Source organism: Bos indicus x Bos taurus, chromosome 2 (genome assembly GCF_003369695.1).
Source record: "Bos indicus x Bos taurus breed Angus x Brahman F1 hybrid chromosome 2, Bos_hybrid_MaternalHap_v2.0, whole genome shotgun sequence".
NCBI lineage: Eukaryota > Metazoa > Chordata > Mammalia > Artiodactyla > Bovidae > Bos > Bos indicus x Bos taurus.
This window is the reverse complement of record NC_040077.1, coordinates 95,134,165-95,206,253: the sequence shown is the minus strand read 5'-3', so window position 1 is coordinate 95,206,253 and position 72,089 is coordinate 95,134,165. Positions and strand designations below refer to the sequence as shown.

At 41.6% G+C, this 72,089-nt stretch overlaps 1 protein-coding gene across 1 annotated transcript; it reads right to left on the bottom strand.

The window, feature by feature from the left end:
* Positions 1–33,865: 33,865 nt before the first annotated feature.
* Positions 33,866–65,884, bottom strand: CPO (carboxypeptidase O). The gene is made up of 9 exons (XM_027523812.1): positions 65,770–65,884; positions 53,244–53,343; positions 51,160–51,261; positions 46,797–46,901; positions 45,575–45,685; positions 44,079–44,169; positions 41,158–41,360; positions 35,069–35,153; positions 33,866–34,257 (listed from the first exon to the last, which is right to left on the bottom strand). The coding sequence occupies exons 1-9, from the start codon at positions 65,835–65,837 to the stop codon at positions 33,995–33,997; spliced, it is 1,128 nt and encodes a 375-aa protein (XP_027379613.1). The 5' UTR covers positions 65,838–65,884; the 3' UTR covers positions 33,866–33,994.
* Between the last annotated feature and the right edge of the window lie 6,205 nt (positions 65,885–72,089).

The following is a 72,089-nucleotide window of genomic DNA, read 5'->3' as shown; positions in this document are numbered from 1 at the left end:
TATATTCTTTTCTGTTGATCTCTATCACCCTAGAAACACATCTTGATAATTTTTTGCTTTGCTTTTTTTTGGTCTAAGGCAGTCATTCCCAAACCACCTAAAATTTTTGTTAAAGCAAAAATTGATAAGCCCCTTACTCCAGAGTTTCTGATTCAGTAATTCTGAATAGAGACTAATAATTTGTATTTATAAAAAATTCCTAGGTGTTGTTGATATGGTTATTCTGCAAACCAAACTGAGAACTACTTTACTAGGGATTAAAGCTTGCAACTTTAATTTATCATAAGTTACTTAAAGTTAGTATTGTATTACTTCACATAAAATGTATGAAAGCTTCAACAGTGTTGTGTTTAATCATTATCTTTTGTGCTATTATTGTCATGTGTTTCTTCCCTGGTGGCTCAGACGGTAAAGCGTCTGCCTACAACGCGGGAGACCCAGGTTCAGTCCTTGGGTCGGGAAGATCTCCTGGAGAAGGCAATGGCACCCCATTCCAGTCCTCTTGCCTGGAAAATCCCATGGACGGGGGAGCCTGGTAGGCTACAGTCCATGGGGTCACTAGGAGTCGGAACGACTGAGCAGCTTCACTTTTACTTTCACTAACTAATAAATGCAGAGTTCCAAAGAATAGCAAGGAGAGATAAGAAAGCCTTCCTCAGTGATCAATGCAAAGAAATAGAGAAAAACAACAGAATGGGAAAGACTAGAGATCTCTTGAAGAAAATTAGAGATACCAAGGGAACATTTCATGCAAAGATGGGCTCGATAAAGGACAGAAATGGTATGGACCTAACAGAAGCAGAAGATATTAAGAAGAGGTGGCAAGAATACACAGAAGAACTGTACAAAAAAGATCTTCACATCCCAGATAATACCAATGGTGTGATCACTCACCTAACGCCAGACATCCTGGAATGTGAAGTCAGGTGGGCCTTAGAAAGCATCACTATGAACAAAGCTAGTAGAGGTGATGGAATTCCAGTTGAACTATTTCAAATCCTGAAAGATGATGCTGTGAAAGTGCTGCACTCAATATGCCAGCAAATTTGGAAAACTCAGCAGTGGCCACAGGACTGGAAAAGGTCAGTTTTCATTCCAATCCCAAAGAAAGGCAATGCCAAATAATGCTCAAACTACCGCACAATTGCATTCATCTCACTCGCTAGTAAAGTATTGCTCAAAATTCTCCAAGCCAGGCTTCAGCAATATGTGAACCATGAACTTCCAGGTATTCAAGCTAGTTTTAGAAAAGGCAGAGGAACCAGAGATCAAATTGCCAACATCCGCAGGGCCATTGAAAAAGCAAGAGAGTTCCAGAAACACATCTATTTCTGCTTTATTGACTATGCCAAAGCCTTTGACAGTGTGGATCACAAGAAACTGTTGAAAATTCTGAAAGGGATGGGAATACCAGACCACCTGACCTGCCTCTTGAGAAATCTGTATGCAGGTCAGGAAGCAACAGTTAGAACTGGACATGGAACAACAGACTGGTTCCAAATAGGAGAAGGAGTACATCAAGGCTGTATATTGTTACCCTGCTTATCTAACTTATCTGCAGAGTACATCATGAGAAATGCTGGGCTGGAGGATGCACAAGCTGGCATTAAGATTGCCAGGAGAAATATCAATAACCTCAGATATGCAGATGACACCACCCTTTTGGCAGAAAGTAAAGAGGAACTCAAAAGCCTCTTGATGAAAGTGAAAGAGGAGAGTGAAAAAGTTGGCTTAAAGCTCAACATTCAGAAAACTAAGTTCATGGCATCTGGTCCCATCACTTCATGGGAAATAGATGGGGAAACAGTGGAAACAGTGTCAGACTTTATTTTGGGGGGCTCCAAAATCACTGCAGATGGTGATTTGAGCCATGAAATTAAAAGACGCTTACTCCTTGGAAAGAAAGTTATGACCAACCTAGATAGCATATTGAAAAGCAGAGACATTACTTTGCCAACAAAGGTCTATCTAGTCAAGGCTATGGTTTTTCCAGTAGTAATGTATGGATGTGAGATTTGGACTATAAAGAAAGCTGAGCACCGAAGAATTGATGCTTTTGAACTGTGGTATTGGAGCAGACTCTTGAGAGTCCCTTGGACTGCAAGGAGATCCAACCAGTCCATTCTAAAGGAGATCAGTCCTGGGTGTTCTTTGGAAGGAATGATGCTAAAGCTGAAACTCCAGTACTTTGGCCACCTCATGCGAAGAGTTGACTCATTGGAAAAGACTCTGATGCTGGGAGGAATTGGGGGCAGGAGAAGGGGATGACAGAGAATGAGATGGCTGGATGGCATCATCGACTTGATGGACGTGAATTTGAGTGAACTCCGGGAGTTGGTGGACAGGGAGGCCACGACTGAGCGACTGAACTGAACTGAACTGAAAGAATAAACTGTTTTCCAACAAAATTAAGAGAGGGAAAATATATGTTTTAAATTTATCCTACATTTACCATTTTAGATTCTCTTCATTCCTTCTGGTAGATCCATATATTTAACTGGTATTATTTTATTTGGATCGAGAAACTCTTATTTCATATTTTGTAGTGCCTACACTCTGTAGTTCTCTCAACTTTCATTTATCTGAAGTTGTCTTTATTTCAGTTTCATTTTCAAAGGTTATTTTTACTGCATATAGACTTCCAATAGAGAAATGTTGCTATTGCTGTTTTCACCACATTAAGAAGTCAATGTCTTTTTTACCTCAGTTTTTTCTGGGGAGAAATCATATATTTTCATATCATTATTCTCTTAAATGTAAGATATCTCCTTGTTTCCACTGATTGATTTTAAGATTTTCTCTTTATCTTTGATTTTCACACTCTGCTATGATGTGCCTGTATGTATGATCTTTAGTAAATATCATTTTTCTTGGGCTTGTCAAGATTCTTGGATTTATAAATTGATATTTTTATACAAATTGAAGAAACTTTGGCCTTATTATTTCTATATTTCTTTGTATTTTCCCACCATTCTCTTTCCTTACTTTTGTATCTCCAATTATATATATATTAGCATGTCACATTGTTCTGTAAATCAATAAATCTTTGTTAATTTTTCTCCTCTGTTTTTCATATTGGATAATTTTCTTGCTCTATCTTGATATTCACTAACTCTTTCTTCTATAGTTTCTAATATTCCAACTGTTAAGCCTATCCAGTGAATGTTTCATTATATGATTGTATTTTTCAGTTCTAGAATTTTATTGAATCTTCTTGTGGTTTCCACTTCTCTGTTGAGGAATCTCATCTTTTCCTTTAACCCTGTGAACACATTTTTAATAGGTGCTTTCATGGTCTTGTCTAGGCTATCTAAGGATCTGTTTCTTTTTACTGCTTTTATTCCTTATTGTGGGCTGCATTTTTCTGCCTCTTCCCATATTTCTTAATTTTGTACTGTATGATGAATGTTGTCGATGATTTGTTGTAGGGACCTAAATTATGTCATTTTCTTTTTTCTTTTTTGAACAAGTGTTTTATTTATTTATTTACTTTACAATATTGTATTGGTTTTGCCATATATCAACATGAATCAGCCACGGGTGTACACATGAAAGAGTGTTGAGTTTTGTTTTGGGAAGCAGGTAAATAACTAGGGGGCTTACCTGGTGGCTGGACTGTAAAGAATCTGCCTGCAGGGCAGGATACCTGGGTTCTATCCCTGGGTTGGACTAGACACTCTTTTAGGTTCTTTTAGGCCTTGTTTGGGCTTCTTTTAGTGGCTTCTTTAGTGGTAAAGAACCCACCTGTCAATGGAGGAGATGCAGGATCACTTCTTGGGTTGAGAAGATCCCCTGGAGAAGGAAATGGCAACCGACTCCAGTATTCTTGCCTGGTAAACCCCATGGACAAAGGAGCTGCGTGGGCTAAACTCCCTAGGGTTGCAAAAAGACTTGGACACAACTTAGTGACAAAATAGCAGCAAGGCTTTGTTGAATTTATTTTTAAGGACAGGTCTTTTTTGGTTTCAGCCTTAAACTTGTGCTATGGCTTTGTTTTCAGATATGATTCTTGCTCCAGAAGTGTGGCCTTTCGGGGTTCTCAACTGAATGCCCCAAGGTCTTGGTGAGGTCTCCTCACTCTGTCTGCACCAGAGCTTTAATGTTTTTAGCACTATATAACTTCCTGTTTCTGCAGTCAGCTTTCAGCCCTGCAGCAGCTGCTCTCTACAAGACTTTCTTGAGTCTTGTCCTGCAAAGTCCCAGCCCAGCCTTCAGCCAAGGACATATGGTGAATCCCACACAGGCTTTTGGAACACCCACTTTTGGATCTCCCTTCTTCCTAGTACCCTAAAAAAATCCAAGGACTTCTACAGTCTGGAATTCTGATCTCTGCCTTTTCAACTTAGCAGAAGTGCCAATCCACTCCAGTTGGGCTTAATTTTGTTTTGTTAACATTAGGAAAATGTCCCTAATAGAAAACATGGAGGTTCACCTTATATGTTTCTCTTCTCTCAGGTATAACAATCCTTCACTGTCTGTTGTTAATGCTTAAAGAAAGATACTTCATATACTTCGACCATCTTTATACTTGTTTATGGTGGGAGGGCAAATCTGGTACCATTTACTCCCTTATGGCTGGGAGCAGAAGTTTGAATGCTGTTTGTAACCATAAGGAAAGATTTTATAACTAACCACGAATGTGTTTGGTGAAAACAATGCAGTAGAAATTGAAGTCTTTCTCACTGCCCTCGCCCCTCATACCCTCAAACACGTGCACCAATCATTGGAAATCTGAGCTCTGATCATCACTGGGTGTTCCAGTGTGACTAATGTCTTGACTCCAGTGGTGTTCTAAATACTTTCATGAGTTGCCATTAATTAAAAATTTAAGAAGACTGACCTAAAAATCCACAGTTTCTGCTCTATTTTAAAACGAAAAGATCTGGTGGCATTAAATGGCAACAGTAGCAGAGTAGTGGTTGCCTTCTTTAGAGAGGATGTGTGTTTTCTGATCTGCCATAGGCTTAAGATAGTCCATTTCACTCATTATGTTGTCTGCCTGATCCCTGTAGCTATTTATATATGTGAGCCTGACATGTGGGAAGATAATCTTACACATAAGTAGCATGCCCACAATATCCAACCCCATTACTACCACATTCTCCATGATAGCTTTATTCCATGAATATACCCAGTTTTCCCAAGCTCCTGCTGGCCATGTAAATATTTCTCTAGAGAAAAGAAATAAAGACACAGGGAGCAGATATGGAATAAAGTGAAGTTTGGCCAGTGTACCTTGGTCTTCATGTAGGTAGAAGTTCATCAGTGAGTGGTCAGGGGCCAGCCATGCTGTCTGCTGCCATTCTGATTCCAAGATTAAGATGTGTTTATGCCTTTCAGCCAGCAAACCTCTCTATTGCTTAAAAGCTTCTCAGATATTACTTTCCTGGAAATTCAATTTGGCCCTGCTCTGAATTTTATACCCATAGTTTTGCTTGAAACTCAAAGAAATGAAAAACCATAATTGTTTTGCTTATGCAATAGGGAAATAGTCATTGTGTTTTGTAATCAAAACATTGCTTTTTTTTCGGTTCTGTGTGTAGTAGGGGGGCATGTGTTTTGAGGGATACTAATATTAACCAACATGTTTTGGATACTTACGATGTACTAGGAATTCTGCTAAGCATTTTCTATGAAAAGTGAAATTTTATCTTCAACAACAATCCAGAGAGGTAGGAAAGAATGTTCTCTTCTTTTTACAGATTAAAAAAAGTGAGGCAAAGAGGTTAAACACTTTGACGGAGGTCAAATAAGTGGTGACATTGGAATTTGAAATCTCTGAATTGAAAATGAAATATGTGAACCGAGTGCTAACCAGGTTGTGCCCTTTGACTTTCTAAGTGTGACGGTTGCCATCAAGGGTGTCGAGGATTCCCCACCCAGACCTTGTGGTTCCCCAATACAGTGTTCTCGGCACAGTACACCCAGTGCGTCTGCTGGGCAGGATTAAGGGTCTGCTCAGAAGGTGACTCCACTCTATCTTCTGGCCACAGAAACAGAGGGAGAGCAAAGCATCCACTAAGAAGGGGCCGGCAGTGGAAGAGCAGTGATCATTCAATCAACAGGCAAAATATCACATTATTAAAAGTAGAGCTAACTTTTCCTCTTCTGCTGTTGCTAAGTCGCTTCAGTGGCGTCCAACTCTGTGTGACCCCATAGATGGCAGCCCACCAGGCTTCCCCGTCCCTGGGATTCTCCAGGCAAGAACACTGGAGTGGGTTGCCATTTCCTTCTCCAGTGCATGAAAGTGAAAAGTGAAAGTGAAGTCGCTCACTCATGTCTGACTCTTAGCGACCTCATGGTCTGCAGCCCACCAGGCTCCTCTGTCCATGGGATTTTCCAGGCAAGAGTACTGGAGTGGGTTGCCATTGCCTTCTCCATTTCCTCTTCTATTACCACCCAAACTTTCATAGACATCTCTAAGCTGTCTTCCAAGAGATCTGAAGTAATAGGAAACTGAATATATTGTTTTATTTTATTGGTTCCTTCTCTGACGATTAGTGCCAGGAAGCAGAGAACTTACAATAGTGAGGGTGCTGACATGGAACATGTCTTTTGTTTCAGTACTTTGACACAATGCTTGCTGCTTGATCTCTTCTATGTGTAGTATGGTGTCCCCTTGTCATCAATGGAGAAAATGGGCTAGCAGAAGTCAACAGATATTCTGAAGTTTGTATATCTACTAAGTTCAAAGTCTGGACCTAGAACCTCTGCATTTCCAGTTGTTTCTTTGTTTCTTCTCATAGATGAGCAACCATCAGATAAAACATGCTGCTGCTGCTAAGTCGCTTCAGTCATGTCCGACTCTGTGCGACCCCATAGACGGCAGCCCACCGGGCTCCCCCGTCCCTGGGATTCTCCAGGCAAGAACACTGGAGTGGGTTGCCATTTCCTTCTCCAATGCATGAAAGTGAAAAGTGAAAGTGAAGTCGCTCAGTCGTGTCCGACTCTTAGCAACCCCATGAACTGCAGCCTACCAGGCTCCTCTGTCCATGGTATTTTCCAGGCAAGAGTACTGGAGTGGGGTGCTATTGCCTTCTCTGCAGATAAAACATATTGAACTGTAAAGGAGACATAAGTCTGAGGAGGCAAACTTGGAATAGTGGACAGAGATGGGATATATTCTACCCATGGACATATGTCAGCTCACTCGCTGTATGACTATGGCCAGCCACTCAACTTCTCTAAGCTTTCATTTTCTCATCTGCAAATTAATAACAATCATAGCTGCCTTATGGGGATTAACATAAACATTGCATGGTTGTCCTTACATTACATAAAGTAGTTGTCATGTAGTAAATTTTTCAAGAAATGTTAGAGAGTGTTCTCTCCAATAGCCTTGGTCAACACTCAAATTATTCAAGAGTAACCAGAACAAAAGATCTATACCTGGTTAAGGAAAATCAAGATACAAACAGAAATACCAAACCTTGACTGCAATATGGCCTCTGATCAGGCTCCTCCATGGCACAGATACTTGTTTCCCTCTTTTGATGACCTTTCAGATATTCCTGTTGGCAAGCATTAAGGCAGAATAAAGGTTTTTAATCTCTTGTAAGCCTCCTTATTTAAATTCGTCACAAAAAGCTTTGTATCTCCTATCTTTGATATGCTGATTTAGTGTGTGTATGGGTTTTAAAGAAAGAATGGTTGAAAAGAATAAAGACTGTAGATAGGCATTCTTCTGAGGCTGTAGCCTGTGCATACTATGTCAGTCATGCTCTCAGTTTTGGAAACGGGAAACAGAATTCCGAGAGGTTGGGTTCTAAATGCCAATGATAAATCGTAAACTCTAGTTGAGGATAAGGCTATTCTAAATGTGGGAATGGGGATGGGCCATGAAAAGGGGCTGTGAGTGTAGAAACAAGACAGTTGGGGAAAGGGCCCCAGAGTGCTTACCTGAGCAAGGGCAATAAGAAGCCAACCTCCATGATGGATCTGTCTCCCCAGTGACTGACACTCCAACCTCCCATTTCTGACAAAAATAAGGATTATTGTAGAAGTGGCAGAGGAGGTAAGGGTCCTGATACCAGCCCTGCCACCTCCCCTGTGTGACCAGGGCGGACAAGTGACTGTGCTTGTTTCTGCTTCCTTTGCTGGATTATATTTTTAATAAAGTGAGTATTATTTTTCCCTTAAAAAAAATCTGCCTATTTTTATGGGCTTGTACCCACAGAAATGATCATAAATAAAAATATTTAGCAAACTGCCAAAATCAATGTAACAAATGGTAGCCAGATTTTGTAGTAGATTTTGGTGTGTTTGCCTAGTCTCTATTTCGCCATTTTTCTAAGAACTATTCACTTACCCAAGTGGATAGGCTTTTGTAGCTCTATGTATACTGACTGACACTTTTTCACTGGTCGTAAGTGGGTTGGATTAGAGATGGAGAGTGGACCCAAACTGGACTAATGAGATTCTCTTTTAGGATTTTGGTATCCAATTAGTTGGAAACCTTAATGGGTGGGAGGTGATGTGGTTCTAGGGCCGGGCCTGTGATATTCCACCATGTGCAAAAGGAACTGATGTAAAGACAGAGAGAAAAAAAAAAGGCACCTGGGGAGAAATAGAGCTTCCCAGGTGCCTCAGGGGTAAAGAATCCACTTGTCAATGTAGGAGATTCGAGTTAATTTCCCTGAGTCAGGAAGACCTCCTGGAGGAGGAAATGTCAAACCACTCCAATATTCTTGCCTGGAAAATTCCATGGACAGAGGAGGTTAGTGGGCTACACTCCACAAGGAGTCAGACACTACTGAGTGACTGAGCATCCATACAGAAGCAAATAACCTCATAGTCACAGAAAACCTGGCAATAGCCCCCTTGGTTCTGATGGATTGTCCAGTCCCTATTTCATTTTTTCCTGGAGCCTAAGGGTTGTTGAGTTCTATGAGATACACAGGGATTCTTTCAACAAGTTTTAATTTTCTCATATCTGAGTCTGTCACTTGTTCCAAAAATCTAACTGAGGTATTGTGTATCATAGTACTGTGTATGATGATTAAGTGGTCAAGATTATTATCCAGCTACTCTGTACCAATGGTGTCCTGTAGGGAAGGATGAGTTTCTCATGCTCCCTCCAAGAAAGCAGGGCTTCTGCCAGAAAAAAGCTACAACAATCGCTTTGTTCAAGTTCACTTGCCGTGCAGTTCTATTTTCTCTTCCATGTATGTGCATTCTCTCCAACTAAACTGGAAGCATCTTTAGGGAGATGATTGTACTTACTCATCTTTCTTTTCATCCCCTGTAGCACCTGGCCCGTGATACTATTGAAATTGCTGATGGTGTTCATGCAAAAAGAAAAAAAAAATTAACTTTCTACTTCAACAATTTTCCATTTGGGCAAAACTTCTCTTACCTCGACTTAGGAAATAATCACATTTCTTTCTCTTTTTTTGTTGTAACTGATCTCTCTTCTTAGCTTTGTGTCAATGAGGAGATAGGTTTATTTAGCCAGTAATTTCCACTGCAGAAAATCTTGGTCCCAGATTGCCCTGCAAAAGCAATATGTTCTGTTTTATTTTTATATTACATTATATTTATTTTAATTGCATTCTCCATCTGGTCAAAGATAGCATTAGGCATCATAGACGGAGAAAAGAAACAAAGAGATATCTAACCATGATAATAACTGGAATTATTATTTTTTAAAACTATCCTGGGGTACTATAACCTCTAGGAATGAGGCGAAAACAATAGCCCTTTTGTTAGAGAGCTCTAGAATGATTCTGTAGAGGGAGAGAGAGGCGGAATGAACCAAATGGACTCCTAGTGTCCCCTGAGTGGCCCTGAGTGGACTCTTGCAATGGTCCCACACCTGGAACCAGTTCCAGGACAGTGTGGACCACGGTATGAAATGATACGTACAAGCTCTAAGCTATCTCGAGCACTTTTACTATTTCCCAAGTAGTTTCAGCAGGACACTAATGCACAGTTTCAATCACATATTTTATTAATAAACTTTAGAAGAGACCCCCAAAGGGGAGGTCATTTCCTTCTCATTTCAGAAGATGTTTCTGCAAAACTCTGCTAGCAACTGGAGGTCTTCCAAATGAAGCTAATATTATGTCAATGGTTTAGCATACTAGAAATAAATCCTAAATTGGATGCCTGCAGTGGATGGCTAGGCACTTGGCTTCTGGGTCACGATGCCAGTTGAGGGGTTATCAGGGATGCTGAATCATTTATTCCTGCATTTAAATCTGAAAATGATGGGACTGGAGGGGAAGGTTTACACATGAAAGTTTGCCAAGAAACTGTGAGTGGTAACATTCCTTGATGAGAGTCCACTCCCCCAGCCACTCCCTACAAGCTACCACTTAGGATATTTATCTTAAAAAAAAAAAAAAAAAACTCATCCAAAACTGGCATAGGCAAATGATGGCATTTGTTGGCTCAGAGATTGATGATTCAGGGGCATATATCTTCTGGTGAAGTCTGACTCAGAGACTCACCATATACTACAAGGGTCCATTGATTTGAAAACCTTTTGTCAATCTTTAGTGTCAGACTTTTCTTCAGGTTGGCCCCAGGCTCAGGTTCCAGAAATGGTTTCACGGTTTGAAACATCCTTTTCCCATGGCAGTCAGAAGAGAAAGTGCCTTTCCCAGCCTTTAATCATAGTAGGGAAGCATTTCCCCCAAAATCTCAAAGAAAAGACTCTGCACTTGTTGGTCCAGTTGGGTCATGAGCTCATCTCTAAGGCAATCCTTGTGCCTGAGACAGGGGTAGATGGATTTTACAGATCAGCTTAAGCTTATCAGAGCTCATACCAGAAACGGTATGGACCTAACAGAAGAAGATATTCAGAAGGGGTGGCAAGAATACACTGAAGAACTATACAAAACAAGATTTTAATGACCCAGGTAACCACGATGGTGTGATCACTCTCTAGAGCCAGACATCCTGGAGTGTGAAGTCAAGTGGGCCTTAGGTAGCATTACTATGAACACAGCTCGTGGAGGTGATGGAATTCCAGATGAGCTATTTCAAATCCTAAAAGATGATGCTGTTTAAGTGCTGCACTCAATATGCCAGCAAATTTGGAAAACTCAGCAGTGGCCACAGGATTGGAAAAGGTCAGTTTTCATTCCAATCCCAAAGAAGGGCAATGCCAAAGAATGTTCAAGCTACAACACAATTGCACTCATTTCACATGCTAGCAAAGTAATGCTCACAATCCTTCAAGCTAGGCTTCAGCAGAATGTGAACTGAGAACTTCCAGATATATAAGCTGGATTTAGAAAAGGCAGAGGAACCAGAGATCAAATTGACAACATCTGTTGGATCATAAAAAAACTAGACTTGCAGAAAAACATTTACTTCTGCTTCATTGACTATGGAAAGCCTTTGACTGTGTAGATCACAACACACTGTGGAAAATTCTTAAAGAGATGGAAATACCAGACCAGCTTACCTGCATCCTGAGAAACTTGTGTGCAGGTCAAGAACTGGACATGAAACCACAGACTGGTTCCGAATTGGGAAAGGAGTACATCAAGGCTGTATATTGTCACCCTGCTTATTTAACTTATATGCAGAGTACATCATGAGAAACGCTGGGCTGGAGGAAGCACAAGCTGGAATCAAGATTGCTGGGAGAAATATCAATAACCTCAGATATGCAGATGACACCACCCTTATGGCAGAAAGTGAAGAGGAACTCAAGAGCCTCTTGATGAAAGTGAAAGAGGAGAGTGAAAAAGTTGGCTTAAAGCTCAACATTCAGAAAACGAAGATCATGGCATCCGGTCCCATGACTTCATGGCAATTAGATGGGGAAACAGTGAAAACAGTGGCTGATTTTGTTTTTGAGGGTTCCAAAATCAGTGCAGATGGTGATTGCAGCCATGAAATTAAGACGCTTACTCCTTGGAAGGAACGTTATAACCAACTTAGACAGCATATTAAAAAGCAGAGACATTACTTTGTCAACAAAGGTCTGTCTAGTCAAGGCTATGGTTTTTCCAATGGTCATGTATGGATGCGGAGAAGGCAGTGGCATCCCACTCCAGTACTCTTGCATGGAAAATCCCATGGACGGAGGAGTCTGGTAAGCTGCAGTCCATGCGGTCGCTAAGAGTCGGACACGACTGAGCGACTTCACTTTCACTTTTCACTTTCATGCATTGGAGAAGGAATTGGCAACCCACTCCAGTGTTCTTGCCTGGAGAATCCCAGGGACAGTGGAGCCTGATGGGCTACTGTCTATGGGGTCGCACAGAGTCAGACACGACTGAAGCAACTTAGCAGCAGCAGCAGCAGCAACAGCATGTATCGATGTGAGAGTTGGACTATAAAGAAAGCTGAGCAGCGAAGAATTGAAGCTTTTGAACTGTGGTGTTGGAGAAGACTCTTGAGAGTCCCTTGGATTGCATGGAGATCCAACCAGTCCTTAAGGAGATCAGGCCTGGGTGTTCATTGGAAGGACTGATGTTGAAGCTGAAACTCCAATACTTTGGCCACCTGATGTGAAGAGCTGACTCATTTGAAAAGACCCTGATGCTGGGAAAGATTGAGGGCAGGAGGAGAAGGGGAAGACAGAGGATGAGATGGTTGGATGGTATCACTGACTCAATGGACATAGGTTTGGGTGGACTCTGGGAGTTGGTGATGGACAGGGAGGCCTGGTATGCTGCGGTTCATGGGGTCGCAAAGAGTTGGACACGACTGAGTGACTGAACTGAACTGAACTGATGCAAGGAGCCAATTCGTTGGAAAAGATCCTGATGCTGGGAAAGATTGAAGGCAGGAGGAGAAGGGGACGACAGAGGACGAGATGGTTGGATGGTACCAAGCTCAATGGACATGAGTCTGAGCAAAGTCCAGGAGATGGTGAAGGAGAGGGAAGCCTGGTGTGCTGCAGTCCATAGGGTCACAAAAAGTCAGACATAACTAAGTGACTGGACAACAACAGCAATCAGAACTTCTACTAGAAGTGGGACTTTTCCCCAGTGGAAATCTGGAATGCTATCATCATGAAAGTGGAGGAAAAGGGATACAGGAGTAAAATTCCAGGTACCACCTACAATGTTCAGGATCATGACCAGTACCACTGAGTACCCTCTGTGCTAAATGGTCCCCTTTCACCTGATAGTTACTACTTTTGATGCCAATTTTGGTGTATTTTACAGAAAAAATGAAAGAATTTTTCTTTTATTCTGTGAGATCTGACAGGAACTATCCTTGAAAGAACTTTCTAAAATAAGAAAGATGGACTTAATAATTAGAATAATTAGAAGGCTGTCATAGACACAGTTGGTGCCCCACTCATATCCCTGTTCAGGGGGCCTTCTGGGGCCCTTCCCCAGTTGCTTTGAGAGGTGGCTGCTAAGAGCTAGTTCTCATCCTGCTCTTTGGGGAACTGCTGTTGGCCCATGGGAGCTGCTTTGTTCAACAAGTTGACCTCGGCTCCCTCCCAGACACCCAGCCAGTTGGTACTGCTGCTAAGTCACTTCAGTCGTTTCCGACTCTGTGAGACCCCATAGACGGCAGCCCACCAGGCTCCGCTGTCCCTGGGATTCTCCAGGCAAGAACACTGGAGTGGGTTGCCATTGCCTTCTCCAATGCATGAAAGTGAAAAGTGAAAGTGAAGTTGCTCAGTCGTGTCTGACTCTTAGCAGACTGCATGGACTGCAGACTACCAGGCTCCTCTGTCCATGGGATTTTCCAGGCAAGAGTACGGAGTGGGGTGATACTAATGGGATACAAAATTTTTGCCCCCATTACCCAGGCTGAGACAAATCTGGTGAGCAGTTTGTCTTCTGAGCCCCTTGTACCTCAGGCCAAGTCTAGGTTTTAGCCGACACCCACCCCACACCAATCCCCTCACTCCCTGACATCTTCTTCCTGAAGAGCAGCCTCTCAGATCACACTACCCAGATCTCTGTCTCAGGCTCTGGTTCTACAGAACCTGACTTGGTGTAGAGGAGGAAAAAGCAAAACACAGATGAACACACAAATATAAGTCAGAAGGCGTGGTTTCAGGTGAGTTTGATGATCTAATAGGTTACAAAAATTGGAAGGCGCCTGAAATAATGTAAGACTTTGCTATTTCCAGGTAACCACCCCCTCCCACCCTACCCCCACCCAAGTGAGTCAAATGTAAAAGAAAGGATGCCTTATAGAAATGGAGGTGGCACAGATGAGCTCAGGGCTGCAGGCAAGCTTTGGTAGAAGTCCATTCACATCATTGGCCTCAAATGCTCCGCTCCTCCTCTCTCTCCTCTCTGCATCTACTTCATTGCTCCCTTCTCTACTCCCCAGGCCACGTTGGGGGGAATCATCACAGTTAGGCCAGAGCTCTAAATAGTTTTCTCTTGCACCTAGGATTGGACAGGACTCTACCATTCCATTGTTTTGCTCCAGAAGAAACTGTAATTAGCGCACTTGTATCACAGAATCCCTGGACCAATCAAGGATGAGGCCAGTGGAGGCGTGATCTGCCCCATGCTGCCATGATCACACAGCAGCAGGCAGAAAACACGGCAAATTGTGCCCTGGCTATTGGAACTTCTGCCTAGAAGTGACATGGGTACTTTCCACTCACATTTCTCTGGCCAATATATGGTCACACCCGACTTCAAAGAAAAAAAGGAAGCACAATCATATCACATGACCAGAGGTAGAAAGACAGATTCAGGATGGCACCAATAGGATTATGATAACAGTAAATATTGAAGGTTCATATTAAGTTGACAGGAGGTAATATGATAATGAAGAATTCCTCAAGGAAATTGTGAAAAGATAGTGTAGGCTTCATTCCCTCAAAATTTGGGGAATAATAACTTAAATCTAATCATCTGAGATTGCCAGATTGTGAACCAGGTTGGTGGTTTTCATCCTATGCCATGGATGGAATGACTGCTTCTACAGCCTCTGTAAGAGGTTAGGGATGGGGTTCTTGGTACTCCTATTTTTCTTTTTCTTTTTTTTTCAACTATTTTCATCAGTTTTATTATGTATGTGTGTATTTGACGGGATTTTGCTTTTTAGCACCCATTCCTCCTCAGCACCCCAATTTCTATTCGGAAAACTATGTCCTCCATGCTGCGGGCAACTTCAAAATGTCCTGCCCATCAGCCATAGAGGCTACTGGCTTCTTCTAGCAGAAGCTCTCACCACTTGGTACAGCCAAGCACTTGCACGCATGCGTATGCAGTCTCTCAGTTGTGTCCGATTCTTTGCGACCCAATGGGCTGTAGCCCACCAGACTCCTCTGTCCATGGGATTCTCAAGGTAAGAATACTGGAGTGGCTTGCCATTTCATCCTCCAGTGGATCTTTCCAACTCAGGGATTAAACCCATATCTCCTGAGTCTCCTGCATTGGCAGGTAGATTCTTTACCACTGAGCCACCTGGGAAGCCCACCAAGCATGTGATCCAAGCTTAATCAGACTCTCTCTCCTGGATTTTGACCCTTAGACCAGTAACTACAAAGGCAAAAATAATGGTCTGAGTTTATCCAGCGCTGCTTCTGTTCCTGCTGTTTTGTTTATTCTCAGCCTCAGGCTTCCATCCTCCCTACACCAATACCTTTCTAGGACATCCCCTTTTGCTTTATTTAGCTCACTAGTTTCTGTTGCCTACAACCAAATAACCCCAGGTGGATAAAGTTTCATTAAGATTGGTTTTTGTTTATTTTTTACCCAGTTCCACTGCTAAAATATTAGAGTTTGGACAGGATAATTTTCGATGTTGTTCCTAGTCCCATGTATTTAAGCTTGAAAAACAACAGGAGAAAATGCTTATTGCAGATCTGGCAGCTGACTTAATGCAAATGTTACAATCAACAGGAACCACAAAGAGACCTAGGTCAGTAATAGGCTCATGTAAAAGATTTCTCAATAGCTTTCCCACCAATCTTCCGGTGCTGGCCTCTGAAATTTAACCCTTTCTAACATCCAAATGCTGCAGACTTGCACATCTGGAACTGTGTAATCTCAGTTTTGCTTGTGAATTTCATTCTAAATTTCTCTCCGTAATGGAGGAGAAAGAACATTGTTCCGTGTGCTTGCTGAATTTGAATGAGGTTTGTATAGGCCATTTCTGTAAAATAGAGACACCATTTTTGGTGAATGATTTGTATAATCCTGGCACCACCTCCTCAGTCTTCCTGGCTGATATTTACGAGTTTAAATATGGCTAATGATATAACATTCCTGCCAGATGGTCAATAGGAACTACATGGTTTCAGATATTTGAGCATCAGACAAATGCTTGATTCCTTTGATGGAAACTCAAACACGAAGTCTTTTTTGGAAAATAATTTAAGTCTGAGAGCGTGTAAACATTATGAGAGGTAAACAGAATTAGCCAGCAGAGATAAATGTAGCAAGAATGTGCTTAGCATGGACCATACATGCTTCTCACCTGGGCTGGTAATTGGTGTCTCGTCGGGGCTGGTCCATGTCTTAGGACTCTATTTGTGTGTTTTGTCTAGAACACCTGTTGTTACATAGGTTGCAGGGTGTTACCATGCAATTCCTCTGTGATCTGCCCAATGTTCATTTATTTTGTTTATAGGACTTTGCTCTCTCCCACTATAAATGTTTATAGGTTTTGCTGATCATTTTCATTGCCTCCACGGTCTCCACCGCCTTCCTCCTGTAAAGCATTCTTTGGCTGTAGTCTGAAAACTCTGTCTCATGCTGCCTAGAGGATACTCCACTTCATTCTATCCCTCTGCTGAGTCTCCACCCTGCATGTCTGTCTTCCCAGCCTCCATCTGCCTACCTCACTCACTTGATTATTGGTAATACTCCTTGAGGGCTTCTCAGGTGGCACAGTTGTAAAGAATCTGCCTGCAATGCAGGAGATGTGGGTTATCCCCTGGATTGGGAAGATCCCTTGGAGAAGGGAATGGCAACCCACTCCAGTATTCTTGCCTGGAAAATCCCATGGACCGAGGAGCCTGGCAGGCTACAGTCCATGGGTTCACAAAGAGTTGGACATGGCTTAGTGACTGAGAAACAACAATGCTCCTTGAACAGCCACCACCCACAGTGAACAGCCTGGGTATTCTCTGAGAAATATTTCTCACTCTCTGCAAAATGGTTACTTCTTCCTCCTTACCCAGAAAGCAACCTGGTTTCCACCAGGAAAGACTGACCTCTTGGAAAAATATCATCCCAATCCTCAAAACAAAATTTTGTATGTGAATTTTTGTTTGCTTGCTTCGTCGTCTAACTTTTAAAGCATCACTTGGCTGTGGCAAATGCAGGCACATTTCAAGTGCTAACAGCAAAGAGTAGAAATACTTCTGTGTGTTTCCTGCCTACTCTTTCCAGGTTCTAAGTGAGGATGACTCTTGAACTTAGGTAAGAGGGTGGAATAAGAGAGAGTTTCATGGAAGACAGGATTTGCAGAGAATACAGAACAGAGTCCAGTGGAAGAGGGTTAAGGAAAACAGAAAGCAACTAGTTTTGGACAAAAAATTAAAAGGAAGCCACACACAGACTCTGGAGGTGTTCAAAGCCGATTAAAGACTGGCCTTTTTCTCTTTAAGGATCAGTTTCCTTTGCAAGGATTTCCCAAACAATCCACCCGGCTGACCTCAGTGCTGTCTCCTCCACATGCAGGTCTCTGGCAAAATCCAAGGAGCAATAAACAAAAACTACAAATAAGTGCCCCGAAAGTAGAGGTTCAACTCCTGAACTATGAACACATCTAGTAAATTACATGACGTTACTGAACAGTCATTACTGTCCTTCTGACCTTGATCTTATCAGGCTCATTCATTCCTATAAACGTGCCTATATAAATTAGCACTTCAGCCAACAGTCTCTTGCAGGGGAAAGGTATTTGCTTACCCTGTCTCTCATCCCTCTGTCCCTAGGTCTGTCCTGAGATGTCATTGTCAGGTCCTGGGAAGTACAGGATCTGCTTCATCAGTTCTGCAGTCACGTGAATTCATTTCTTACGTGTGCGTCACACAGGGCAATTCTGTCACTGGCCAGTATTCTCCATTGGCTCGTCTCCCCGCTCCATCACCCCCACACCACCATTCCCCTAGCTGTCTGGAATCTGGGGACAGCTTCGGGAATAGCCCTGCCTCTTAGGAGAGAGAGTGCTTTGCTATGCTCTTCACCCTGAACAAGGAGATCTTTCATTTCCAAAGGGAAGATGTTTTATTTTGCCCCTGAATTAGAATAATGAAACATTTCTTGTAAACCTGGAAATTAAAATGCAGACAATACATGTCCTTCAATTTCCTTTTATTGGTCTTCAGAGGTGAACCAAGGAACAGTTGTAAATATGTATCAGGGTAGCTCCTGGCCTGGAGGTATTGAAACTCCACTGACAGCAAAGCCGAGCCGCTGTCTGGTGTCTCCACGGGCCCCCTCCCATGTGTCCCCACCCTCCATCTCCCTTCCACCTCTCTTCCCTGTTTACAGTGACTTTGAGGCTGGTAAGAAGCATTTTGAGGTGACACTTGAGCAGCTGTGTGGTCCAGAATGCATTATCATGTTATGTCTCAATTACAATATTCTTCAGTGGATGGGGAAGGCTGGCACAGCCAGGATCCAACCTTAGAGAGCACTGCCATCTCCTGGAAAACCCTCTATCCTTGGGGCCTGCTGTCCCAGCTCCTCCATTGCCATCAGGAGGGAAACAAAGGCTTAGTTATGGCCTTCTATCTTTAGAACCCAAGATAGGTACACAGAACCATTTTCTCCTGCCCCTTCCACTTGTAACGCTCCAATTCCCTGAAGGACATGTAAAGGTGTGTCATTGTCCTCTTAATTAAAACAAGTAACTAGGTTGGGGAGGCCACTGGTGCTGAGACAGTGATCACTGCTCCCGCCTTCTGCTCCCAAGGCTGGTAGCAGACGCCGCTTCCTGTAAATGAGTGCCTGGCACCAGTACAATCCTGCCTCCGGGATCTTTGGAAGAAGCTGTAACCTTATTTACACCGCTAAGGATGGTGCTGAGGACTTGGGACCGAAGTCACCTGCTCAGGCAGAGCTTGGGAGAGTTCTGTGGCAATTTCTTATTTCCACCTTACAGGTGTGATGGGATAACTAGTGAGATATTTTTCAGAAAGCACTGAGGACATAGAAAAGCCTCTCTGTGTTTCCACTGAAACTCAAGGCACATGAAAGCCAGCACACATGATTGTGTCTTAGAGGTTCAGTGTATCTTCTGAAACATAGCTTTATTGATTAGATCTGGCTCGTGGTCAGGCTTGGCCTAGAAGAACAAAATACATTTGGGAAGATATCAGCCTCATTGTTATGAACAAGAATGGGGAAATGGATTTGTCTACCAACAGCTTTGCTTTGAAATAAAAAAGGTTGTCAGCATAAAGACAAATAAAAAAATATTCTCATTAACTGAATTAATTGATTTCAGTTAATTAACTGAATTGTCCAAAGTCAACCAGCATCCCTCTGAATCAGTAGTTCTTATCTTTTGGAAGACCCTTTGAAAACTGTGAAAATGTCCGTATCCTTTCCCCAGAAAAATACAGACACATTCTGCTTCGATTTAAAAAATTTCATCACCACCTGGACAAAGCCAGAGTGATCTTAAAAGTGAAGTGAAGTCTCTCAGTCGTGTCTGACTCTTTGCGACCCCATGGACTGAGGAGCCTACCAGGCTCCTCAGTCCATGGGATTTTTCCAGGCAAGAGTACTGGAGTGGGTTGCCATTTTCTGCTCCAGGGGATCTTCCCGACCCAGGGATCGAACCTGGGTCTCTCACATTGTAGGCAGACGCTTTACCGTCTGAGCTACCAGGGAAGCCCAAGAGTGATCCTGGAGACACTCAATTTAAAATGCCCTTTGTAGCTTGACTTTGCAAACCTAGGTTTAAATAGTGGGTTTCCTGATTATTTGGGGGAGAGATGGAGGCCCTAAAAATATTTACAAATGAGCTGACCCCTAGACTGGCACCTACAAGGAATGGCCAGGTATTCCCTTCTCTTTCACTCCCTGGACTCATATTGAAAGTAGGTTTAAATGCTCATCTTTTGAAAATTCTGGGCTTGTGAAAGTACACATCTGAAAAGCTCTGATAACGCCTTGTTTTCAGCCTGGCTCCAGGAAAACAAAGCTGAATCAAGGTTTCTGCCACGGCACCTATTTAGACAAGCCCTGTGTCTCTGCGCCTGGAGAGAAACCCTAATGAAAGTGATTTGGGAAAGCAGCTTTCCACTTGGCTGGAGGATGCGACACCACCTCTTCTGACACGGTCATGTCTGTAATCCTGCAACCCTTCCAGGGGACTGTTGTGTATGAAACAAAGGGCAAATTTCATGGCACCAAGGTGAGGTGAATTATCAGAACTCCATTGAAATTGCCGTAAAATATGGACACACAGGGTTTATTCCCGGGATCCAGGCTTCTAACCCAAGAAGTGTCCTTGACTTCTTGTTTTTATCTTTATCATCAGTTTCTGCAGAGAAGCCTTCTCTTTCCTTTCCTGATTTGTTAGCAGATGCTGTGTGGTTACAAGGGTAGTTTCTGGTTTGAGTTTCCAAAGAAGTTTCACCCTCCAGTTTCTCTCCTGCCTGGGCCACTTCAGCAGGTCACTGGGAACTCACTTTCATTTCTGCATTTCACTATTTAAAACTCATCTCTCTCCACTTAACAGATGGAAAAGTGAAGCACACATAGATAAGGATAATGAACATAAACTCCTGGCACTTAATAATGATAATAACAGATAAATACCAATTGGTTCTTGTGTATCAGGCAGCTTATTTAGCACTTCATATGCTTTTTCTTACTCTCCCCAACAACCCTATAAAAGACACAATTATGAGCCCTTCTTTTCAAATAATATAAAAGAAAGTTCAGACATTGAGAGAAGATTCAGTTAACTGTTATGCAATAATGCTGTATGACAAACAGCTACAAATTCTCCACGTCAGACAGCAGTAAGCACCTAGTTAGACTGTATCTCTGGGTTTACAGGAGGTTGGATTTACACTAAGCTGGATTCAGCTGGGGCAATTCTATTACTTGTGTTTTTCATCCTTTTTAGATCAATGTGCTGGCTGAGGCATGGTCTTCTCATAGGGATGGTGGAGATGAAAACAGCAAAGTGGAAACATATGAGGCCACTGAAGTCTTAGGCTCAGAACTAATACAGGGACACCTTTACCTACACAAAATTAGCCAACACACATCACATGGGTGAGCCTAAAGTCCAGAAATGAAAAGGACACTCTGCCCAAGATGGAACTATGGCAAAGTGGATGTAGAAAATGGTGAAGATACCCTGAGAAAACCATAATTCAAAAAGTTACAGATACCCCAATAGTCATTGCAGCACTGTTTACAATGGCCAGGACATGGAAGCAATCTAAATGTCCATCGATAGATCAATGGATAAAGAAGATGTGGTACATAATTACAATGGAATATTACTCTGCCATAAAAAGGGATAAAAGTGGGTCATTTATAGTGATGTGGATGAACCTATAGTCTGTCATACAAGTGAAGTAAGAAAGAAAAACAAATATCATATATTAATATGTATATGCAGAATCTAGGAAAATTGTACTAATGAAACTAGTTGCAGAACAGGAATAGAGACACAGACATAGAGAATGGACATCTGGACACAGAGATGGGGAGGGGAGGGTGGGATGAATAGGGAGAGTAGCACTGACAAATATACATTACCACTTGTAAAATAGACAGCCAGTGGGAAGCTCTACACCACAGGGAGTTCAGCTCGGTGCTTTGTGATGACCTAGACAGGAGGAGACGGAGAAGGCAATGGCAACCCACTCCAGTGTTCTTGCCTGGAAAATCCCATGGACAGAGGGGCCTGGTGGGCTGCCGTCTATGGGGTCGCACAGAGTCGGACACGACTGAAGCGACTTAGCAGCAGCAGCAGCAGACAGGAGGAGAAGGGAACGACAGAGGAGGAGATGGCTGGATGGCATCACAGACTCAATGGACATGAGTTTGAGTAAACTGCGGGAGCTGGTGATGGACAGGGAGGCCTGGCGTGCTGCAGTCCATGGGGTCTCAAAGAGTCGGACCCGACTGAGTGACTGAACTGACTGACTGAATTGAATTGAGAGGGGTGGGATGAGAGGCGTGGGAGGGAGGCTCATGAGGGGAGGGGATATATGTGTACATATAGCTGATTCACTTTATTGTACAGTAGACACTAATGCAACATTGTAAAGCAATTATGTTCCAACTAAAGAAAGAAAAAGGTGAAGAACTGGAAACAAAACTAGCTAAGGGACAGGGTTGGAATTTGAACCAAGGCAGCCTGGCTTTAAAACCTAAGTTCATAACTACTGTGTTATATCAGAAAGGCCACTATTGCTTTCTTAAAAACACAGCTTGTCCCTCACAGACTAGTGGGATTCATGTAAACAAACAAATGAGAATAGGAGTGGAAGGCTATTAATAAGGAGAAAAAATGGAAGAATAAGAAATAGGACAGAGAGGGAGGTTGTAACTATGGTGTTAAATCACAATTACCAATATTTACCAGTTACTGACTACTTGCTTACGTTTTATATCATCATTTCAGAGTAAACAGACTCCTGAGCATGTATACTGACATGTGTCAAATGTTTTGAGACTCGGAGTCACTTTTCAGTAATTTGTATCCCATTGTGGTAGCAACATTCATTTGGACAGGTCAGGGACACCGTACTCTTTTGGAAAGGGTGCTGGGTCAGAAATATGAGGATCCAAGCTCACAAGGAGCAGCAAGAGAGCAATACCAACATCAGGAAATCAGCTGAAGACAAATCGGAGGGACAATGCCTTAGAATGACCTTTGAGAACCAGCAGGATCGGACATGACTGAGCGACTTAGCAACAGCAGCAGCAGGATTGGGATAAAATAAAGGTGATGAATAAAGGTAGATGACTGAGCACAGATGAAACCTTTGCCTATCAGGGAAAGACAATCTAGTTTCTCTATATTTGTACCTCAACTCAGAGCTAGATTTCTGGTTGTTGCTGTTGTGGTTGAGTCTCTCAGTTGTGTTCAACTCTTCGACCCCATAGATGGCAGCACACCAAGCTTGCTTCCCTGCCTTTCAGAATCTCCCAGAGTTTGCTCAAACTCATATCCATTGAGTCGATGATGCTATCCAACCATCTCATTCTCATTATTCACAGACTGCTGGTGGCAACTGCAAATAATCTGACAAGGGAGAGCAATCTACGTCAAAGCCAGGTATCCAAATTCCTGGTCATCTTCAAGGAGGCCCATTCAGTCCGTATTTGGAATTTGATTGAAACTGTTGGAAAATGGAAGCACTTTTCCTCCAGTGTTGCAGAGAGGGTAAAATGTAGGCCTGGAGCTGTGGGTGGTCACTGGCGTCTACGTGGAAAGAACCTGCTTCAGTCAAACCAACAGAAAAAAATGCTGATGCAAAAGTAAAAAATGAAAAATTACTAATTCTGATAACACTTGGAATTGCCAGATCCTTTTTTTCCTGAACTCCCTCTATACATTTCTATGATCCAAACCAGTAAATCCCCTTTTATTGGTTTAAAGCCAGACCGTTTGGGGTTCCAGTCCCTTGTATCTGAAAAAAATCTCCCTAAGACACCTGTGGTTCCTTGGAAGAAGGCATGCCCCTCAGTCCTAGGGTTTAAGAACTCCATTCCTGCAAGGGCCGGATCCTGAGGATTTCCTCCTGTGACCGGGGAGAGCAGCCAACATCAGATGCTTGGCTTTTTATTTTAAGAAGCAAACATCCAGAGACAACCAGGTGTTTCTTCACTCTTCTCCCTGACTCTGAGAGAGGGTTTGTGCAGGCTTGTCCCCGCCCCACCACTCTCCTCCTAGCCCCTGACTCCCAACCATACTCCCCCTCCCCATCCCATCCTACCTCATTCTGCTTCATAAAAGACTGAGAATACTTTCATTACAAAAGCATAACTGAATGGAAAATCCATGGCTATTCACAAGCTCTCAAATGAAAGAATGTGTCTTGCATAGAACACATATCATTGAAGCAATCAGACCCTTTCCAAGTATTGCTCCAGCTTTAAGGCAAGTAGGGGAAACCTCCCCGGGCCACTTTAGATACTGTCATGGAGCCTGAGGTCATGGCTCACCTACTCTTAGCTCTGTGCACATGGCCCATGTGAGATGTTTGCTTGTTTTTCTGTATTTTGAGCTAGACTCTAAGATCCTTGAGGGAAGAAACGTCTTCTTTTCACGCTTTATCCCCTTTTACTTAAGAAAATAAATCAAGGTACCCTCGATTACGCAGTGGTGTCTATATCCCAATGATGAGCCAAGTGCTCTTGATTAAGGTTCTGCAAAGTGTGTTTCCTAGAGCAGTAGCAGCAGCATCACCTGGGAACTTGTTAGAAATGCAAGTTCTCAGGCCCTGCTTGCTGAATCAGAAACTGAGCTGAGCCCAGCAAGCCATGATTAACAACTCTTCCAGATGATTCCACTGCCCTAGCCGATTGCTATTCAGTGTGTCATGGTCCAAGAACCAATAGTAGCAGCCTCATCTGGGAGCTTGTTAAACATGCAAAATTTCATGCTCTACCACAGACATGTTGCTGTGCCTGAGAATCTGTGTTTGAACGTGCTTCCCAGGAAATCTGTAGCTTCAGTCACGTCCAACTCTTTGTGATCCAATGGACTGTAGCCTGCCAGGCTCCTCCGTCCATGGGATTCTCCAGGTGAGAATAGTGGAGTGGCTTGCCATACCCTCCTGCAGGGGATCTGACCAACACCGGGATTGAACCCACATCTCTTATGTCTTCAGCATTGGCAGGCGGCTTCTTTACAACTAGCACTTACCTGGGAAACCCCATACTCTGAAGCAGCGTTTCCTATATTTTTAAGAACATCACTTTACTTAAGGAAAACTCAAGTTCTGATGCCCGAGAATTGGATTTTTAACAAGCTGCCAGGTGAGACTGATGCTGCTGGTCCACGGACCACACTTCGAGTAGTAAGTGCCTAGAGAGAAAACAGCAAGTTCTTCAAGACTCAGGGAAATTGGGGGCAGGGAGAGCAGAGAAACATCTCCAGACGTACTCACTAACCGTCCTCCTCCCAAGATCAGGCAGAGCAAATCTGTTTTTATCTGATTTTAATATCACAATTGAAGGAAATTTTTGATTTCAAATAATAATTCTGCTGCAAAACAAATCTTCTAGGCAACTGCATTACAGAAAGTAGTCAGCCTTTAAAGTGATAGACGTGCAAACCTAATTCTAAATTAAATGTCATAGGGCAAATTAGTATATGTGCAGGAAGAAGCTGGGGATTGAAATGAAGCTTGCTTGTTCCTGGAGACTTGGTTTAAAGTTGCAAAGCAAACCTTAAGTTTTAACTGATACTTCAGTGAGATAATTTTGCATTTCCTATTTCCTGTCTGAAACGAAATGGCTCATCATATTTTCATACTGCTTCCTTTTGGGCTCCAGGGTTCTGTAAGTCTGTTTTCAGCATTGGTCTGTTATACTTTTCTTGGTAGTGATGAGGTAAAGATGAATTAAGACAAAGTCTCATGATCTTCTAATACCACTGTTTTTCTGTTTGGCCATGCCCAACAATTCAACCCTCCTTTTTCCACACCCCCATAATCAAAAAGACCCCACACTGAATCTTTCTGAATAATATCTCTGATGTCTGTTTCCATTTTTATGGCCACCAACTCAACTGAAGTCTTATTCAATTATGTATGTGCACCATACACTATTTTCTTAACTGTTTGCCTAATATGTCTCTCCTCCAACTGTCTCATTCTAATCCATCCTTTGAGACTGATCTTCATGTTAGGAAAAACACACTGACTGAAACCGCCCACCCTGGCCAGGCACCATGGTAACCATTTGCATGAGTTATTTTACTGAAAGGAGGTCCTAGTAAGGAACATGAAACTAACAAGCCACCCACAAGTGTAAGAATCTGGGAAAGGTCAAAAGGAGACGCCATTTGTCCTACCATCTCCTAGAATCCTTCTCTCTGGCAACCGTTGTGGCTGAACAGTGTGTATGTCCCACCAGTAAGGACCCTGAGTTAGAGTGATTGGCCAAAGACAACCTGGAAACTAATCCCATCACCATAAAACCTGAGACTGTGAGCCACTTGGCAGAGCAGTTCTCCTGTGTTCCTTTACCTTACTGCTCTCCACCTGGGCTGCTGCTGCTGCTAAGTTGCTTCAGTCGTGTCCAACTCTGTGTGACCCCATAGACGGCAGCCCACCAGGCTCCCCCGTCCCTGGGATTCTCCAGGCAAGTACACTGGAGTGGGTTGCCATTTCCTTCTCCAATGCATGAAAGTGAAAAGTGAAAGTGAAGTCGCTCAGTTGTATCCGACTCTTCGTGACCCCATGGACTGCAGCCTACCAGGCTCCTCCGTGCATGGGACTTGCCAGGCAAGAGTACTGAAGTGGGGTGCCATCGCCTTCTCCACTTTACCTGGGCACCTTCCCAAAAAAGTCTCTTGCTTTGTCAGCTCGTGTATCTCTTTGGACAATTCATTTCCGAGTGTTAGACAAGAGCCCACTCTCAGGCCCTGGAAGGGGTTCTGCTTCCTGTAACATTTACACAACGTGTGTTTAATTACCCTCTTTGTGCAAAAATATGGGGACTACCTGAAGTCTATAGGGATAATGGCTAAACTATCCAGTGCTCAGGGCCTTCAACAAACTGATTCCAGCTTGACTTTCCACCTCACTTTCTCAGGATCTTCCACCTAATCAACCAGATTTTGCTGGTGGCAGGGGGAGGGGTGTGGGGGGGTGGGATTCAGCCCCGTGAACACACATTCTTCTTTGCCTCCTCTGTGTTTCTGTGGTTGCTTTTGTACCATTTATGTAAAGAGGGAGGGAGACTTTTTTTTTTTTAATTGGCACCATTTTTAGAGCTGACTTGCACAAGTGTATTTTTTTTTAAAGAACAAATTCTCAGAAAAAAACATAAGAGCTCCAGAGGAAAGGAACATGCAGGTAGGAAAGGAGTTAATACATTCACCATTTAAGCTCTTTGGAGCTTTGTTTTTTATTAGTATTATTTTAAATGAATGACTCCTTGGAAAGAAATAAAATTCTTTTTTCAGGGGAGCTAAGAAAAGACTATGCAGTCTTGATTATGGCATAGTGGAAAACTGTTATGAGTGGCTATTATTTTCACATAAAGTCTTATCATAATACCAGATATTTCAAAATTTACAAGTCCATAAAGGCTAATCTTTTTTTTACTGTGCCTTCAATAGAGACCAGACTGGAAATGCATATGTTTTCCTGAAGTGAAAGTCTTTTCTGGAACAAGATTCCTCATCTTCCAGAATGGTTACATCTTCAAAATAGGAAATATTTCTGTCCATATGATGTTGTAATCCCCAGTCATATTCTGAATATTAAATATAGTAATATTTAAAAAAATGTATCTCTAGGTTTTTAAAATTAAAGTATAGTTGGTTAACATTCTTTTTCATTTCAGGTATATAACACAGTGATTCAGTTATATATATTTAATATATTATATATATAACACATATGTAATATACATGGGGCTTCCAGGTGGTGCTAGAGGTAAAGAACCCATCTGATGCAAAAGACCTGGGTTTAATCCCTGGGTTGAGAAGTTCCCCTGGAGGAGGGCATGGTAATCCACTCCAGTATTCTTGCCTGAAGGATCCCATGGACAGAGAAGTGTGGCAGGCTGCAGTCCATAGGGTCACAGAGTCGGACACGACTGAAGCGACTTAGCACATAGGCACACATATAATATGCATAATACATATATATATTATAGAAGTATATGCTTTTATTAAAAGCCATTTTAGGAAATTAATAAAGTATTTGTTTTGGTAATAATTCCCAAGGAGATTGTCTTATGTTGGGTTCCCTAGAGGTAGATCCAGAAGTGAGGATTCATGTACAAATGACTTGTTTAGGAGGTACTTCCAAGAGGAAGTGACACAGGACAAGGAAAGGTGGAAGCCAAGCATGGCTGTAATCTCAGAGAAAGGCTTTGGAGGGTCACGTCAACCGTATCCCACAGGAACCCTGGGAGGCGAGTGATGCTTTGAAGTTTTTCCCAACCCACTGCAAGGGGCTGGGTTTCATATTATTGGAACCACGAGTTTCTATCCAGGCAGAAGCTGGGAGTTTCTGGTGGTGGGTAGAACTCACAAATGCATTTAAGCTCTCTGTCAGTTCAGATCAGTTGCTCAGTCGTGTCCAACTCTTTGCGACCCCATGAATCGCAGCACTCCAGGCCTCCCTGTCCATCACCAACTCCCAGAGTTCACTCAGACTCACGTCCATCAATCAGTGATGCCATCCAGCCATCTCATCCTCTGTCGTCCCCTTCTCCTCCTGCCCCCAATCCCTCCCAACATCAGAGTCTTTTCCAATGAGTCAACTCTTCGCATGAGGTGGCCAAAGTACTGGAGTTTCAGCGTTAGCATCATTCCTTCCAAAGAAATCCCAGGGCTGATCTCCTTCAGAATGGACTGGTTGGATCTCGTTGCAGTCCAAGGGACTCTCAAGAGTCTTCTCCAACACCACAGTTCAAAACCATCAATTCTTCGGCACTCAGCCTTCTCTCACATCCATACATGACCACAGGAAAAACCATAGCCTTGACTAGACGAATCTTCGTTGGCAAAGTAAAGTCACTGCTTTTGAATATGCTGTCTAGGTTGGTCATAACTTTCCTTCCAAGGAGTAAGCGTCTTTTAATTTCATGGCTCAAATCACCATCTGCAGTGATTTTGGAGCCCCCCAAAAAATAAAGTCTGACACTGTTTCCACTGTTTCCCCATCTATTTCCCATGAAGTGATGGGACTGGATGCCATGATCTTCGTTTTCTGAATGTTGAGCTTTAAGCCAACTTTTTCACTCTCCACTTTCACTTTCATCAAGAGGCTTTTTAGTTCCTCTTCGCTTTCTGCCATAAGGGTGGTGTCATCTGCATATCTGAGGTTATTGATATTTCTCCTGGCAATCTTGATTCCAGCTTGTGTTTCTTCCAGCCCAGCGTTTCTCATGATGTACTCTGCACATAAGTTAAATAAGCAGGGTGACAATATACAGCCTTGACCTACTCCTTTTCCTATTTGGAACCAGTCTGTTGTTCCATGCCCAGTTCTAACTGTTGCTTCCTGACCTGCATACAGATTTCTTAAGAGGCAGGTCAGGTGGTCTGGTATTCCCATCTCTTTCAGAATTTTCCACAGTTTATTATGATCCACACAGTCAAAGGCTTTGGCATAGTCAATAAAGCAGAAATAGATGTTTTTCTGGAACTCTCTTGCTTTTTCCATGCAGCTCTCTGTAGCTGCAGGCAAATCACAGGCAGTAGCCCAAAAGCAGACATTGGATAAAGAGTCACAGAGACACATCAAGGACAGAGAGAGAGGCAGGAGAAGGGACCTGACAGGATCTGGAGGAGGCTCTGGCTGGGGCCACTAGACAGTACTTTTAACATGGTAGAACCAGGAAGTCCCTATCCCAAGAAATTATTTGATCAATCAAGAATGATTAAGAACAGTGTGATCACATGAAGGATGCAGATGTGTTTTCTTGGACCTGTGTGGCCTTATAAAAATAAAGACATCTGGGGACTTCCCTGGTGTTCCAGTGGCTAAGACTTTGCACTCCCAGTGCAGGGTTCTGGGGTTCAATTCCTGGTCAGGGAACTAGGTCCCATATGTTGCAACAAAGAGTTCGCACGCCCAAGAAAAAGACCCCTGCATGCTGTAATGAAGATCAAAGATTCTTCATGCCTCAATTAAGACCTGGAGCAGCCAAATAAATAAATAAATGTAAAAAAAAATTTTTTTTTAATTAAAGCAAGGACATTTGATAGAAAAAAAAAGAACAATGTGACCATAGATATGCTACTTACATTCTCTTCATCTCAAACTCTTCATGAAATTAATAAAAGTGCCCAACTCAGGATTCTTGTGAGTATTATGCAAAGGAACACACACAACGGATTCTAATCACTACCTATAGTATCAAATTAATAATTATTAATTTAATTTTTAAAACTCCTTCATATTTAATATTATAATTTTATATTCTTGGGCAGTGGGCCTCTCTTAGTGACATAATAGTATTATACCAGATTCAAATTATATGCAGAAGATAAGAATAACACCAGGCAATATGAAGAATGTATTTTCAGTAACATATCAGAAGATTGCTAAACTGCATAAGAAAAGGAAGGGAAACACAGCTTGGCTATACCTAATGTAAGCAAAAATACAACTCATTTTGACACTGAGGTAGAAAAAAGAGCTAGAAGCTTGAATACCATCTCAGTTTATCATTTTGCATCATTTTAAACTCTAAATTCACCTATGGGTCAAGAAGATCTCAATCCTTTGTAGGAATTGTTATGAGAAAAAAAGCATCAACCAAGTGTAATGGAAAGAAAGAGACAGTAAACAAAAAAGCAAAATATTTAAACTTAAGAGTAAGGTGTGTGTGCACACTCAGTCCTGTCTAACTCTTTGTGACCCCATGGACTGTAACCTGCCAGTTTCTCCAGTCCATGGAATTTTCTAGGCAGTAATACTGGAGTAGATTATCATTTCCTTCTCCAGGGGATCTTTCCAACCCAGGGATCAAACCCATGTCTCCTGCATCTTCTGCACTGGCAGGCAGATTCTTTACCACTGTGCCACCCAGGAAGCCCTGGAAGCAAAGGAAACAAATGTAAATATGCTGATGTTCAAGCTGTTTCCTATGCTGCGTGTGATAACTTCCTGTCTCTGACTCAGGGGGTTCATGTTTTCTCACAATCATGAAGCAGCAACAAGCTAACTTCCGAGCTTTAGAATGTGTCTTGTGTGCTCAGTCACATCAGTCGTGTCCAACTCCTTGTGACCCTGTTGCAGCAAGGGGGACCCCTTCCAGGGCCTGAAACTAGGCTCTTATCTAACGCTTGGAAATGAATTGTCTGAGAAGACACATGTGCTGACAAAGCAAGAGATTTTATTGGGAAAGGGCACCCAGGTGGAGAGCAGTAGGGTAAGGGAACCCAGAACAGCTCTGCCACATGGCTTGCAGTCTCGGGTTTTATGGTGATAGGATTAGTTGTCTTTAGCCAATTATTTTGACTCAGAGTCCTTCCTGGTGGTGCAAGCCTTGTTCAGCCAAGATGGATGCCAGAGAGAAGGATTCTGGGAGGTGGTCAGAATGTGGTATCTCCTTTTGACCTTTCTGGAACTCTTCTGGTTGGTGGTGGCTTATTAGTTCCGTGTTCCTTAGCAGGACCTCCTATCGTAAAACAACTCATGCAAATAGTTACTATGGTGCCTGGTGGGGTGGGTGGTTTCAGTCAGTGTGCTTTCCCTAACTACAAACCCTAAGGATTGTAGTCCGCCAAGCTCTTCTGTCTGGGATTCTCCAGGCAAGAATACTGGAGTGAGTTGCCTTGCCTTCCTCCAGGAGATCTTCCTGACCCAGGGATTGAACCCATGTCTTTCCTGCATCTCCTGCATTGCAGGTGGATTCTTTACCCACTGAGCCACCTGGGAAGCCCTAGCTTTAAAGTAGGGTAAAATAAAATTTCAGACCCAGCAAAGTCTCAGTACAGGCTGCTGCTGTTGCTGCTGCTGCTAAGTTGCTTCAGTTGTGTCTGACTCTGTGCAACCCCATAGATGGCAGCCCACCAGGCTCCTCTGTCCCTGGGATTCTCCAGGCAAGAATACTAGAGTGGGTTGCCATTTCCTTCTCCAATGCACTCATGCATGCATGCTAATTCGCTTCAGTTGTGTCCGACTCTGTGTGACCCTATGGACAGCAGCCCACCAGGCTCCTCCGTCCACAGGATTCTCTAGGCAAGAATACTGGAGTGGGTTGCCATTTCCTTCTCCAGTACAGGATACTTTCAAAATTGCATTAGTTGCATCAACTGTGAAGTTTTTCCAAACTCCTACCATTTAAGACCAGAAAGCTGAAAACATCCTTGAGAAAGATCAGTGTGGTCATTCATCACTGTTCTAGTCTTGCTTTTAGTATCCTTTCATATAGAGTAAAACACTTTCAGAAGAAGTGAAAAACATGTCATGGCCCTTGGTCTCCCATACCCTCAGAGAGATGTGAAGCCCCTGAGAAAGCTACAATTGTATCTGAAACTTTTGGAAAGATCCCTGTAGGAGGTTTCAGGCAAGCTGATGGCTTGCATTTCCATCCATTCCCTACCAGCTTTATTTGGCCATGGACTCAATCTTTAGACATGAATTGAGCTTTGTAGCTCCTAAAGTACTCAGAGGTCCAACTTGTTAACAGACAGCCTTAGAAACTAAAACACGGGCTGAATGAAAGCTAATAAACTGAGTCTCAAGCCTCAGCGCCTCAGCTCTTTTCTAGGATATGGCATTGGTGACCATACTAGTTTTCTTCCTTCACAAGCTGACCATTGATGAAACCCAACCATTTGCTCCCTGACAATGCCACAATTGTGAAGCTGGCATTTTTATGTAAATAGCTGTTCTCTGATTCATTAAGCCCCTCTGCCCCTGACATTTTCCTTTCTGACCCTTATCAGCCACACACTGGCAAAACACAAAAAAATAAGAAGCACAAAGAAAGGCAATAAAAGGGTTACAACCAAGAAGTATATTGTGACTGTGATCAACAAGGAAATTCAGAAATGGGTGACTGAACACCCAAGGATGCCTTGTCACTCGGTCACAGTGACAACATTTGTTCAAAGCCTGACAAGTGCTTAGCATCATTTCAAGGTGTCACATAGAGATACATAGGAAATGACAGTCATAGGTGCTACCTGAAGAGCATGTAAAGTGTCACAGACAAGATGGCACCATTAAATGGCTGTGTACCTGGAAACATAAAATCTGGCCCTTACTTACCTCTCTACTTACTTTTAATTTCTTTCCTAGCCCCTGTTACAAGCTGCTATGGTTAGTTTATATATTTGTGTTCTTGATTATAATGGCTCTCCAGAAAGGAGATTTGCCTGGTAAGCAATACTGTCCATTCCAGTCAATCTCACCCATTGGAACAGAAATTCTATGAGAACAGGGACCATGTCTGCTTTATTCACCATTGTAAACCCAGAGCCTAGCAAAATGTACCTCGTAGATTCTCAAAAAAAATTTTTTTAATAAGTAAAATATTAAGTAAATAAGTAAAACAAGCAACAGCTATAGAGAAATTATATAACTTTATCTTCTGACTGCTGCTACTAACACAGTTACACAAAATTAAGAGTAAACTTGGGTCAAAGGCACAAGCAACATTTTCAAAGAATTTAGATGGGAAAAAATTTTCCAGACCCTAAGGCAGCCGCCTTGAAACTGACCACAGATCAGTTTCTGTGAGCACAGGCAAGATCAGAACTTCCTAGATGACCTATAGCTGTGTGAGCCACTGAATTGTAGAGTGGTAGCTGGTTGGAGAAGGCAGTGGCTACCCACTCCAGTACTCTTGCCTGGAAAATCCCATGGACGAAGGAGCCTGGTGGGCTGCAGTCCATGGTGTCGCTAAGAGTCAGACAGGACTGAGCGACTTCACTCTCACTTTTCACTTTCCTGCATTGGAGAAGGAAATGGCAACCCACTCCAGTGTTCTTGCCTGGAGAATCCCAGGGACGGGGGAGCCTGGTGGGCTGACGTCTATGGGGTCGCACAGAGTCGGACACGACCAAAGTGACTTAGCAGTAGCAGCAGCTGGTGAAGAATCTGCCTGCAATGCAGGAGACCTGGGTTTGATCCCTGGGTTGGGAAGATCCCCTGGAGAAGGGAAAGGCTGCCCACTCCAGTATTCTGGCCTGGAGAATTCCATGGACTGTATAGTCCATGGGGTTGCAAAGGGTTGGACCCAACTGAGTGACTTTCACTTGTAGCATTACTGTACCAATAACTAATATTATACTCTTTTAGAATTAATAAAAATCATCTACAGCAGAACAAACATGAAAATACAAAGATGATTCATCTTTATTGAAAGTATTTCTAGTTAAATTATTTGATTTCTCCATAGTTGCAAAAGCACCTGTTGGGCAGCCATATCCATGTCACTGGGGCCGAGCAGGTCTGGGTAGGATGCACTTAGAGAAGAGACATGAAGGACATCAGCAAGCCCAGCACCAGAGCAGTAGATTTTGCCTTTCTGGCACTGTTTGTGTACCAGTACTTCTCATATACATCATCTAGGACTGAAAGCACAGCCTCCATGGTTTCCTCACAAGTGGCCTGAATCTGAGTTTCTGGCAGGACAAATCCATAGGTACCATTGTCCCTCAGTTCAAATGTGTATGAAAAGGGGATCCCAATGTCCCGAGCCCAGTCTCTTGAGGATCCTGATGTAGCATCTACAAATAAAACATGGAGGCAGAGTTAGAAGTTACCCTTGGAAAAGATAGATTTCTATAGGGACATTTAAGGGACTAAAGGTTCAGCCTAGCAAAATCAACTCTTTCATATTAGGATCTATGGACAGCTGCCTTCTTCCTCTCTTTGATATTTTCGGCTTTTGTCTCCACTTACCATCCCCACGATACCTGGCATTATGCCTGGCACCTAACAGAGGTTTGGTTAAAATTTCTCAGCTGAATCAAAGAAAAGACAATCTGATATTAGACAGTAAGAGTCAACTGACATATCAAGGACAGAAACAAAATGACCTATAGGAAAAATATTCGGAGAATACATCTTGTTGGTTCTTCAGTGTTTGGAGGGGGTGGTAGCTGGGGATTGGGAAAGCAATGCACTGTTCTTTCAAGTAAATTGTTTTTTTAAAAAAAACTCCAAGCCCCACCTCTTTTGCTTTCTTAACCTGATAGTCCTCTGGGAACTAAATCAACTGATCAAGGATCACTGGAAACGGTCTTTCCTATTAACTCCTGTACCTTCTCATGGCTAGCTCTTTATAACTGAAGCCAGAGGGAGTACTGATCTGAACCAGTGTATTTTTTACTTTTAGTTAGCTTGCACCTTATCCCTAGAGAACACAATTCTGGATTTGTACAGCCTGCCTTTTATCCTTGATCATTTTGATTTGTACAACTTCCTGTTGATCCATGGAACACTTTTATCCTGTCCACCACACCCCACTCCAAAGTCCACTGATTTCTTTTGTGCCTTAGATATTATTGAAGAAGTTAAAAAAAAAAAGATACTTACATAAAATATCTGCACTCGATCCAACTCTATAATTGGTTCCATGCTTTGCTTTCAATGCATTTGCTGCCTTCTGTCCAACTTGGATCTGTAGGTGGGAAATGCAGAGACAGATATCTGGTGTTAAAAATAAATCTAACAATCCAGAGTGTTTGCTATTTTGTCCAAATCCATCCTCTGAGTTCCAGACTATCTTTCTAACTTCCCACTGAACACCTATACCTGGGTCATCTGCTGATACTTCAGACTCAACATACTCAAATCCAGTTTCATCATTTCCTCCACTAATAAGGCTGTTTTGATTTTCATCATTCTGTCTTATCACGTGCCCCATATGTAAATTCCGACAATCATCTTTGACTCTTCTCTCAAATAATGACCAAGTTGCATTTCTAACATCATCACTCTATTTCAGTTTTATTAACTCTGAAATGGACTGTTGTCATCTTCTAATAAGTTTTCCTTCCTCTTACCAATCCTTAATCCCAGCGGATCTTCTGACTTCAGGGTGAGCTTTTGTAGAGCAGGACTGTGATCATGGTCCTGCTGAAAACCCTCACTGACTCTTGGTTTCCCACTGCGTTAGGGTACACTGCTCAGTGTAGTATTTAAGATTCTCTACAATAAGGACCTAACCCACCTTTCCAGCATCATATTTTCTTGATCCTACCCTAGATTATAGTCAAACTCCAGTTCTCCCACAGTTCCCCAGATGTGCCCCATGTTCTTCAGCCTCTCTGCCTTTTCTTAAGATATGCCCTCTACCTGGGATGTCTCATTTCTTTGTTGAAATTCTGCACCACCTCAAAACCTTCTCAAATGCCAAGTTCTCTTGAGTACCGTGACTAGATTATATCTCCTCACTTTTTTTTTTCTTACATAGCCCTTTCTTCATACTCCTCTTATTGCTTCCCTCTTATTTTTCTTTAAAGGTATTTGATATTTATCTTTCACAAGCTCATAGATTTTCAGAACAGGAAATGACACCCTTCTCTGTACCTATCACCATGTCACCTGACTGCACTGGAAACCCTTCAGAACTAGATGATGTCTAAGGTCTCAGCCTTGCTCTCTGAAGACCCTTTCCTGAGATCAGAAACACTAACTGAAGTCTAACTGTATTGGCTATGTTTATTGACCATGCAATAAATCTCCTTTCATACCCTATGGACAGTCTAAGTATTCCCCACCCTAGATTCCCTAGTGCTATATTCTAGCCACCTGATGACTTACACCACTACTTCCCCTTGGGTTCTACACAAGACACCATGAAAATCCCCTTAGCCACCACCTGCCTGGATCCACCATTCCTTCACCCCTTAGGGCAGCCAGACTACACTTTCAGGAGCATCAGTTCCCGACTTCTTCCCTTGATCAGTGACAGATCTTATTTTAGATTCTGTTTTTGTTTTTTTTTGTTTTTTTTTCCTGCTCCTGTACTGCCCCACTGAATCCTAATGTGTGACAGTGTGGTCTTTGGGTAGAGTGGATTTAGGCACAGTGACATTCAAAACGAAAAGCAGGAGAGGTAATAAGTGGTGGGAGGGTTCCATGCAACAGTGGTAGGACTTAGAACTTTAAATTGAACATATTTGCAAGCTTTTTGCCTCCTCTCCACTCACTACTGAGTTTTACATTCTCTCTCTCTTCCTGAAAGATTATACATCTGCCCTAGTTCCTGGTTCCTAGTTCCTGTTCCTGTGTCCAGAACTGAAATGATGGGTAGGAAGGGTTAAATAAGTGCAAGGAATAAATCTGGTTTTAATCACTTACACTGGAAAGAAGTTGTTGTTTTTGTTATTCAATCGCTAAATCATATATGACTCTTTGTGACCCACCAGGCTCCTCTGTCCATGGGATTTCCCAGGCAAGAATACTGGAGTGGATTGCCATTTCCTTCTCCAGGGGATCTCCCTGACCCGGGGATTGGACACTTGTCTCCTTCATTGGGCAGGCAGGTTCTTTACCACTGAGCCACCAGAGAAGCCTCTGGAAAGGGGTACAAGAGCTGTCTGCAGAAAGAAGAGGAAATTATAAGAAGGAGAAGAGAGTCAGGGAGGGGATTTCTGGAGAGAAAAAATCCATTAAGGAAATCAGAAAGAAGAGTAGAGAGAAAGGAAGGATTCAGAATAGTTGCCGTGTGTGAGTGAAATTAAAACACGCACCCTGGAGAAAGAGTTGCTAAAATTTAGCAGCTCACTCCTTTGTCTAGTTCTTTGGGAGTCTCTAGTAGAGATATAAATTGCTTTTAATTATTCTTAATTCCCATGTGTATCTGTATTTCTTTGAATGAAACTCTGCTAACTTGTCCATGTGGGGTCTTAACCGTTATTTGGTTTGCATGAAGCAGCTCCAGGCTATATTTTCTATTCAGATAGGTTCTTGCACTCATTTTTTATTTCTTGAAACTCACTCCAGATCAAGATTCTTTCTTCTTATGGCCAAACTTAATTTTATATAGTTCCCTCTCCTTAAATCCTGCCTATTGGGTGGGAAAGAGTCTTTCCAGTTTCCTTTTCTTTCTTGACAAAAGAACTTGTGATTTCTGCCTCCTTTCAACACTATACTGCAAGGCCATAGAGAGCCAATTTCTCTGCTATCCTTCTTCTCAGCCTTAAGGTTCCTTCTAGTCAAAATAATAAAAAATCTCTTTGCTAGTAGTGTGTAATTTACATTGTTAAAGACCTCATGCATGCTTAATAACTTCTTTCCTGGGCCCAGAAAGTTTCCTATAGGCATATATTCACGGGCAAGTACTCAACAAGATTGATTAAGGCCCTGGCATCTGTGTGGGAGGATAGAGCTTGGAATGGGATACAGGGGTTGATGTGGAAAGAGTTCAGATGGAAAGAATGTCAGCATTTGAAACATTAGACTTCTTATAGCTATTCTAATTTCCAGAGAAGTTTCGAATGAGGCTATATATAGTTCTATTTCCCCTACTTAGTGATTGCCAAGTTGTCTATCACGCAGTATAATATTTATCATGATTTATACAAATTTTTCATTTTGTAAATACATAGAGATTAATTACTAGTCTCTGGTGGTTGTAAATATACCAGAAATGGAAAACTCCTGAAACAGTTGGTGTGATTCTGTCTTTGTGTGCTCTATCAAAGCTTACCACTGAGAACCTAAAAACACTGCTAACTAGCTTCAATGAGTTTGACACATGGTGGTAACATTTTCAGTCTTTTTATGGAGAAGTCTTAGTGATGAATGTTATGCTAACTTTTCAACACCTGATACTGTAAGAGACACAGAATTGAAGCAATCTTTGTCAATTCAATTTTCAATCTCTACATAGAGTATTAAGGATTGCCAGTAATTCTCATCTTAGAGTTCCACCTTCCATTAGTGGTAAAGTCAGTACTCACTCTGTGGTCAGAGGGTTCTAAGGAGACAGCCCTCAGTAGCCCAAGACCCTGTGACCTTTGAATGCAAACCTTGCAACATGGCGATGTAGTATCTGTTTTCCTGGACTAAAAAAGGGAATGAAATTACCTAGAAAAATACTGGGATATATGAGCCTCTTTTTTTTTTTTTTTGCTGGTAGAAGACCTGTCCCATCAAAGATCTATAATGGCCTGTCTGTGGTGGTTCATTTGTATTTGTCATAGAATCCTTTAAGCAGAAATCAAACACGCATGGCGAGATGGTTGGATAGTATCATTGACTCAATGGACATGAGTTTGAGCAAACTCTGGGAGATAGTGAAGGACAGGGAAGCCTGGCGTCATCCATGGGGTCACAAAGAGTCAGAAACAACTGAGCGACTGAACAACAACAACAATGGCAAATATCACAGGAACTGGGAGATAAGGAGGGGTCTGGGCTTCTTGACTGAAATCCCTGTTTCAGTACATTACTGAAGAAATAGAATTTCTGGGGTACAGAAATGAGGAGAATATAGGACACAGTGGCCCAGGCATCAAAGTCAATGACAGCTTCCAGAAGTTGCAGACCCTTCTTACATGGAGAGGAGAGGCAGTGTCTGGTGGCCTGATAAATGTGACGCTTGGAATCTGAAGACGTGAGCTCCAACCCAGACTCCACCATTTACCATCTACAGGGATTTTAGAAATACTATTAACTCAAGGTCTTAACTTCTGCATCTCCAAAGTGAGCTTACTATATTGTCATGAGGATCAGATAAGGGCCATAAAATCTCCTTGTAATTTTTAAAGTTCTAGGTAAATGTTATTTCTACCTTGTACAAAATAATCAGGTAGTACAAATGCCCAAAAACAACTGTGGAAAGACACTTGGGTACTATTGGATATTTTTGACTCCTGGAGGAGGTATTCCCCTCAGCAAAGATCTATAGTGGTTTTTCTTTTAGTGCCCAGACATGTGTTTTATAAGTGATGTTCCAGGGGGAGAGAGACAAGAGGAAATGACAGAGTCAATAGGCCACCCGCCTTCTGTAATCTTAAGAACAGAGCAAGCCAGGCCGCTGTCCAGCCCAGCATTTGTTGATAATGAGAAACTTGTTTAAAAAATATTTTTAAAGGGTATACAGAAAATAACAAGTGTTGGTGAAAATGTGGAGAAATTGGAACTCTTATTCACTATTGGAGGGAATGGAAAATGGTGTACTTGCTCTGGAAATGATGATTCCTCAAAAAGTTGAAGATAGAATTACAACACGATTCAGCAGTTCTACTTCTGGATGTGCCATGTGCTCAGTCATGTCTGACTCTTTGCGACCCCATGGATTGTAGCCTGCCAGGCTCCTCTGTCCATGGAGTTTTCCAGGCAAGAATACTAGAGCAGGTTGCCATTTTCTCCTCCAGGGGATCTTCCTGATCCAGGGATCGAAAATGTATCTCCTGTGTCTCCTGCATTGCGGGCAGATTCTGAATGGAAAGCAGGGTCTCAAGGAGATATTTGTACACTTGTGTTCATAGCTGCATTATTTGCAATAGGTAAAAGATGGAAACAATTCAATTGCCCATTGATTGATGAATGGGTAAAGAAAATGTGGTACATACATACAATGGAATATTATTTAGCCTTGAAAAAAGAACTTCTGATACATGGTACAACGTGTATGAAGCTTGAAGATATTATGCTAAGTGAAATAATCCAGTTACCAAAAGGACAGGTGCTGTAAGATTCCACTTATATGAGCTACCTAGAGTAGTCAAACTCAGGAGGCAGAGAGTAGAAGGGTGGGTGCCAGAGACAAGGTGGGTGGGTCCAGAGTTGTTGTTTGACAGGTAGAGATATTTGATGATGCAAGGTGAAAGTTTTGAAGATTGGTTGCACAATAATGTGAATATATGTAACTACTGACCTGTCTACCTAAAAATGGTTAAGATAGTAAATTTTATATCGATTCTACCACAATTAAAAGTTGAAAAAATAAATTTTAGGAAAAGATAACAAATACTACAACAATTCTAAATTGACCCTTTCTTTGACTTATGTCTATTGTTCTCAGGTTCACAAAAGGGCAAGAGCCCAGTACTTTCCAGCAATTCTGCCCATCAGGGCTTGGGTAAACAGAGCTTCAGAAAAGGACCCCAGATAAGACAAAGCAGAATTTCCCTGCCCCGGTTTGAATTCCACTGGCACTTCCCCTTACAAATATTCCTAGGCAAAAACTAGAGGCAGAGTTCAGAGGGAAATAAAGCATTGTGTTGAGCAGAGAAGAGAGCAGATATTATTTAGCCATGTTATTTTAGATATGCCATATTCCACTAACAGCTGGCAAGTTCTTTAAAGCACGGTTCAGAAGCTATAATTGCTGAACTGAGCTTCAAGAGAATTTACAGAAATGAAAGCACATTCCTACAGATTATTAACATAATCATCTCATTTATATTATACACGAATACCTAAGATGTCTCCCAACTTGACACTTTTCGAAACAGGTAGTTAATTAACGTAGGTAAAGCAGCATTTAACCTGAAGTCTTCCCAGCAGGCGTCTGGCAAGGTGAGAAAAGCGGGAGAAAGAAAATAAGGAAAAGCAGAGGGAACAAAAGCAGGGCTGGAGCCAAAATCCTATTAAAGGAAACGAGGGGGTAAAGGAAGGCAGAGTCCTACTGAGGCCTCTCAGGGCTCCGGCACTGTGTATGGGCTTACCAATTCCTCATGGTTATTTGATTTATTTTTGGTGTAGCCATAAGGCACGAGAATGAGCTGTCCATAAGAGTGCATGGTCAGGAAGCAGGCAATGTTCTCCTTCTTGCTCTCGATAAAGCTGGAAACAGCTTTCGTCTCTGGTTCAGACATGGGTCCTGTTCCACAAAACGTTAAACTTTCACAGTTGTGAGATGCACCGATACCTGAAATATACAGGAAACCCCAAGGAAGGCATCATGGTCTCCATTTAGCACCAACTTGGGTGGGGGTTGAGATCGGGGGGTGGGTTGCGAGGATTCACTCTTACTCAGGGCATCTGTGGGTGGAATCAAGGCTTGCCTTTGCTTGTCTAAGTTTGTCCTGGTTAAATGTCATTTAAGGAGGAGCACAGAAAGGCAGGAGGGCTGATGTTCAGATTTAGAAACAAACTCCCTGCTTATGTGGCTGGGGAAGGAAGATGCAAAAAGGAAAAGCATTTTCAGCAATCTTTCACTTAAATTTTTGGGGCCCCTGAAACGAATGCTTGGGAACCAGTTCTTGGGTTCCAGGGTCAGCCTCTGTCATAGTCTTATTGTCCTAAGTGTCTCTCTTGCTGTTTTACTGGCATGAGTCTCTCTAGAGCTATTTTGCAAGGATAGAAAAACAGCTATTTTCAGTCAGTTGTCTTCACCAGTAATAATAAGGACCATCAACAGAGTACCTTTTCCATGCTGGGCACTGTGCTCAGCCCCTCCTGTGAGACATCTGAGAAATGGGATATTTCCTGCCATATCAGTAAACAAGGATATCATCAGATCAGATCAGTCTCTCAGTCGTGTCCAACTCTTTGCGACCCCATGAATCGCAGCACGCCAGGCCTCCCTGTCCATCACCAACTCCCGGAGTTCACTCAGACTCATGTCCGTCGAGTCAGTGATGCCATCCAGCCATCCTCTGTCGTCCCCTTCTCCTCTTGCCCCCAATCCCTCCCAGCATCAGAGTCTTTTCCAGTGAGTCAACTCTTCGCATGAGGTGGCCAAAGTACTGGAGTTTCAGCTTTAGCATCATTCCTTCCAAAGAAATCCCAGGGCCGACCTCATAGTCATCACCAATTGCAGCCCTTCAGTGTGAGCTGAGCCCTGGGGGAACTCGGGAAGGAGAAGAATACTTGCCATCTAGCAGCCATCAAAATGCAGCCACTCTCTGCAGTGAGCCCCAAGGAAGTTCAGGAGGTGAAAAACAGACAATACTGGCCCCAGATAGCTGAGGTGCATATCAAAGGAATGGTTTCAGTCCAGACTCTTGCATCTTCCCATACATAGAAAGGGTTAAATTCCTTATCTTGGTATATCTGTTTTCTTTCATTAACAATAATTTTTGACCTTCAGACCACCTGCTATTTATTGCGAAACTCTACATAAACCTGGCTTTCCCCCTCACCTGCTCAGAGTAGCTCTCTCAAGGTCACTTCATACACTGTCTCCCAAGCTTGAAGTCCTAAAAATTCTCACCGAATAAAACATAATCCTCAACTTTTAGGTTGTGAATATTTTTCAAGTTGATACATCTCATTGAATCCCCACGACAACCTCCTGATAAGATGGTATTATGTTGAGCCACATTTTTTAAAAAAGAGAAAACTAAAGCCGAGAGAGCAATTTTTCCAAGATCACACACACAGCCACCGAATCTGAACCTTTGTCATTTGGTTTTTAACCAGACTGCTCTTATCCATCCTTATTTCTATTTGCTTCCAATCTATTGAGTCTGTTCAGATTCAGAAACATGAAAATGCCTTGATGAGAAGAAAATGTTTGTTTTGTTCTGCCCTCATGTTGTAAAAAATATCTGCAAGGATAATTCTCTGACTTTTCTTTATACCAATTCCTAAAGAGATCCTTGATGAAAGTGAAAAGGGAGAGTGAAGAAGCTGGCTTAAAATTCCACATTAAAAACTAAGATCATGTCATCTGGCCCCATCACTTCATGGCAAATAGTTGGGGAAACAATGGGAACAGGGACACACATTTTCTTGGGCTTCAAAATCACTATGGATGCTGACTGCAGCCATGAAATTAAAAGACACTTGCTCCTGGGAAGAAAAGGTATAACAAACCCAGACAGTGTATTAAAAAGCAGAGACATCACTTTGTCAACAAAGGTCCATATAGTCAAAGCTGTGGTTTTTCCAGTAGTCATGTACAGATGTGAGAGTTGGACCATAAAGAAGGCTGAGCACCAAAGAATTGATGCATTCAAATTGTGGTGCTGGAGAAGACTCTTGAGAGTTCCTTGGACAGCAAGGAGATTAAACCAGTCAATTCTAAAGGAAACAAATCCTGAATATTCATTGGAAGGACTGATGCTGAAGCTGAAGCCCAATACTTTGGCCACCTGATGTGAAGAGCTGACTCATTGGAAAAGACTCTGATGCTAGGAAAGACCAAGGGCAGGAGGGGAAGCGGGCAACAGAGGATGAGATGGTTGGGTGGCATCATTGACTCAATGGACATGTGTTTGAACAAACTCTGGGAGATAGTGAAGGTCATGGAAGCCTGGCATGCTGCAGTCCATGGGGTCACAAAGAGTCAGACATGACTTAGTGACTGAACGATATATTTTTAAAAAGAGTGATGAGTTTCAAATATATGCACACTGATCAAAGTCATCGTTGCCCTTTTTTAGGCAATCTCACTTGAAAAGAGTCCTGCATATGAGTGTTGCTGTTCTTATTGCATAGATAATATCATCTCTTTAGACAGAGTAACACCGACCAGGAAGTCCAGAAAGCTATACAATATTAGATGTTTATTTCAAAAGTTGCATATATAAATAGTACTAACTCTAGTAATGCACCTCTTTCCTAGCTTCTCTGCTCCATTTTTTTTGCTTTTTGTTATTCATCTACTTACTAATGATGTACTTAGTAAGCATGTACTTACTACACCAGGATGCATCAAAGTTTCGATTGAGATCTGTTCCAAAACATGTGCCATTATTATGGGATGAACGAGACTTCCTCCAAAGCCGATCCTGTAACAGGGAAACAAACAGGGATGTTGTCATTCTAAGGTCTCATAAATCACAGTGTTAGTGATGATGGTGGTCCTTGAACATGAAAAATAGTTCCTAGGACTGTCTGGAAGAACCTGCCTCAACATTATGAAGCTAGTGCATTTAATTTTTAGTCCCCCAGATGGGTTAGTAACCCCCAATAACAGGAACATCTGTACAACCCTAAGTGCACATGTGTGTAAACCATCACTTTGGAGGGGTAATTTGGCCTCTCCCTCATGGGCAGATTAATAGTGCCTGGTGGATGTGATCTGCTTAATCAGGAAAAGCTTCAGAGTCATTTTTTTTAGGTTCAAGTGATAAAGAATGAAAGAGAAATGGCTTGGCAGATGGAAAAAGGCTCTTGCAGGTGCATCAGAGATGGTTTGTGCACATTTCTGGAAGCAGACAACTGATGAGTAGAGATAGGGATAAAGACATGTTTCACCAGACAAGCTGGAAGGGAAGGGCTTGATTCATACTGGGCCAGAGAGGCCGTTACAGAGAAAGGGGTCCCTTGAAGGTCTGGGGGAGCTGGAAGAAGTGGGAGGAATGAATACTCCTTAGAAACAGGGCTCTGACGTCTGGAGCGGTATGCTTTAGAAACATTTTAAAAGAGGAAGTTGTCTATTAAATAAAAATCTTGGATTTCCCTGGTGGTGTAGAGGATATAAATCCGCTTGTCGATGCAGGTTTCAATCCCTGGTCAGGAAGACCCCCACATGCTACAGAACAACTAAGCCTGTGCTCCACAGCTACTGAGCCTGTGCACCCTTGAGTCTGTGCTTGGCAGCAGAAGAAGCCCCCGCAATGAGAAGTCCACACACAGCAACGAAGAGTACCCCAAGCTTACTGCAACTAGAGAAAGCCTGCACAAAGCAACAAAGACCCAATGCAGCCAAAAAAAAAAAAAAAAGATAATTTTATGAGATGTTCCCCTGTCCACAACTCCATATGCATGACCACCATGGAAAAATAAAGGTTGGGTTAGAATTTATAGATTATTTGTGCCACTCATGTTTCAAGAACTGATTTAAGGATACACAGTAGTGTAGGAATTTTATACCAACATAATCCTTATCAGGTGACAGGCAATCCACAAATGTTAAAGAGATGGGGTTGAAGAAAATTAAGTCTGGCTGAAACACTGGGAATAAGTCAAAAACAAACAAACAAAAATGTTCAAAAAAGGCCTTCAGCCTCCTTGATCCTAAACTTAACTTAGATTGTTGACTTAAAAATGTGGATTTTAATTCCAAATGAGGTTTCCTCCTTTAAATGACCACAAAACATTTTTATAGTTGCAGTGACTGAAGTCAGAAAATGAACCTGAATCAATATCTAGTTCGTGAACCCATCCCAGGACCAAACTCAATGTACTCACAGTCGTCCAAGTGTAGATGTAACCATCTATGTTAAGAACCGGAAGCACGTAGAAGTCCAGGTTTTTAAGGAGCCTTCTTATCCTTGAGTTGTCTTCATAGTTCTGTAGAATCTGGACATTTGATAGAAAAATGTTTGGAATGATCCTGGGAAGAGGTCTTTTCTCTCAATTTTCTGACAATTTCAGCTTAATCATAGGAGGTGAGTGTACACTGGCCTTTGCCCATCAATCCTGCCTCAACTGTCCTGTTCAATGTGTGGTCTTTCTGAAACCTCTGCACATATCAGAATCACCTGGAGGCTGGCTTGTTAACATACTGCCCACCTGGCTATACAGCCCCCATCTCCACCCCTAGCCCCAATTCACTAGGTATGAGGTAGTGAGGTGGAAACCCAGAATTTGCATTTTGAACAAGTTCCCAGTTATGTTGATGCTGTGGGTCTAGGAACTACACTTTGAGAACTACTCCTTGTGGATGTCATCCTGTTTGGGCTTCTGAAAAGGCTTGACACAAAAGTATCTTATATTAATTTTAAAGTCTTATTCCCTAAGGAGGGGTATAGGTAATATGTGAGAATTCACGGTGCCAGGTATTGATAGTTTCTGTGTTAATCTCTTAATCCACACAACAGGCACTGAAGTAGTCATTTCATACACCTTTTGCAGGTGAAAAACTAGGGGTCCTGGTGTTAGAAATTGTGCACCAGACTATTAGAAAGAGATGGCTCTGGGATTCAAATTCATCTCTGACTCCCAAGATATATTTTCTTCTCCATTTAGATTTGCTTACCTTCCAATAAAAATGATTTTGGGTGCACTAAAAAGACACCAGAACATCTAACTCAGTTTTCAGTGAACCTACTTATGAATTCCATTCACTTTGAGGTGAAGGAGCAGCTCAGTGGAGAGCTGCCTTGCCAACATGTGAAAAGAAACGTGCTCTCCAAATAGCCGAGACGTGACAGGTGTTTTGTAGGGTAGTTAACCACCTGGTGTCTCAGACAGTAAAGAATCCGCCTGCTATGTGTGAGACCTGGGTTCAGTCCCTAGGTCAGGAAGATCCCCTAGAGGAGGGCATGGCAACCCACTCCAGTATTCTTGCCTGGAGAATCCCCATGGGAAGAGGAGCCTGGAGGGCTACAGTCCATGGCGTTGCAAAGAGTCAGACATGACTGAGCGACTAAGCACAACTAGCCATTGTGAGAAAGTTAAAAACACTTACTTCTTTCACAAACCACTGGCAGAAAGCAGGGGCAATCCATTCCCTGGCATGAATTCCACAGTCCATCCAGATAATCTTCTTGGGGTTACTGGATGGTTGGCTGATCTGGAGGGGACATTTGTGTTCCATTATCAAATAATTGCTTATGATTGCAAGCCACTGTGAAAAGTTATTAGATCTTTTTTTATTCCCCTAAGGGCACCTGTCTCCCTCCATTCCGTGGTTTCAAGGATGAGGCAAGGCTGCTGGTAAAGACACCCACCAATATGACCCTCCTATAGTTATGAGATGGCTGGATGGCATCACTGACTCAATGGACATGGGTTTGGGTGAACCCCGGGAGTTGGTGATGGACAGGGAGGCCTGGCGTGCTGCAATTCATGGGGCCGCAAAGCATCGGACACGACAGAGCGACTGAACTGAACTGATGGTTACGCTTGCTCTCTTATTTTTCTTAGGACAACTTACTGACTCCCCTGCGTCCCCCACACAAAGCCTGGTCTTCCCTATACCTTAAATTATTCCCTAACTTTAAATAAAGGCCAAAACTTCCAAGCCACAAACTGTGACGCTAAATCTCTATAAACTGTATAAAACCTTCCCACATAGAGTTCACTCAGAGTAAAAAAGTACACAAGTAGTAACATTCAAGAATCAAAAGAACTTAAATTGAATCCCAGTCTACATTTAAGGGCTTCCCCAATGGCTCAGCAGTAAAGAACCCCCCAGCCAATGCAGGAGACATAAGAAATGCCGGATCAATCTCTGGGTTGGGAAGATACCCTTTAGAAGGAAATGGCAACCCGCTCCAGTGTTTCTGCCTAGAAAATCACATGGACAGAGGAGCGGCGGGCTATAGTTCACAGAGTCGCAAAGAGTCAGGCACAACTAAAGTGACTTAACATGCACACATGTACTACATTTAAACTTCTTGAAAACTGAGAAAGGATCCAAATACACAGTGTCCTGCAATGCTTATTAAATTCATTAATTTCCTCTTTCTTTAGAGACTCCTCCAGTCCCAGCTGACCCAGTCTTCTTTCTCCTCTTCCCACTTGTCATTCGTGTCCAGCCTCACTCAAAGCAATAAAGATCCCCTCCTCTTTTGGGGCAATTATGGATTAACCTAGCAATTACAGATCCTCTTTGGTGGAGAAGCTGTGAACATGCCCATGTTTGTAACAGTCACATCTGGTTCTGTTTTGTAAATGTCCTGGACTCTTGTTCATTGAAAGCTCCTGGGAGTTGGACTGATGAAGGTTCTCCCTCTGTATCTACGAGAAAGTTACAAATTTTGAAATATGCGGCTTGAACTCATTATATTCAAGGAATTTTTCCTTTTAGCCTCACCCATTTTCAAAGCTCCTAATGTACCTTTCACCTTAATTCTGTCTTATAATTCCCTCTTTTATGAATATATATATATATATATATATATGACCGTAAGTTTACCTTTATTGTCTCCTTATTACATGTCAATTCTCTTTTTTAAAAGATGTCCTGTGCAAAGGATGTTTAGATATCTTCTTGGCTGACTCAGCTCAGCTTGACAGCCTATGGAAAGTCACGTAGGTAGGTGGCCCACGTTTAACATAGCAGTCAACTCCTGGGTAAATTCTGTTTTGAAGTCAATAGACTTCTTTGTAACTGTGAGTAACTATAATTTGAGGATGTGCTTTGCAAAATAACATGTCTATAGTAAGTAGTAAGAGGACAGCAAACAAATAATGCTAGTTTTTAATGCCATACTGCTTTGGTGATGGTTCTTGAAGAGCAGTCCTGGGCTAGTAATATCAGCACCAGCTGGGAACTTGTTAGAAATGCACTGTGGTCTTGAAACGTGCGTGTGTGCTTAGTTGCACAGTCATGTCCAACTCTTTGTGACCTCATGGACTGTAGCCTACCAGGCTCCTCTGTCCATGGGGATTCTCCAGGCTAGAATACTGGAATGGGTTGCTATGCCTTCTCCAGGGAATCTTCCCAACTCAGGGATTGAACACAGGTCTCCCACATTGCAAGTGGATTCTTTACCATCTGAGCCACCAGGGAAGCCCTCTGAAACTTGAGTGTCCATCAAAATGACCTGGGGGAGGGTTTGTTAAAGCACAGATTGCTGAGCCCAACTGCAGAGTTTCTGATTCAGTAGATTGGCAGTTAGGCCCAAGCATGTGCATTTCTAACAAGTTCCCGGGTAATGTTGATGCTGCTGGTCCAGGGCCACCCTTTGAAAACCCACTGATTAGGTGTAGCAGTTGTCAACCCTGCCTGTACCTTAGGATCATCTAGGGAGCTTTCAAGGGGTGCCTGGGACCCATCCTGGAGCAATTAGCTCAGAATCTCTGTGAATGGGACCCAGGCATCAGTATTAAGCAATCAGGATTGAAAAATCACTGGTCTGAACCTGAGAGTCTATGGAAAAGTGGTTAATCAGCCTCAAACGTTTTTCATTATGTCATATGCAAAAGGGGCAGAGAACTTTGGGAATGGCTTATTCCTCTGGCTATGCTATGATCTGACTTTGTGACTTTGCACAAGTCACTTTACTTCTCTGGGTCTTTGTTCCCTCAGAAAATGAAAAGTGAAAGTGAAGTCGCTCAGTCGTGTCCGACTCTTCGAAACCCCATGGACTGCACCAGGCTCCTCCGTCCATGGGATTTTCCAGGCAAGAGTACTGGAGTGGAGTGCCATTGCCTTCTCCGTTAACAGCAGCTAGGCATATTATATTTACTTGGAGCTGGTATACTTGGTGACAGCCTTAGTGCCCTCGGACACGGCGTGCTTGGCCAGCTCCCCAGGTAGCAGCAAGCGCACGGCGGTCTGGATCTCCCTGAATGTGATAGTCAAGCACTTATTGTAATGCGCCAGGCACGATGCCTTGCCAGCGATGCGCTCGAAAAAGTCGTTGACGGAGTTCATGACTCCCGGGGCTTTGGACGAGATGCCGGTGCCCGGATGGACTTGCTTCAGCACCTTCTACACATACACGGAGTAGCTCTCCTTGCGGCTGTTCTTGCGCTTCTTACCGTCCTTCTTTTGGGCCTTGGTCACAGCTTTTTTAGAGCCCTTTTTAGGGGCAGGAGCCGACTTAGCCGGTTCAGGCATGTCTATAATGACAACACTCAACAACACAGAAATATCTTGGAAAAAAAAAAAATGAGGGAACCAAAAATAAAGGTTGTCCATAATGTTCAAATATTTTTACGGAAAATAGTGTGTTAAAGAAAGCTGAGCGCTGAAGAATTGATGCTTTTGAACTGTGGTATTGGAGAAGACTCTTGAGAGTTCCTTGGACTACAAGGAGATCCAACCAGTCCATTCTAAAGGAGATCAGTCCTGAATATTCATTGGAAGGACTGATGTTGAAGCTGAAACTCCAAAAGTTTGGCCACCTAATGCAAAGAACTGACTCATTTGAAAAGACCCTGATGCTGGGAAAGATTGAAGGTGGGAGGAGAAGGGGATGACAGAGGATGAGATGGTTGGATGGCATCACTGACTCAATGGACATGAGTATGAGTAAACTCTGGGAGTTGGTGATGGACAGGGAGGCCTGGCATGCTGCAGTCCATGGGGTCGCAAAGAGTCAGATACGACTGAGCAACTGAACTGAATGTGTTTAAAAAACATTTTTGTAAAAACTCAAAAGCATGAAAAGTGAACTGGGGATGTCACCCTTATGCAAACCATCCTTCCTGCCCCCACCGCCCCAACTGTGGGAGCGCTGGAGACATCCAGGCCTTCACAGAACACAGTCTGGAAACCTCTCCGCCAGAGCGTCTTAAGTCCTTTTCAACCACCATCCGCGATTCTAAGTTCCTCGGTTTTAGCAGGGACAAGTGAGGCCCAGCAGGAAGAAAACTAAGGAGTAAGTTCTTACTTCTGGGCCTTAGGTAGTACAGTGGTAGAGAATCCTAGTGCCAATGAAGGAGTCTGAAGAACTGCAGATTTATTGCTAGGTCAGGAGCATCCCCTAGAGAAGGAAATGGCAACCCACTCCAGTATTCTTGCCTGAAATCCCATGGACGGAGGAGCCCAATGGGCTACAATCCATGGGGCTGCAAAGAATTGGACACAACTGAGCGACTGAGCAGGCAGGCCTGTGGTGTCACCCAACCATTCCAAGTTCTCTTTACTTCCGAAGTTCTCTTTACTTCCGAAGTTCTCTTTACTTCCGAATATGATTCCACCCAGATGATTAATATGTAAGCATTTACAAGTTGTTAATTTTAAAAGCCCAGTTTAGGGTGGAAAAGTCAGCATCTCTCTGTCCTGTCTCTTTAACCTTGTCCGTACTTCTGAGCAGCCCCTGAATAGTAAGCCAATATCCTTGGATAAGGCTGTAACTCTCAGCCTTCTCGCTCACCTTCAAATAATACATGGGCCGGCTCTCATAGGTCATTCCTAGGAAATGCTGTGTCACCACTTCCGTGTACTTCTCCCTTATCTCACTCATCCACTGGTAGATCTGAAACAGCCAGGGAGGGCTGAGGTTATCAATTAGAAGATCCTTTGCTTGCCTCTAATTAAGATAATTGTTTCTTTCATCAAGATACTGAACTCTTAGATCTTGGCTGTTCATTAGCACACAAATGAAAGACTAAACCAATGAATTATAATTGTCCCTTCTCCCATATTCTTTAAAGATCTACTCTACCACCCAGGCTAGGACACCCTGTTGAACTTCACAAATAAATGATTGAGAATAATCAAGTTCAACAATGCAGAATAACACTTCCGAAACATTGTCCAATCACACAATTTTCAGATAGCCACCAGACTTCTGGACTTTGCTGTGGCACTCAATCATGCCAGAAATTTCAGGATAAGCTTATTTTGTGGGATCTTCTTTGAATCCCCAAAATATCCTTTGTTAATGTCCATGGATCCAAAATTGGAGAAGAGTCTGGGTATACCCCTTCGCAGAACAGTGAAATTTCTAAATCAAGACCAAGTTAATAACTTTAAGGAGAGAATGAAATAAAGTCCTTTAAGGGTCCTTTAAGGGAGAATGAAATAAGCAATTAACCAAGATAAGACATATTAGGACAGTCCTCAGCATATGATACCCTCCACATTCAATTTCTGTCTAGCAGAATTATCTGAATGATAAGAATTATGGTAAATGATAATAATTAATTTGGCATAACAAATTCTATTTGAATTTCTGTGTCTTAATTGACTTTGTCTCAATTTTCTCTCAATTCTGAGACAAATTTCTGTGTCTCAATTGACTTTCATCTTTAGCATGGAATATCTATGGATAAAATGCATTATTATAACAGTAATAATACTTAACTGAGGGAAGAGATTAACAACTCATCACATGGGTACTATATGCTTTTCTGTGATGAGACTGGATCAGATGCAGTGCCCTGAGTCCTGGGAGAGATATAAATAGCACATCACAGTTGCAGCTATCATTTTATTTATTGCTTCATCAGTAAAGTGTAGCCTATTTCATTTATTCTCACAACCAAACTGCAGGAGAAGTACTGCTATTCCTTTTTCACATATAAGGAAACTGAGGAACATAGAGATTAAATGTCTTGGACAAGGTCACAGAGCAAGTAGCCGAGCCAAGTATATCTCATCTCTGATACCAGCACGTACACTTCTCATGGATCTTACTGGATCTTGTTTAAAAAAGAAAATCTAAGAGACTTTAGTATTTTGGGGTGAATGTTACAGAAGAAAGTGTAAATTCTTTCTTGTACTCTTTGAAAAAAAAAATCTGGAAAATATTAATATATTCCCCAAGACTGAGGAAATAAGTGGCAAAGCCTTGCTGGAGGGCAATTTGGGCATTTATATAAAAAATGTAAATGATTGTTTAACCCAGTAATTCTATTTTTAGAAATGTTTACTTCAAAAGAAGTGTTACATAATACCACATACACACACCACATATATGCATATATACTTTTTACTGTATCCAGTTTCAAAAACCATTAAACATATCTTCATAGCAATACAAATATTTCTTTCGAGAGCTGTTGCCTGTGTTTCTTGTATCCTACCAGAAATACCACCCTTTCAGCTAAACAGGATTCAATCAGAAGGCTTCTCCACCTGTGTTTTACATCCATATACACACTGATCCTGCCCTACTTAAAGCAGTTAAAAGACTTGATAAACGAGAGTAACATTTAATTTTGATCCATGTTTACACTAGAAAAACTGATTGGGGCATTCTTTTTCTTTTTTTTTTTTGTTTTCTTTTGGTTGTTGATTTGCCTTTTTATTTCTATTGCTAGATTTGTGTCTGTAATGGTGATGGTCACAGGATGATGTTTGTGAATCCCTTGGCCTCAGTGCACAGACAAATCTCAGCTTCTCATTCTGGGGCCCTCTGGTCTGTAGATATTAACAGGGATATGAACTATCCCTTGCCCACCGTAAAGCAGTTGTAACCGCCACCAACCCCACCCCCCATGTGTCCGTGCTTACCTCCCCCATGGGGTGATATCTGTTATAAGAATATGTCTCCAGGATGCTCCACGGACTCACTACTTTATCCACAACTTCTTGTCTCTGTTGTGTGAGGGATCTGCAAAGACAAAAAGCAGCCATGAAACCAGGATACCATGAGGGTTGGAAGGTTGATGATAAAAGTAGTGGAAACCAACATGCACAGCACCTTGAGGACAGAAGTCAGTCCTCAAGTCTCATCTCTGGAGCTTACAAACTGTGAGACCATGGGTACCACTGAGCCCCTCTGAGCTGCAGTTTCTTCATCTGCGGGTTGGGGACTTTACAGGGAGGCTGGGATAATTCAGAGAGATAATAAATCTCTCACTTTTCTGGAAAACTCTAAGATGAGGTATTCTTTTTTTTTTTTGCCACACCCTGAGGCATATGGCGAAGGCAATGGCACCCCACTCCAGTACTTTTGCCTAGAAAATCCCGTGGACGGAGGAGCCTGGTAGGCTGCAGTCCATGGAGTCGCTAGAGTCGGACACGACTAAGCAACTTCACTTTCACTTTCATGCATTGGAGAAGGAAATGGCAACCCACTCCAGTGTTCTTGCCTGGAGAATCCCAGGGACGGGGAAGCCTGGTGGGCTGCCGTCTATGGGGTCGCACAGAGTCCGACAAGACTGAAGTGACTTAGCAGCAGCAGAGGCATATGGAACCTTTGTTCCCAGACCAGGGGTCAAACCCACATTTCCTGAACTGGAAAAGGTGAAGTCTTAGCCACTGGACCACTGGTTAAGTCCTAGGATAAGGTATTCTCTTTTTAAAAAATAATTTTATGTATTTATTTTTGGCTGCACTGGGTCTTTGTGTTGCTACAAGTGGGCTTTCTCTAGTTGTTGTGAGCAGGGGCTACATTCTAGCTGCAGTGCTGGTGTTTCTCATTGCAGCGGCTTCTCTTGTTGCAGCTCCCAGGTTCTAAAGCATAGGCTCAATAGTTCTGGCACACGGGCTTAGTTGCTCCACAGCACACAGAATCTTCCCAGACCAGGGGTCAAACTGCATCTCTTTTTTGCAGGTAGATTCTTTATCACTGAGCCACCAGGAAAGCCCCAAAGTATTCTTATTACTCCCATTTCAGAGATGAAGAAATTGAGTCACAGGGAAAGTATTATTAGGACTTAAACTCTGACAGCCTGAGTGAAAAGCCTGAAGTATTAACCACACTACTGTATATAGTTGTAAGAATCTTAATGCAGTGGTTTATAATTTTTAAAAACAAGCTTTGTTTTTTAGAGGAGTTTTAGGTTCACAGCAAAATTGGATGAAAAATACTGAGAGTTCTTATATACTTACTGTTCCCTGCCCCTCTCCGACACACACAACCTCCCCCATTACCAACATCCCACACCAGAGCAGTCGGTTTGTTATAATAAACCTACATAGACACATCATTATTTCCCAAAGTCCACAGGTTACATGAGGGCTCACTCTTGCTGCTGTACATTCTATGGATCTGGACAAATGTATAATGATGTGTACCCACCATTATATTAATAGTATCATACAGAAGAGCTTCACTGCCCTAGAAATCGTCTCTGATCTGCCTATGCATCTTTCCCTCCCACCTAACCCCTGGCAACCACTGATCTTTTCAGTTTTAGTTTTGCCTTTTATAGAATGTCATGTAGTTGGAATCATACGGCATGTGGCCTTTTCAGATTGGTTTCCTTCACTTAGTAATATTTTAACTTTCTTCTATGTCTTTTTAGGGCTTGATAGTTCATTTCTTTTTGTGCATGCTAAGTCGCTTCAGTCTTGTCCAACTCTGAGCAACCCTATGGACTGTAGCCTCCAGGCTCCTCTGTCCATGGGGATTCTCTAGGCGAGAATACTGGAGTGGGTTGCTGTGCCCTCCTCCAAGGGATCATCCCAATGCAGGATCGGACCCAGGTCTCTTATGTCTCCTGCCTTGGCAGGCAGGTTTTTAGCGCTGTCTGATGTTCTACTGTCTGTATTACCACAGTTTATTTATCCATTCACCCACTGAAGGATATCTTGGTGGCTTCCAAGTTTTAGAAGTTATGAGTAAAGCTGCCATATACAGCTGTGTGCAGTGTTTTGTGGACGTAAGTTTTCAATTCATTTGGATCATACCATGGAGCATGTTTGCTAGATCATATGGCAAGAGTATATTTAATTTTGTAAGAAACTACCAAGTGGTCTTCTGGAGTGACTGAAGGGACCGTGCCATTTCGCATTCTCTCCAGCGATGTGTCCTCTGTTTATCTGCCACCTGTGTATCCTCTTTGGTGAGGTGTGTCCATTCAGGTCCTTTGTCCATTTTTAAAATCAGGTTGTCTCTTTGTTGTTGTTAACAAAGAGTTCTTTGTATGTTTGAGATAACTGTGCTTTATCAGATATGTCTTTTGCAAATATTTTCTCTCATTTTGTACCTAGTCTTCTCCTTCTCTTGACATTATCTTTTGAAGAAGTTTTTAATTTTAATAAAGTATAGGTTATCAATTATATACTTCATGGTTCATGTCTTTGGTGATGTATTTAAAAAATCATCACTATTCCCAAATTTATCTAGGCTTTCTCCTACATCATCTTCTAGGAGTTTTATGGTTTTACATTTTACATTTTTTAGGTCCGTAATCCTTTTTGAGTTAATTTTTGTAAAGACTGTAGGTCTGTGTCTAGATTCACTTTTTGTGTGTGTGGATGTCCAATTGTTCCAGCACCATTTATTGGATTTTTTCAAATTTTTTTTCCTGCATCTACTGACATGATCATGTGATTTTTAAATTTTTAGCCTATTGATGTAATGGATTACATTATTTGGTTATCAAATGTTAAACTAGGCTTGCATATCTGGGATAAATTCAGTCAGTGGGCCTGGTGTAGAATTCATTTTATACATTTTTGGATTTAATTTGCTAGTGTTTTGTGGTGCATTTTTACATCTATGTTCATGAGAGATATTAATCTATAGTGTTTTTTGCTTCATGATGTCTTTGACTGGTTTTGATATTTCAGTTCAGTCGCTCAGTCATGTCCGACTCTTTGCGACCCCATGAACCACAGCACGCCAGGCCTCCCTGTCCATCACCAACTCCCAGAGTTCACTCAGACTCACGTCCATCGAGTCAGTGATGCAATCCAGCCATCTCATCCTCTGTTGTCCTCTTCTCCTCCTTCCCCCAATCCCTCCCAGCATTAGAGTCTTTTCCAATGAGTCAACTTTTCACATGAGGTGGCTGAAGTACTGGAGTTTCAGCTTTAGCATCATTCCTTCCAAAGAAATCCCAGGGCTGATCTTCAGAATGGCCTGGTTGTATCTCCTTGCAGTCCAAGGGACTCTCAAGAGTCTTCTCCAACACCACAGTTCAAAAGCATCAATTCTTTGGCGCTCAGCTTTCTTCACAGTCCAACTCTCACATCCATACATGACTACTGGAAAAATCATAGCCTTTACTAGACGGTCCTTTGTTGGCAAAGTAATGTCTCTGCTTTTCAATATGCTTTCTAGGTTGGTCATAACTTTCCTTCCAAGGAGTAAGCGTCTTTTAATTTCATGGCTCAAATCACCATCTGCAGTGATTTTGGAGTCCAAAAATATAAAGTCTGACACTGTTTCCACTGTTTCCCCATCTATTTCCCATGAAGTGATGGGACCAGATGCCATGATCTTTGTTTTCTGAATGTTGAGCTTTAAGCCAACTTTTCACTCTCCACTTTCACTTTCATCAAGAGGCTCTTTAGTTCCTCTTTGCTTTCTGCCATAAGGGTGGTGTCATCTGCATATCTGAGGTTATTGATATTTCTCCTGGCAACCTTGATTCCAGCTTGTGCTTCTTCCAGCCCAGAGTTTCTCATGATGTACTCTGCATAGAAGTTAAATAAGCAGGGTGACAATATACAGCCTTGACATACTCCTTTTCCTATTTGGAACCAGTCTGTTGTTCCATGTCCAGTTCTAACTGTTGCTTCCTGACCTGCATACAAGTTTCTCAAGAGGCAGGTCAGGTGGTCTGGTATTTCCATCTCTTTAAGAATTTTCCACCGTTTACTGTGATCCACACAGTCAAAGGCTTTGGCATAGTCAATAAAGCAAAAATAGAGGTTTTGATATTTGGTTGGCCTCAAAGAAATTAAAAAATATTCCCTCTGCTTCTATTTTTTGGATGAAATTGTAGAGATACAACCTTTTCCTTAAATATTTCATAGAATTCACCAGTGAACCCATCTGGGCTTGGTGCTTTCTGTTTTGTAAGGTTATTAATTCAATTTCTATAATATATATTCTTTGTTGCTTAGTTGCTAAGTCATCTCTGACTCTTTTGTCACCTCATGGACTGTTTAGCCCACCAGGTTCCTCTGTCCTTGGGATTTCCCAGGCAAGAATAATGGAGTGGATTGGGTTGCCATTTCCTTCTCCAGTGGATCTTCCCAACTCAGGTATAGAACCCAGGTCTCCTGCATTGGCAGGTGGATTCTTTACCACTGAGCCACCTGGGAAGCCCATAATAGATATAGGCCTATGAAATAGATAGCCATGTATGGCTTATATTTTAACAAACAGTTTGATAAAAGTATTCAATGCCTCTCCTTTGTGCCAGATATTGTGCCAGAACAATAATGCACACTATATGATTTATTCTCATTTCAACTCTGTGAAATGTCATCATGCATGTTTTACAAATAAGGAAACTAGGCCAAGAGAAACCAAGTAACTTGCAGACAGTCACAGAGTTAGTAAGTCATAGAGCTAATTTTCTGTCTCCAATCCACACAAATGTTTGAGGAATGTTTTGGTTCCCTAACTAAAAGTTTTTACCTAAGTTAAATATAGGGTTATATTTTCATTATAAGAGCATAGTAATTGATCATTCATTTACCCAATAACTATATTTGGAGTGATTTCTTTCTATGTTAATAGCACTCAGTTCAGTTCAATTCAGTCACTCAGTCGTGTCCGACTCTTTGTGACCCCATGAATTGCAGCACGCCAGGCCTCCCTGTCCATCACCAACTCCCGGAGTCCACTCAAACTCACGTGCATTGAGTCAATGATGCCATCCAGCCATCTCATCCTCTGTCATCCCCTTCTCCTCTTGCCCCCAATCCCTCCCAGCATCAGAGTCTTTTCCAATGAGTCAACTCTTCGCATGAGGTGGCCAAAGTACTGGAGTTTCAGCTTTAGCATCATTCCTTCCAAAGAAATCCCAGGGCTGATCTCCTTCAGAATGGACTGGTTGGATCTCCTTGCAGTCCAAGGGATTCTCAAGAGTCTTCTCCAACACCACAGTTCAAAAGCATCAATTCTTTGGCACTCTGCTTTCTTTATAGCCCAACTCTCACATCCATACATGATTACTGGAAAAACAATAGCTTTGACTAGATGGAACTTGGTTGGCAAAGTAATGTCTCTGCTTTTCAATATGCTATCTAGGTTGGTCATAAGTTTCCTTCCAAGGAGTAAGCGTCTTAATTTCATGGCTGCAGTCACCATCTGCAGTGATTTTGGAACTTAGTTAATGCTTAATGTATGTTAAAACAAAGTAGCAATTCAAAACAATGCTAAGTAAAAACCCTATTTTGCTACAATAATATTGAAAATAATAATCATATGGAGAATAATTTAGCCATCTAACTGATATTATCTTCAAACAATATCAAACTACAAAATATTTTGATAAATTAATTAAAACTCAAGTTCCATTCACATCAATATAACTCCAATGTAGAACTGACTACATTTAATATTTTAATCTGCTCAATTAACACCATGTACCATAATAATCACCCACTGTAGTAGAAATCAATTTCTCTACACAATTCCATGATTTTAATTGTTACCATATCAATAATAATAATCTGAACTTAGCAGAACCTCTTTATCTTCAAAGCTGTAAACGTTTTATTGTTAAATGAGCAGTACTTCATTTAGCCTGTCCAAGAAAAGCTCACAAGATATGATTGTCTAGATAATTAGTTAAAACAATGAAATTAATTTTGAAAGGAGATTACAAGAAACAACTGCTATTAAAATTGTAATTTTTGTGGAGCAATACACTTTTCCACTCAAGGATGAATTTCTAATGCTTATCATTTATTCGATTTTTTAAGAAAATAAGAGTGCTTCAGAATGAACAATTTCAGTTTAAAAATACTCTAAGTGTAATATGTTGAGGCTGATTATTTACAAAACATATTAACATTTTATAAAGAAAACACATACATCCCTTGGTGTTTAAAACTTTTTTAAATTCAACTTACCCATACATTTTCAGAAGCTCATTTCATCTGCTATTATCAAATAATCATCTCATATATACATGTTATAGTAACATTTGTTAACCCTTATTGGGCACTATATTCTAGGCACCAGTCTAAACATTTACATTATTATCTTACCTAATTCATTCAACAATCCAATAGGCAGGCACCCTTGGGACTCTATGCAAAAGTGATAACATAGTAATAGTAATAGAATGTAGATTTCTTCCTTACAGAGCTTAAAATCTACTTAAGGAAGTGAGATATAAATACATGAAAAGCAAAATAACTTAGCTATTAAAAAATATAAAGTGAGGTATGATAAGCTAGAGCCTAATTACCAATTAAATAGTGCACTAAGTATATTGAGGACAGGAGAAGGAGAATTCCAAACTGAAAAGTAGCTGGTTATAATAACAACCAATATTTTACAAGCAGTTATGTATGTCAGCACTGTTCTAACTCTATATATAGTTCTAACAACAATCCTTAAGGTAAATATTAGTGTCCCAGGTTGTTGGATTTTTTTTTTTCTCCTCTGAAGATTTTGTTACAGAGGCTAAATTAGACATTTGTGTGCATGCTAAATCGCTTATCATGTCTGACTCTTTGCTTCCCCATGGGCTGTAGCCTGCCAGGCTCCTCTGTCCATGGGATTCTCAGGCAAGAATACTGGAGTGGGTTGCTATGCCCTCCTCCCGGGATCTTCCTGACTTTGGGATCCAACCCACAAATCTCACATCTACCTGCATTGGCAGGGGGGTTCTTTACCACTAGTGCCACCTGGGAAGTCCAATTATACATTCATTATACTCTAGAAAATATGCATAAAAATGTTTATTAGCCTTTTTTAAAAATTATCGATCTCTGATTTGGACTACAAGAAAGCTAAAAAAGTATTAGCACTATAAATGCATTGGGACCTAGTTTCAGTGCTTTTGCAGAAGGGGAGAGGAGAGGAAATGAAGCTAATGAGAAGAGTCCATTCAGCCCTTCCTTCTCACTCCTCACACTGACTGTACAACTGGGAAAGGAGATCACTGCAGATGCTTTCCTGTGCGGTTGGGACCAGGGATGGTGGTTGTTCAAGGCAACACAGTTATTTCCATCACATAGTTCAGCAAAGGTCTGTTTCGATCACAGTCATCTACTTGGTAACATAGGAAAGTGAATACACTGAAAAGCAGTCCTGGCAGCTGGTGAATTTCTGTTTCAACTGAGCTGGTATTCCCAAGCAATTTTGCAATATGGAAGGGAATAAATGAAAGGTCACTGGACACTATCAAGCACCGACCTTCAACTTTGCCCCAGTTAAATGTCTGGAAAATGTCCAAGCCCAGCATTGAATGACTGGGTCCATACAATATGCAAAAAAAGTGAACCATATGAGATTTGAATGAAAACCCCTAATATTAGAAGTGCTGATCATTTTACATGACATTAAACACAATACTTATATCTAAAAACCCCAAATGTTACTTAGTTCAAGCAACATATAAACCATATACTTAGAAAAGGCAGCTTCCTGTTTCCAGGCAATTTCTTGGGTGATGCATAATACATGTAGATAAGGAAGGAAAAAGCTGTCTAATCCCCTGAATTATCACCAGTCTCATCTCACGATCAAATGAAAAGATTATTGTACGTTGTGTATTCTTTTTGAATAGGAATTCATAAAATGTTTAACAGAGAAAATGATCTCTTGGGGTACATTATTAATAAATACTGCAGATCAAAGATTGTCTGATGAAATTTTTTTTGGAATGTTGAAAGAGGCAAAAAATCCTAATGTATATTGAGGCAAATTTTGTATTTAAATACTTAGGAAACAGTTACATGAATATTTCATGACAGTAATGTATTTTCAATTTTTTTTCTCTCTTACAAAATTAACATTTGCTTATAAGTGGAAAGTTAGGAAGTACAGAGAGAAGAAAAATAGAAGAGAGAAGGAAGGAATAATCCCATCTTCTTCATTCTTCAGTTAACCACTGCTGATATTTTGACATATTTCCCTTCAGGCTTTTATCAGTGCATATTTTTTAATAAACACAGTGCAAATTATATCTATATATAATTTTGTTTTGCTTCTTTTTATTATATATTCTACCAAAGACATTTCCTCAAACTAATAGAAACTCATTATAAATATTTTTATTGACTGCATAGTATTTTACAGTAATTACTGGAGCATCTCAGGTGGTGTTAGTGGTAAAGAACTCACCTGCCAATGCAGGACATGTAAGAGATGGGGGTTCAATTCCCGGGTTGGGAAGACCCCTTGGAGGAGAGCATGGAAACCCACTCCAGTATGCTTGCCTGGAAAATTCCATGGGCAGAGGAGCCTGGTGGGCTACATTCCAAAGGGTTACAAAGAGTTGGACATGACTGAGCATATGGATATCAAGCATATCCTTGATCCATAGGCTTGATCCAAATGATTCTACATATTGGGAGTATGTAATATATATAATAGACCACCTCCCTAAATGATCAAGGGAAAGATTACAAAGCTGCCTAAATGATCAAGGGAAAGATCACAAAGCTTGTCATCCTTGTTAACTGTAGATTTTCTGGACTACTATTACATCAGATATTCAAGATGGTTTTAAAAAAGGCAGAGGAACCAGAGATCAAATTGCCAACATCCACTGGATCATCGAAAAAGCAAGAGAGTTCCAGAAAAACATCTATTTCTGCTTTATTGACTATGCCAAAGCCTTTGACTGTGTGGATCATGATAAACTGTGGAAAACTCTGAAACTGATGGGAATACCAGACCACTTGACCTGCCTCTTGAGAAATCTGTATACAGGTCAGGAAGCAACAGTTAGAACTGAACATGGAACAACAGACTGGTTCCAGATAGGAAAAGGAGTATGTCAAGGCTGTATATTGTCACCCTGCTTATTTAACTTCTATGCAGAGTACATCATGAGAAATGCTGGGCTGGAGGATGCACAAGCTGGAATCAAGATTGCCGGGAGAAATATCAATAACCTCAAATATGCAGATGACACCACCCTTATGGCAGAAAGTGAAGAATTAAAGAGCCTCTTGATGAAAGTGAAAGAGGAGAGTGAAAAAGTTGGCTTAAAGCTCAACATTCAGAAAAAGAAGATCATGGCATCCAGTCCCAACACTTCATGGCAATTAGATGGAGAAACAGTGGAAACAGTGACTGACTTTATTTTTCTGGGCTCCAAAATCACTGCAGATGGTGACTGCAGCCATGAAATTAAAAGACGCTTACTCCTTGGAAGGAAAGTTATGACCAACCTAGATAGCATATTGAAAAGCAGAGACATTACTTTGCCAACAAAGGTCTGTCTAGTCAAGGCTATGGTTTTTCCAGTGGTCATGTATGGATGTGAGAGTTGGACTATAAAGAAAGCTGAGAGGTGAAGAATTGATGCTGTTGAACTGTGGTGTTGGAGAAGACTCCTGAGAGTCCCTTGGACTGCAAGGAGATCCAACCAGCCCATCCTAAAGGAGATCAGTCCTTAGTGTTCACTGGAAAGACTGATGTTGAAGCTGAAACTCCCAATACTTTGGGCACCTGATGTGAAGAGCTGATTCACTGGAAAAAACCCTGATGCTGGGAAAGATTAAGGGCAGGAAGAGAAGGGGACGACAGAGGATGAGATGGTTGGATGGCATCACCGACTCAATGGTCATGGGTTTGGGTGGACACCGGGAGTTGGTGATAGACAGGGAGGCCTGGCATGCTACAGTTCATGGGGTCGCAAGGAATTGGACACGAATGAGCGACTGGACTGAACTGAACTGACTACATCACACAAAGTGTGTAAGGAGAATCAAAAATGGCAGCTAACCTATGTTTTGAGTTGGTAAGAGCCATACGAAAGTGGGCATTATTTTATGTCAGTAAATAATAATGAAAATGAAAATGAAAACCATCAACAAGGACCAGGACTAGGAGATTTGAAATGTTTTGCTCAAGAGCTGGGATGAGGAGCTGTGCACTGGAAGCCATCTTGTCTGATTCCCCATATCTGAGCCAAATCACTTCCATAATTTAAATTGGGCTTGTCAATCATTTTTAAAATAAAAATTTTATGTATCTCCTTTGTAGATATTTGCAAAATGAAGAATAATTGAGGGAAAAGGAAAGGAATTACCAGCCAAAGATAACAGTGTCCATTTTGGTACATACCTGGTTTCTTCTATTTTTTTAAAGTATTTTTTATTACATTTTGTATTCTGCATCTTTCTTTTAGCATAAAACATGTCTTTTCCCATGCTATTAATTTTTTCATAGTTATTATTCTAGTGGATAAATAATATCCTACTGTCATATGTCATGTATCAATATTTACATACCTTAATGTGGGGCACACAGGTTGTTTCCAAATGTTATAATATTTAATATCATGTTTATCTTATAAATAAAGCTATATCTCAGTGCATATGATTCTTTCCATAGTTTGTTTTCTCAATATAAATTTACAGAAGAAGGAATACTGATTCAAAGAATATGTAAGTTTGAAGGTTTGTGATATTTTAAGCAAGTTTTTTATTCCAATCAAAGTCCTGTAACATATGTAAGTCTTTGTCTCTGATTTATGAATGAAGAATCTCAGAAGAGAAGATAAATGCAGTATCTATATGAAACCCACATAAAGTAATGAAAACATGAGACGGTGATGCAAACAGCTTTAGGTATCACTAGATCCTGGACTTCCTTTATATACCTGAAATCAGACTGTCTATGAAGCTGAGGGACAGGCTGAGGTCATACAGTTAATCTGGGGCAAAAATTGGACTGGATTTCTCTGTTCAGTGAGAGCGTGTTTGCTGTAGGATTAGATTAAACATGGAACTAAAGAAGAAACACTGTTTATAACCACACATGCATGATGAGATATATTAAATGTGCAGAATAATAAGCTATGTATAATATTAATACAGGAAAATATACTTTATTTTGAAACTATACATACACGCAATGTTTATATATATTATATATTCAAAAAAGTTCTTCATTATGAGTGGAGAAAGAACACAAAATGGGCAAATGACATGAATGAGCAATTTATAAACATAAAATGAATAATAAATAAGACAAAATACTTAACCTTATAAGAAATCAACAAAATGAAAAATAAGTAACTGTGGGCATTTTTCACTTGTCAAGTTGGAAAATGCTTAAAAAGTGCTTTCATACACTGTAGCTGGAAGTGTAAACTGATGCAGCTTTTCTAGAGGGCGGATGTAGCAAGATTCTTGAGCTTTTTGCAGCTTCTAACCCAGTGATTCCACTTCTTATAACTTATATTAGGGAAATAATAAAAAATTTGCAAAATAACAACAAAAATTATCATATGGCTGGATGTGCATCACAGTATTATGTACCCAATGACAGTAGGAATCACTCTGCCTTGTAGGGTAGCAATGATGAACTGTTATTAGTGATTGCATTATGCTTTCAAGAAGTTATGAATGCCATAAGAAGTTTTGTATAAGACAACTTAACTGAAAAATGTTTGCAGTAGTACTATATGCTTAATTAGCGATCTCACTATCTATTCAAAAACATCAACAGTAATTATGTCTGAGTGAAATTGTTTGGTAGTTTTAAACACTTGAAACATTTTCTGAATAATTAGAATAATGTGATTTATAAATGGAGAAATTATGTAAATGAGGGATATAGAATTTTCATTACAGTTTTCTTTTTTCAATTACAAAATATGACATATCTATTGGTATTTATCATACACTGTGCTAGGAAATCTTTGTTGAAGATCTATATATTTATTTAAAGATTATTAGAGTAATGCTCTGGAGAAGGGAATGGCTCACTACAGTATTCTTGCCTGGAGAATCCCATGGACAGAGGAGCCTGGTGGGCTACAATGCATGGGGTTGCAAAGGGTTGGACACGACTGAAGTAACTTAGCAGCAGCAGCTGCAGAGTAATGCTCAGTTCGATTCCTGGGTTGGGAAGAGCCCCTGGAAAAGTATTCTTGCCTGGAGAAGTCCATGGACAGAGGAGCTTGGCAAGCTACAGTCCATGGTGTTGCAAAGAGCCAGACATGACTGAGCAACTAACACACACACACACACACACACACACACACACAGAGTAATGCTCAATGATAAAATTTCAGTCATTATTATTCTCATTTCATGGTGGTGTGTGTAATGGGTAGGAAGAGTGGAGAATCCAACTGCACTGATATTAAAAAGAAGCTTTCCATTTAGACAATCCAAATCATACCAGTCACCCCTCCTTCCACTTCATACTCACCTATCATATCCCAACCAACCAGGAACCAGCATACCCAACAGATAAAAGGTTCCAAGCAGAGGTTTCATTCTTCTGTAAAGAGAGCTAGAAAATCCTGTGCTTCTCGTGCAGATCAGTCTATACTGTGTCTCTGAGAATGCATAAGGGCATAGGCTCCCACAATCAAGATAAGATAAGTCAGTTACTAGATGTCTCAGCAGAAGTTAATATGTGAGCAGTTGCTTCATTTACTCCATCATGTCTTCAAACAGCTTTTTTTAAATAGTGGAAAATTACTTGACTTTTTTCTCCTTTAAAACCAACTTTATCAAAGCTCTTGGCTCCCCCAGATCCAGAAAGAAGTTTCTTCCCTGTGTAAAGTCCTCAGTTCTAGGAATCCCCATCACCCATATTCAAGAGCAGACTACTCCTGCTCTTTCTTCCACACAGGTCATTGAGTAAAATAGGGGGTGTGTCTTCTGCTCTGGTCATGGTGGGCATGATTATTATTCAGGATCTTCACTTCACTCTGCAATCTAAGGCTTTATCTGGGGTCAAATGTCTTCTCTTGTTCTGATGGACCACATCATCAGCTCCTTAAACCCGGGCCTCTCCATATATGAGCAATGAAAATGTTTTAAATCCTTTCCCAAGTGGATTTCCCCATACATTCTTCTTACATAAAGGACTCTTGTCAGACACTGCCTCCCACCCCCTTGTTTTACACAAACCCAGGATTCAGCTCGAATCTCAAACAGTGACCAATAAAACAAAGGTTCAAGTTAAGATTACCGATAAAAATCTAACTGAGCTAGGCAAATTTTAGTGCAGAGACATAAAACGTTTAAACAGAGTTCTTAGCATTTGGGTTGTGTGTGTTCGTTGTTCAGTCATGTCCGACGCTATGCAGTCCCAACGGGTTCCTCTGCCAATGGAATTCTCCAGGAGATCTTCCTGACTCAGGAATTCAACCCAGGTCTCCTGCATTGCAGGCAGATTCTTTACCATCTGAGTCACCAGGGGAGCTCAGCAGTAAAGAATCTGCCTGCAATGCAGGAGACATGGGTTCAATCCCTGAAACAGGAAGATCCCCTAGAGGAGGAAGTGGCAATCCACTTCCTGAAAAACCTTGCCTGAAAAATCACATGGACAGAGGACAGTAGCTGGCTATAGTCCAAAGGGTCACAAAGAGTCAGACACAACTGAGCCACTAAGCATCTCCCTTCATGGTGGGGGTTAGGGTTCTAGCATTCCGGGATCCTTCTAAATCCTTTGCCATGTATGATCATTCATCCATTCATTTATTCTACGAAAATGTCATGAGTACTCACCAGGTACCAAGCACTATTACAAAGATCAATACATACAAGATGAATGAGGTTCTTTATATGGAATTCACAGTAGAATTGAAAAGAGAATAAGCAAGTTTACAAACAAATAATACAATTTTGAGTAAAGGAAATCAAAGTAAGGAAATATATGGGCCAAGAATATATTGAGATAGAGAGCCATTCCTGACTGATGTAAGACAGTTCTGAATGATGTGGTTCTTCAAAGGTCTGTAGAAAAGGTATTTTAAGTAAAGGGGGCCAAACATGTAGGGAAGAAATGAGCTTGGCGTGATAGAGGAACTGGAAGAAAATCAGTGTTTAAGTGAAGTGGGAGCAAGAGAGAGTGATGGAAAACGAAGTCAGAGAGATAGGCAAGAGCCAGATCTAGTAGAAACCATGGGCCACAGTATGGACTTAGGGTTTTATTCTAAGAAATCATTGAACAAGTTGTGTTTTGATATTTTTATTTTTAATTAATCTTATTGATGTAAAGTTGCTTTACAATGTTGTGTTGGGCTACCCAGGTGCCACTAGTGGTAAAGACCTGCCTGCCAATGTGGGACACAAAACAGACATGGGTTCCATTCCTGGGTCAGTAAGGTACCTTGGAGGAGGGCATGGCAACCCACTCCAGTATTCTTGTCTGGAGAATCTCCATGGACGGAGGAAAATGGCCAACTAGAGTTCATAGGGTCACAGAGTTGGACATGACTGAAGGGACCACACACGTATGCTGTGTTAGTTTTTACTATATAGCAAAATCAATCAATCATATTTATACATATATACCATCCCTTTTGGCTTTCCTTCCCATTCAGGTCACCACTATGGATGGAGGCTCATAACACTGTACAGGAGATGGTGATCAAAACCATCCCCAAGAAAAAGAAATGCAAAAGGAAAAAGATTGTCTAAGGAGGCCTTACAAATAACTGAGAAAAGAAGAAAAGCAAAAGGCAAAGGAGAAAAGGAAAGATACATGCATCTGAATGCAGAGTTCCAGAGAACAGCAAGGAGAGATAAGAAAGCCTTTTAAAGTAAATAATGCAAAGAAATAGAGTAAAACAATAGAATGGTAAACACTATCGAGCTATTCAAGAAAATTAGATACCAAGGGAACATTTCATGCAGATGGGCACAATAAAGTACAGAAATGGTATGGAAATAACAGAAGTAGAAAATATTAAGAAAAGATGGCAAGAATACACAGAAGAACTACACAAAAAGATCTTCATAACCCAGATAACCAAGATGGTGTGACCACCCACCTAGAGCCAGACATGCTGGAATGAGAAGTCAAGTGGGCCTTAGGAAGCATCACTATGAACAAAGCTGGTGGAGGTGATGGAATTCCAGCTGAGCTATTTCAAATCCTAAAAGATGGTGCTATGAAAATGCTGCACTCTATATGCCAACAAATTTGGAAAACTCAGCAGTGGCCACAGGACTGGAAGAGGTCAGTTTTCATTCCAATCCCAAAGAAAGGCAATGCCAAAGTATGTTCAAACTACTACACAATTGCACTCATCTCACATGCTAGCAAAGTAATGTTCAAAATTCTCCAAGCTAGGCTTTAACAGTATGTGAACCGAGAACTTCCAAATGTTCAAGCTGGATTTAGAAGAGGCACAGGAACCAGAGATAAAATCACCAACATTAGTTGGATCATAGAAAAAGTAAGAAAATTCCAGGAAACCATCTACTTCTGCTTTATTGATTTTGCCAAAGCCTTTGATTGTGTGGATCACAACAAACTGTGGAAAATTCTGAAAGAGACGGGAATACGAGACCACCTTACCTGCCTCGTGAGAAATCTGTATGCAGGTCAAGAAACAACAGTTAGAACCGGACATGGAATAGCAGACTGGTTTCAAATTGGGAAAGGAGTACCTCAAGGCTGTATATTGTCATCCTGCTTATTTAACTTATATGCAGAGTACATCATCAGAAATGTTGGACTGGATGAAGCACAGCTGGAATCAAGATTGCCTGAAGAGATATCAATAACCTCAGATACGGAGATGACACCACCCTTATGGCAGAAAGCAAAGAGGAACTAAAGCGCCTTCTTGATGAAACTGAAAAAGAAGAGTTTAAAAGTTTAAAACACAACATTTTAAAAATGAAGATCATGGCATCCAGTCCCAACACGTCATGGGAAATAGATGGGAAAACAATGGAAACAGTGATTCACTTTATTTTTTTGGTCTCCAAAATCACTGCAGATGGTGTCTGCAGCCATGAAATTAAAAGATGCTTGCTCCTTGGAAGAAAAGTTATGACCAACCTAGATAGCATATTCAAAAGCAGAGACATTACTTTGCCAACCAAGTTCCATCTAGTCAAAGCTACTGTTTTTCCAGTAATCATGTATGGATGTGAGAGTTGGGCTATAAAGAAAGCAGAGTGCCAAAGAATTGATGCTTTTGAACTGTGGTGTTGGAGAAGACTCTTGGGATTCCCTTGGACTGCAAGGAGATCAAATCAGTTCATCCTAAAGGAAATCAGTCCATCCTAAAGGAAATCAGTCCTGAATATTCGTTGAAAGGACTGATGCTGAAGCTGAAACTCCAATACTTTGGCCACCTGATGCAAAGAACTGACTCATTGGGAAAGACCCTGATGCTGGGAAAGATTGATGGCAGGAGGAGAAGGGGATGACAGAGGATGAGATGGTTGGATGGCATCACCAACTGGATAGACGTGAGTTTGAGCAAGCTCCGGGAGTTGGTGATAAAAAGGGAAGCCTGGGGTGCTACAGTCCATGGGGTCACAAAGAGTTGGACACGACTGAGTGACTGAACTGAACTGAACTTGCACCTTGGAAGAAAAGCAATGACAAACCTAGACAGCATGTTAAAAAGCAGAGACATTAATTTGCCGACAAAGGTCAGTACAGTCAAAGCTATGGTTTTTCCAGTAGCCATGTACAGATGTGAGAGTGCCAGAGAATTGATGCCTTTGAACTCCGGTGCTGGAGAAGACTCTTGAGAGTCCTTTGGATGACAAAGAGATCAAACCAGTCAATCCTAAAAGAAATCAACCCTAAATGTTCATTTGAAGGACTGATAATGAAGCTGAAGCTTCAATACTTTGGGCCAACTGATGCAAAGAACTAATTCATTGGAAAAGACCCAGATGCTGGGAAATATTGAAGGTAGGAGAAGGGGGCAACAGATAATGAGATAGTTGGATGGCATCACTGACTCAATGGATGTGAATTTGGACAAGCTCTGGGATATGGTGAAGGACGGGGAAGACTGACATGCTGCAGTCTATGGGGCCTCAAAGAGTCAGACTGAGTGATTGAACAGCCTCAGTAGGTCACCACAACTGAACAGCCTCAACAGGTCACAACAGGTACCGAGTAGAGTTCCTTGTGCTATACAATATGTTCACATTAGTCATCTATTTTATACAAGTAGCTCAATATTAAGAAAAAGTAACCAAATCAAAACGTGGGCAGAAGACCTGAACAGACATTTCTCAAAGAAGATACAGAGATGGCCAATAAACACATGAAAAGATGCTCAACATCATTCATTATTCAGTTCAGTTCAGTTGCTCAGTCATGTCTGACTCTTTGCGACCCCATGAATCGCAGCACTCCAGGCCTCCCTGTCCATCACTAACTCCCAGAGTTCACTCAGACTCACGTCCGTCGAGTCGGTGATGCCATCCAGCCATCTCATCCTCTGTCGTCCCCTTCTCCTCCTGCCCCCAATCCCTCCCAGCATCAGAGTCTTCCAATGAGTCAACTCTTCGCATGAGGTGGCCAAAGTACTGGAGTTTCAGCTTTAGCATCATTCCTTCCAAAGAAATCCCAGGGCTGATCTCCTTTAGAATGGACTGGTTGAATCTCCTTGCAGTCCAAGGGACTCTCAAGAGTCTTCTCCAACACCCCAGTTCAAAAGCATCAATTCTTCGGTGCTCAGCTTTCTTCACAGTCCAACTCTCACATCCATACATGACCACAGGAAAAACCATAGCCTTGACTAGACGGACCTTTGTTGGCAAAATAATGTCTCTGCTTTTCAATATGCTATCTAGGTTGGTCATAACTTTCCTTCCAAGGAGTAAGCGTCTTTTAATTTCGTGGCTGCAGTCACCATCTGCAGTGATTTGGGAGCCCCCCAAAATAAAGTCTGACACTGTTTCTACTGTTTCCCCATCTATTTCCCATGAAGTGATGGGACCGGATGCCATGATCTTCATTTTCTGAATGTTGAGCTGTAAGCCAACTTTTTCACTCTCCACTTTCACTTTCATCAAGGGGCTTTTTAGTTCCTCTTCACTTTCTGCCATAAGGGTGGTGTCATCTGCATATCTGAGGTTATTGATATTTCTCCCATCACTCATTATTAGAGAAATGTAAATCAAAAGTACAATGAGATATTACCTCACACCAGTCAAAATGGCCATCATCAAAAAGTCCTAAATCCTAGAGAGGCTGTGCAGAAAGGAACCCTTTTACACTTTGGTGGGAATGTAAAATGATATGGCCACCATGGAAGTCAGTATGGAGATTCCTCAAAAAATTAGGAATAAAACAACCATATGATGCAGAGATCCCACTATTAGGCTTGCACACAGAAGAAACCAAAATTGAAAAAGACACATGTTCTCCAGTGTTCATTGCAGCACTATTTACAATAGCTAAGACATGGAAGCAACCTAAATATCCATCAACAGTGAATGGATAAAGAATGTGGTACATATATATACAGTGGAATATTACTCAGCAATGAAAAGGAATGCATTTGAGTTAGTTCTAATGAGGTAGAAGAACCTAGAGCCTATTATACAGAGTGAAGCAAGTCAGAAAGAGAAAACAAATATCATATATATGCAATCTAGAAAGATGGTACTTATTAACCTATTTTCAGGGTAGCAATGGAGATACAGACATACAGAACAGACTTATGGACATAGGTTGGAGGGAGGAGGGAGACCTGGGGATGAATGGAGAGACTAACAGGATAGCATATACCCTACCATACGTAAAATAGA

Excerpts from the sequence above, each read along its gene's own strand:
- CPO (XM_027523812.1), bottom strand. The coding sequence starts at position 65,837 with ATGAAACCTCTGCTTGGAACCTTTTATCTGTTGGGTATGCTGGTTCCT. Across the intron at positions 44,170-45,574 it reads ACATCTACACTTGGACGACT|GATCGGCTTTGGAGGAAGTC; the intron begins GTGAGTACATTG and ends TCCCTGTTACAG. Across the intron at positions 35,154-41,157 it reads CAAATAACCATGAGGAATTG|ATCCAAGTTGGACAGAAGGC; the intron begins GTAAGCCCATAC and ends TCCCACCTACAG.